Source organism: Calypte anna, unplaced genomic scaffold (assembly GCF_003957555.1).
Source record: "Calypte anna isolate BGI_N300 unplaced genomic scaffold, bCalAnn1_v1.p scaffold_87_arrow_ctg1, whole genome shotgun sequence".
In the NCBI taxonomy this organism is placed as follows: domain Eukaryota; kingdom Metazoa; phylum Chordata; class Aves; order Apodiformes; family Trochilidae; genus Calypte; species Calypte anna.
In genome coordinates this window covers 1-65,778 of record NW_022045535.1, presented here as the reverse complement: position 1 = coordinate 65,778, position 65,778 = coordinate 1, and the positions used below count along the sequence as shown (strand labels likewise).

The following is a 65,778-nucleotide window of genomic DNA, read 5'->3' as shown; positions in this document are numbered from 1 at the left end:
AATCCAGCTGCAGAAGGGCAGCTCTCTGATACTGCCCTTGAGCTTGTAATTAAAATTCTTGGGATACCTCAAGGCAAAGCAAAAAGATTTATTAAGAGCTTCTCAACAGATGGGGAAGAAAAGGCTGATAAGTTTAATATAAATATATTTGCTGAGAGCTCCACAACACCTCAGAGGTGGAACCAATATTACATCTCTGTCCTTGTGGCTTCTGGCCAAATTCTCTGTCAGAACAGAAAGGGGAAGGGTTTTGTTCCAGATGAGTTGAAAGAAAATGGTTTCTCCTCCTTATTAATGCCACTCTAATCTTGAGCTTTTTTTTCCACAGGCTCAAACCTTGCCCGGTGTTTTCCTGGCAATTAAACCTTGAAGAGTTCTCAATTCCCAAGAAATGGGATGGTATTTCTTTCAAGTGATGATTTCTTTCCTCGCTTTTGCAGGAATTTTTTAACGGCTTTGGGTTGGTTTTCTTGTTTTTCTCTTCCACCCTGGGCTCCTTGGAGGAGCTTTTCACCACCTTTCACAAGAAGGCTGATGAAAAGCCAAACCAGAAACCTTACTGGTATTCTGGCTTCAAGAGCAGCTGATGCTTTGTACCTCATTATTTGCAAATGTTCTGCCCTGGAACATTTTGCCCTTAGCCCAGCAAGAGAGATAATTGATGGGATGAAGTAGCTGGAAAGACAACTGCCTTAATTGCAGGTTCTTGACAGCACTATCAATTACACCTACACCCAGGAGAGCAGGAGTGATTGAAGTCCTGGGTGTCTCACTTGGCTGCCTAAATACAGGCAGAGGCTGTGGCAATCCCAGCTGGAAGAGCAGGATTAGAGCCCAGGAGGAGGGGACTTGGCCCGGAGCTGCTCTGACTCAGTCTCCAGGTTGTGATCCAAGGTTGTGTCTCCTTGGGCTCCTGCTGAAGCCCTCCATGGCCCTGTGGTGAGGTAACACAATTCTTCAGGGTTCTCCTGAACCTCCTGGGTGATCCCACAGCCCTTTTCCTGGCCCTGCCAAACCCAGGAGAGTTTGGCTTCTTTTGGGCATGAAAGAGAGAGCTCAGGGTTTCCTTTCCTTGCTGGGGACGGGGTCACGGATGGTTTCAGAAGTTTTCCAAAACAGAAGTTTTTCCCCCCCCCCAAAACAAGAAGTTTTTTTCCCAAAACTTCCACGCTCAGGTTTTCACACCCCCAGACACGGTGACTGGTTGATCCATCTGATTCTGGTGTCCCCTGGTGACTCTGTGTCCCCCAAAGGCAGATGCTGCCACCTGATGCAGCCCTTGGGCTGCTCCCAGCTGCCCAGCTGAGGCTGTAGTTAAGAGAACCACAAGGTCAGCTCTGCCTTCTCCTCCCAACTCCCTCTCATTCCATCCAATTTGCTGCAGGAAACAAAGTTTTTGGGTGTTGTTTGCCAGCAGAGAGACTTCAGGGTTAAACCACACCAGATCTTCCCTGCTTGCCCCCATCTCATTGGTGGGACCCAGGGCACTGGTGTCAGAGTTGTGTTTGCTCCAGAGACAGGAGAGGGGGGGTCGTGGGTGTAAGTGGGCACCAAGGAATCACAGCTCATTAATTTGCTTCTAATCACCAGGAATTGGGGGAAGAGGCCCAGCAACAAAGATACAGAGGCCCACAATTAACACGGTGCTCCAATTTAGCCCTGATTAATTTAACCTTTAAGGGAAGGTCTTGTTCTGGACACATCTGCAGAGTGAAGTGGGCTCAGACCCAAAACTCCTTCAGTGAGAGAGAGAGTGGGAGAACTGGAACCAGTTCTACACCTCCATGCTACTCCTTTCTTCTCCCACAAGGTGGTGGCATGGAATAGATCTTCAGCCTCCCTGTCCACACGGGTTCCTGGTTCCCTACTCCTGTTCACACCAAGGAGCTGAACACCCAGAAACCTCCTAAATACCTCTAGCAAGGGGGACTGCACCTCCCAGAGCTGGACCCACATCCTCCTACCAAGGTCTAGAGGTCTGGAGAGGGAAGTATTTAGGAGCCAGGATGGTTCCCAGGTCCTCAGTCCTTCCAAGTCAGTGAGGTTTCATGTGGGTTCATCCTCTGGGGTTGGCTGTGAGCCTGGGATGGTTTGTAAAACCTGTGTGCACCCAGTGACACACTTCTGGCAGAAAAAAAAACCAGCACTGAGATCATCACTACCAACCTGGATGACAACTGAGATGCTCCCATCTTCCTGGTTTCCTCCTCTCAGACCTGAATGCTCATCCCATAGGCACAGGGTGTCAGCAGTCACCTTCCTGCAGTGTCACAGCCTGAGCACAGGGTTGTGCTGACTGCCCCGAGACATCCAGGGACTTTAATCAGAAGGTCCCATCTTGTGATTTTCTCCTCGTGACTTCAGCTCAGCCTCAAAAATCAAAACAGCTCTGGCCACAGCCTTGGGGTCATTTGCCATCCCCCAGAAAAATGGTGCAGGGGCCATATCTGATTGACATAAGGACCTTTGTGTTCAGACAAAGAGGAGTCAGGAGTGGACGTGTCCCTGTTGCTCCCCTTTTAGCCCATTCCCACACTTTGTCCATTCCCACATTTTGCCCATGCTGTGGTGGGAGAAAAAAAATCATCTGCTTGATCATCACAGCTCAAAGCTTTGTGGTCCAATCCCATGGACCTCTCAGTCTGGGTGAGAACAAGGCCAAACACACAAACTCTTCCCAGATACGAACAGGAGTTGGGTCACACAACTGAAGGAAAGGAACAGCAATAATTAAACACTGAAAAGCCCTTATTTTTATAGACAACTGGAATCCTGGGCCAGAAGTTTCACTCCTACTTAAAAAGGGACAGTTTTATAAGGAAGGAGGTGTCAGAACACTCATCTCCAGAAACTGGAGATATGATTATAGCTTAGCTGACAAGCAGAACAGGTTTGGATATAACCTTCCCAACCATCCCTTCCCTCAATATACTACGAGTGTGTAAACAGTACTTAAAACAACTTAGTGGAAATGCTGATCAAGCCTCTCATATGAGTTGGGGGTTAATAATCTCCCTTCTGAGCTGCTCTCCCAGGCTCCTCTTGTAGTCAAATGAAACAGATGCTTTGTCTGATCTCCAGCAGTGATTCAGCCCCTACTGAGATAGATGCACAAATGAGGGGGGTTGAATTGCCTCCAGAAGTGTCTGCTTCTCTATCTTCTTCCTTTTCAACCTTTCACCATGGAACAGATCACAAAAAACCCCACAGACCTGACCACAGTGTTCATATTAATTCTTTATTTTCTTCTGATCAGGGAGAAGAAGACACCCAGGGTGGAGGATTAATTTCACAGTGAAACTGAGGACTTGGTAGTGTGCAGGATCCCACTCCTTATGGTGGGTGGAGGCTTTGTCTTCTTTGCAAAGGAACCTCTGGTGCTCCCCCATCCCAACCCCCCTGCCCCAACAGGATCCCCCAGGAACACAGCCAGGGGGGGTTGGAAGCCTCCAGAGAAGGAGACTCCAGAACCTCTCTGGGCAGCCTGGCCCAGGGCTCCCTCCCCCTCCCAGGCAGAAGTTTCTCCTCCTCTCCAGGTGGAACTTCCCATCTTCCAGCTCCAACCCATCCTTCCTTGGCCTGGGCACCCCTGAACAGAGATTGGCCCCTTCCTCTTGCCCCCCAGCCCTCGGATATTGATGGGCATCCAGCAGATCCCCTCTCAGCCTTCTCCTCTCCAGGCTGAACAGGATCCAGGTGTGCTCTGAATCCAGGATTCCAGGGGTGGTCTGCCCAGGGCAGAGAGGGAGGAGAATCCCCCCTGGATCTGCTGGACACACTTTTCCTGATCCCCCCCAGGCCACCATTGGCCCTTTGGCCACCAGGACACATCCCTGACCCCTGGGGAATTCCCTGACCCCTGCTATCTACTGACTTAGACAAAGATGGAGTTGGGATGATGGAGTTTGGTTATGAGTGAGATCCTGCAGGACTGAAGGGTTGAGACCTCCCCACATGCAGTGGACTCATAAGTGCTTGAAAGGTTTGAGTTCACCCTTCCTGGCAACCTTCTCAATTAGGTTGGGGTTTTTTGGGGTTTTTTTGTCTCTACAATCACTTGCAAATGGGTCCTTGGGGCAGATTTCCCACCAAGCTGGGTATCTCACTCCCTGCTCAGGAGGTTCCCCCAGGATGCTACCCCCAGAGCTGAGCTCTTCACCACTGGGTTTCTTTGGAAAATGGTCAAGAGGATCCCTCCAGCTTGGGAAAAGAGATGAAATATTCCTGAGGGGGCTGTGACACTCCCACTTGTCCAGTGGAGTGTTGGGAAATGGAGGTGACAAAGTGGTGCTGAGTTTCCAGAATGAACTTTCCCAACCATCTCAGCTGCTCTGCTCTTTCTTAAAGTTGTTTTTTGTTTGGTTTTTTTTTTTTACTTTGAGTCAAATGTTGGCCAAAAAAAAGCCTTACTTGAGTACAGACTGTCCAAGGCTGCTGTGGGACCCTGGGGGGGAGAACTGGACTAGAACTGAGAGAAGGAGATGTTGTTCATGGGCTTCCTGCTCCTTTCTTTATCTCCAAGTAACAAAACCTTCATGGACCATTCCAGCTTTCCCCTGGTTATTTAATGAGGGAATCCTGCAGGGTTTGAAGGAGACAGAGCCCCGTGGCCTGGTTGGCTAACAAGATGAAGCCAATAAGACTTGTACCCTGAAACCCATTTTCACAGCAGATTTACAGCCCCCCAAACCAGGGGGTTTCTTTGCAAACACCTTTCTCCACTTTTTTCACAAATGCTGTCTGGACGTTGGGTCCAGATCTCTATAAACTGCTCTAGAAATGCAAAGAGTTCCCTCAAACAGCTCGTCAGGTGTGGGAATTGTGCCCTCCCCCTCAGACCAAGACACACACAGCAGACGTGGGTTTCAGTTTTTAGTTGCCAAAGACAAATGTCTCAAAAAGCCAAAGCTCAAGTGCTCAGCGAAAGCCAAGGAAAACAGCAGCAACCACCCAAAAATCGTGGTTGGACAATTCAGGAGATGGTTGGGCAGAGAGAAGAGAGCTCAGGACCAGTGGGGACTCAGTGGTGACCCCTGACTCCAATTGCAACAGGGATGATTTCTTCCCAATCCACTGGCAGGTTTTCCATGCAGATGTTCCTTAGGGAAGGATCCTCAGCAGAACTTGAGCCCCTCTCATGGCCAGCCCTGTGACCCCAATTTCAGAACGACCACCCACCCCCAGACCTGCCTTCTCCTCTCCCTGCTGTGGGGCTGGATGTCCCAGCTCCAGTGCTCCCTTCTCCATAAAATCCTTCCCCTCCGGAGATGCCCTCACACCCAGAGCCATAGGTGCCACCATCAGTGCCACAGCTGTCCCCGTAGCTGGATCCCCATCCTCCAGAGCCACAGTACCCCCCACCAAAACTGGATCCCTCAATACCACAGCCTGAGCTTCCTCCTCCTCCTCCTCCAGAGATGGAGCCTCTCCTGCCAGAGCTGGATCCCCATCCTCCAGACATGGACCCACCTGATCCTGACATGGACCCACCAGATCCTGACATGGAGCCTCCTTCACAGGAACCTCCTTCTCCTCCTCCAGAGATGGAGCCTCTCCTGCCAGAGCTGGATCCCCATCCTCCAGACATGGACCCACCAGAGCCTGACATGGACCCACCAGATCCTGACATGGAGCCTCCTTCACAGGAACCTCCTCCTCCAGAGATGGAGCCTCTCCTGCCAGAGCTGGATCCCCATCCTCCAGACATGGACCCACCTGATCCTGACATGGATCCCCATCTACCAGAGTTGTGACCACCTCCAGACATGGACCCACCACTGCCTGACATGGAACCACCATGACATGAGCTTCCTCCTCCTCCTCCAGACATGGACCCTCTCCTGCAGGAACTGTGACCACCTCCAGACATGGACCCACCAGATCCAGAGCTGGATCCCCATCCTCCAGAACTGTGACCACCTCCAGACATGGAGCCTCCACTGCCAGAGCTGGATCCCCATCCTCCAGACATGGACCCACCTGATCCTGACATGGAGCCTCCCTCACAGGAACCTCCTCCTCCAGACATGGACCCTCTCCTACCAGAGCTGGATCCCCATCCTCCAGACATGGACCCACCTGATCCCGACATGGAGCCTCCCTCACAGGAACCTCCTCCTCCAGACATGGACCCTCTCCTACCAGAGCTGGATCCCCATCCTCCAGACATAGACCCACCACTGCCTGACATAGAATCACCATGACATGAGCTTCCTCCTCCTCCTCCAGACATGGACCCTCTCCTACCAGAACTTTGTCCACCTCCAGAGCTCATCCCTCCACCATGGGGACTGCACCTCCCAGAGCTGGATCCCCATCCTCCTGAGCTCTGACCACCTCCAGACATGGAACCACCAGACATGGAACCACCTCCAGACATGGATCCACTATGACACGAGCTCCCTCCTCCTCCTCCTCCAGACATGGACCCTCTCCTGCTAGAACTTTGTCCACCTCCAGAGCTCATCCCTCCACCATGGGGACTGCACCTCCCAGAGCTGGATCCCCATCCTCCAGAGCTCTGACCACCTCCAGACATGGAACCACCAGACATGGAACCACCACCAGACATGGATCCACTATGACACGAGCTCCCTCCTCCTCCTCCTCCAGACATGGACCCTCTCCTGCTAGAACTTTGTCCACCTCCAGAGCTCATCCCTCCACCATGGGGACTGCACCTCCCAGAGCTGGATCCCCATCCTCCTGAGCTCTGACCACCTCCTGACATGGAACCACCAGATCCTGACATGGAACCTCCATGAGACATGGAACCTCCATGACATGAGCTTCCTCCTCCTCCTCCTCCTCCAGACATGGACCCTCTCCTGCAGGAACTGTGACCACCTCCAGACATGGACCCACCAGATCCAGAGCTGGATCCCCATCCTCCAGAGCTCTGACCACCACCAGACATGGATCCACCACCAGACATGGATCCACTGTGACATGAGCTTCCTCCTCCTCCAGACATGGACCCTCTCCTACCAGAACTTTGTCCACCTCCAGAGCTCATCCCTCCACCATGAGGGCTGCACCTCCCAGAGCTGGATCCCCATCCTCCAGAGCTCTGACCACCTCCAGACATGGATCCACCACCAGACATGGATCTACTATGACATGAGCTTCCTCCTCCTCCTCCAGACATGGACCCTCTCCTGCAGGAACTGTGACCACCTCCAGACATGGACCCCCCACTGCCAGAGCTGGATCCCCATCCTCCAGAGCTCTGACCACCACCAGACATGGATCCACTGTGACATGAGCTTCCTCCTCCTCCTCCTCCAGACATGGACCCTCTCCTACCAGAACTTTGTCCACCTCCAGACATGGACCCACCAGATCCTGACACGGAACCACCATGACATGAGCTTCCTCCTCCTCCTCCAGACATGGACCCACCACTGCCAGAGCTGGATCCCCATCCTGCAGAACTTTGACCACCTCCAGACATGGACCCTCTCCTACCAGAACTTTGTCCACCTCCAGAGATCATCCCTCCACCATGAGGGCTGCACCTCCCAGAGCTGGATCCCCATCCTCCTGAGCTCTGACCACCTCCAGACATGGAACCACCAGACATGGATCCACTATGACATGAGCTTCCTCCTCCTCCTTCAGACATGGACCCTCTCCTGCAGGAACTGTGACCACCTCCAGACATGGAACCACCAGATCCAGAGCTGGATCCCCCTCCTCCAGAGCTCTGACCACCTCCTCCAGACATGGACCCTCTCCTACCAGAACTTTGTCCACCTCCAGAGCTCATCCCTCCACCATGGGGACTGCACCTCCCAGAGCTGGATCCCCATCCTCCTGAGCTCTGACCACCTCCAGACATGGAACCACCAGATCCAGAGCTGGATCCCCATCCTCCAGAGCTCTGACCACCACCAGACATGGATCCACCACCAGACATGGAACTACCATGACATGAGCTTCCTCCTCCTCCTCCTCCAGACATGGATCCTCTCCTGCAGGAACTGTGACCACCTCCAGACATGGACCCACCAGATCCAGAGCTGGATCCCCATCCTCCAGAGCTCTGACCACCACCAGACATGGATCCACCACCAGACATGGATCCACTGTGACATGAGCTTCCTCCTCCTCCAGACATGGACCCTCTCCTACCAGAACTTTGTCCACCTCCAGAGCTCATCCCTCCACCATGAGGGCTGCACCTCCCAGAGCTGGATCCCCATCCTCCAGAGCTCTGACCTCCTCCAGACATGGAACCACCAGATCCTGACATGGAACCTCCATGACATGAGCTTCCTCCTCCTCCTCCTCCAGACATGGACCCTCTCCTGCAGGAACTGTGACCACCTCCAGACATGGACCCACCAGATCCAGAGCTGGATCCCCATCCTCCAGAGCTCTGACCACCTCCAGACATGGATCCACCACCAGACATGGATCCACTGTGACATGAGCTTCCTCCTCCTCCTCCTCCAGACATGGACCCTCTCCTACCAGAACTTTGTCCACCTCCAGAGCTCATCCCTCCACCATGGGGACTGCACCTCCCAGAGCTGGATCCCCATCCTCCTGAGCTCTGACCACCTCCAGACATGGAACCACCAGACATGGAACCTCCATGACATGAGCTTCCTCCTCCTCCTCCTCCAGACATGGACCCTCTCCTCCCAGAGCTGCTGCCACCTCCACAAATGGACCCACCACTTCCAGAGCTTCCTCCTCCTCCTCCAGACATGGATTTGCTACCACCAGAACTGGATCCCCATCCTCCTGAGCTGCTGCCACCTCCACAGATGGATCCACCACTTCCAGAGCTTCCTCCTCCTCCTCCAGACATGGATTTGCTACCACCAGAACCCCAACCACCAGAGCTGCTGCCACCTCCAGACATGGACCCACCACTTCCTCCTCCAGACATGGAGCCTCCACCACTTCCTCCTCCTCCAGACATGGATTTGCTACCTCCAGAACTGGATCCCCATCCTCCTGAGCTGCCACCACCTCCACAAATGGATCCACCACTGCCTGAGCTTCCTCCTCCTCCAGACATGGATTTGCTGCCACCAGAACCCCCACTTCCTGAGCCGCCACCTCCACAAATGGATCCACCACTTCCTGAGCTTCCTCCTCCTCCTCCAGACATGGATTTGCTACCACCAGAACTGGATCCCCATCCTCCTGAGCTGCTGCCACCTCCAGACATGGACCCTCCACCACTTCCTCCTCCTCCAGAAATGGATTTGCTGCCTCCGGAACTGGATCCCCATCCCCCTGAGCTGCCACCACCTCCACAAATGGACCCACCACTGCTTGAGCTTCCTCCTCCTCCAGAAATGGATTTGCTGCCACCAGAACCCCCACTTCCTGAGCTGCCACCTCCAGACATGGATCCACCACTGCTTGAGCTTCCTCCTCCTCCAGACATGGATTTGCTACCTCCAGAGCTGGATCCCCATCCCCCTGAGCTGCTGCCACTTCCACAAATGGACCCACCACTGCCTGAGCTTCCTCCTCCTCCAGACATGGATTTGCTGCCACCAGAACCCCCACTTCCTGAGCCGCCACCTCCACAGATGGATCCACCACTTCCAGAGCTTCCTCCTCCTCCTCCAGACATGGATCCACCACTTCCTCCTCCAGACATGGATTTGCTGCCACCAGAACCCCAACCACCAGAGCTGCCACCACCTCCACAAATGGATCCACCACTTCCTGAGCTTCCTCCTCCTCCTCCAGACATGGATTTGCTACCTCCAGAGCTGGATCCCCATCCCCCTGAGCTGCTGCCACCTCCACAAATGGATCCACCACTTCCTGAGCTTCCTCCTCCTCCAGACATGGATTTGCTACCTCCAGAACTGGATCCCCATCCTCCTGAGCTGCCACCACCTCCACAAATGGACCCACCACTGCTTGAGCTTCCTCCTCCTCCAGACATGGATTTGCTGCCACCAGAACCCCCACTTCCTGAGCTGCCACCTCCACAGATGGATCCACCACTTCCAGAGCTTCCTCCTCCTCCAGACATGGATTTGCTGCCTCCAGAACTGGATCCCCATCCCCCTGAGCTGCTGCCACCTCCACAAATGGACCCACCACTGCCAGAGCTTCCTCCTCCTCCAGACATGGATTTGCTACCTCCAGAGCTGGATCCCCATCCCCCTGAGCTGCTGCCACCTCCACAAATGGACCCACCACTTCCAGAGCTTCCTCCTCCTCCAGACATGGATTTGCTGCCACCAGAACCCCCACTTCCTGAGCTGCCACCTCCACAGATGGATCCACCACTTCCAGAGCTTCCTCCTCCTCCAGACATGGATTTGCTACCACCAGAACTGGATCCCCATCCCCCTGAGCTGCTGCCACCTCCAGACATGGAGCCTCCACCACTTCCTCCTCCTCCAGACATGGATTTGCTACCTCCAGAGCTGGATCCCCATCCCCCTGAGCTGCTGCCACCTCCAGACATGGAGCCTCCACCACTTCCTCCTCCTCCAGAAATGGATTTGCTGCCTCCAGAACTGGATCCCCATCCCCCTGAGCTGCTGCCACCTCCACAAATGGACCCACCACTGCCTGAGCTTCCTCCTCCTCCTCCTCCAGACATGGATTTGCTACCTCCAGAACCCCAGCCACCAGAGCTGTGATGTCCTCCAGTCATGGACCCACCACTGCCTGAGCTGGATCCCCATCCCCCTGAAATTCCTCCTTTTCCTCTTCCAGAAATTGACCCTTTCCTGTTCATGCTGCCCCCACCAGAGCTCATCCCCCCCTTCCCACTCTTTTGTCCTCCAGGTCCAACTCCAAAGACCTCAGTAGCACCCGCATTGTGGTCAATGACACCTGCAAGAAAAGGAACCATTGTCACCCTAATCTTTTCACCCCAAAAAGTAGAACCAGAGCTGCTCCAACACCTTCCATGGGGCCATCCTTGTACCTGCTCTGTGGTACCTGAGTGGAGGCAACCAGGACCAGCACTTGGAGCTGTAGCTACTGAAATGTCTTCTCCTAGGTTTTGGGCTTTCCCACCTTACCTGTAATGGGATTTACATCTTACCCCATGCATGAACCCTCCCTGCAGCCCCCCTGTTCAGAAGGGCAGGACTCCAGGTTTCAGAGAACCCCTGGGCTGGGAAGGGACCTCAAGAGATCACCCAGTCCAACCCTCCTGGTAAAGCAGGAGGTTCAACACCCCCCTCTCCAGGTTCAACAACCCCAGCCCTCCCAACCTTTCCTCCTCAGAGATGCTTCAGTCCCCTCTGCCAGACTCTCTCCACTAGCTCCCAGTCTCTCTTGAACTGGGGGGCCCTGCACTGGACCCAGTTCTCCAGCTCTGGCCTCACCAGGGCAGTATGGAAGGGAAGTCTGACCTCCCACCACCCTTTCCTAATGCATGGGGGAGACCATGGGACTTCTTGGACACAATTCCAGCTCATGGGTAACTTCATGTCCACCAGGACCCCAAGAGATTTCTCCTCAGCCCCTGACCTGTGCTGATGCATGGGGTTGTTCCTCCCCAGGTGTAGGACTTTACATTTACCCTTGATGAACCTCACTGAGTTCTCCCAAGCTCTGCAGCCTCCCCAGGCCATGCTGGATGGCACCACATCCCCTGGTGTGGCAGCCACTCCTCCCAGTTCTGTGCCACCAGTGACACAAATCCCCTCATCCAGGTCACTGGCAAATGTGTTGGACAAGATTGGAACCAGTGCCAGCCCTGGGCCTCCCACACATCCCTGCACCATTGGTCACAACCCTCTGAGCTCTGTCACCCACCCAGCTCCCAGACACCTCACTTCCACCCATCCAACCCACAGTCCCTGAGTTCCTTGATGGGGATGTCGTGGGAGACAGCACCAAAAGCCTTGCTGAAGCCAAGGTAAATCACATCCACTGCTCTCCCCTCACCTAACCACCCAGTTATAGCTCTGGACAAGCACGATTTCCCTTGGTGAATCCATGCTGAGCATTCCCAACAACTTTCTTTTATTCCACCTCTTTAGATCTGATATCCAGAATGTTTGTTCCATCACCTTCCCAGGCATGGAGGTGAGACCAAGTGACCTGTAGCTCCCTCAGTCTCCCTTCTTGTCCTTTTTAAAAGCTGGAGTGACATTGAGCTTCCTCCAGTCCTCAGACACCTCTCCTGCTCTCCAGGATCCTTCAAACCTTTCAGTACTTGTGGGTTCTTCCCACTGGGACCCATGGATTTCTGGGTGACCAATTTGGCCGAATGGCCTCTGACCACTTAGGTTCCACCAAGTGGTTTCTCTGTCCTTTAGTTCCCTTCCTATTTCACAGATTTTTGGTCTAATATTTTGTTTTCCCTTTTTTTTTCCCACCACAAGGACCTATGGAATAAGTGAGGTGATTCCCACTTCCTACAGATTTGGTTGAAATTAACCAATAAGTTCCAGTTCACTATTGACTTATTAATGCCTGGTGACACAGACACCTGGTGACACAGACACTCAGAGGTCACCACCTTTGGCTTCATTTCCCTGGGAAACTCAGGTAGGAGCTCAGAGTGGTTGTTCTGGGGCTGGGAGTCAAGTACCATGGCCACCAAAATGCCAACACTGCTTTTAAATAAAAAACAAGCAAAACCTTGAGATACTTACAGATGGTGGCTGGTGAACCCTCCTGAATCCTGTGGAGGAAAAGGAGATGATGCAGGAGATGAAATGATGCATCCATCAAATGTAAAAGTCATCCCAGGTTCAGTGAGCCAATGGCAGAGGTCACTCCTGGAGGGATGGGACCAGGGGACACAGGGTCCTTCTACCCAGAGTGACCAGTTTGTACCTACCTGGTCTCCTCCTCCTCAAGGAGTGATCTGTACATGGCAATTTCAATATCCAAGGCCAATTTTGCATTCAGAAGCTCCTGATAATCATGGAGGAGTTGAGTCAGATCCTCTTTGGCCTGCTGCAGGGCGTTTTCCAGCTCCTGGAGTTTCTGATGACCATCACTGATGGCTGAGTTCCCTCTCTGCTCAGCAGCCTTAATGGTTTCTTGGAGGGCAGCATTCTGCAGAGAGCACAAAGAGAAGAATTCCATTTCCCTGTGGTAGGACTGAGACTTCCAGACCTTTCTGGAAGTCCTTGGAAATTACAAGACCTGCCTGAGTGACAGAACTCCAAAGATATAATAGGGCTGGGTAAATTAACCTAAATTAAATCCAGGTAGAGATGCCCAAAATCTAAAAGTGTTTCATTTTGAAGAGAAAAAACCCCATCAGTACTTTGTGTACTGGATGATTTTTAAGGTCCATCCCCACCCACCCCATTCTATCCATGATTCTATCCTTGATTCCATGGCTCTATCTCCAGGTTTGCCCCCAAGGGACAGACCACATCATACTGCCCAGAGTCCCTGGGTAAACAGTGATGTTGGAGAGTGTCAGCTTTACCCTTTTCTTTGCAATTTCAATCTCTTGTTGTATTCTCTGGATCTGTCTCAAATATTCCTGGATTTCCTGGTAGCTGTTCCTCAGCTGCTCCCGTTGATTCACCCACAGGTTCTGAAGATCTTGGTACTGATGTGCAGAGGGGAGAGAAAAGACACCTTTGGTTTCTTCCCCACTGAGCAGACAGATTTCCCTCCCTGGCTTTTTTTGATCTCTACTCACCCTTCCCTGGTACATGGAATCCACTTCATCTTTGCTCCTCTGAGCAATTGCCTCGTATTCCTGCCTGACCTCTGCAATGATTCCATCCATGTTCAGTTCCCTGTGGTTGTCCATGGACAGAATCACATCCGTGGTGCCAACCACTGTTTGCAACTGGGACAGCTCCTGCAAGGAGAAAAGTTTGGGATTTTTAACCTGTGAACAGCTCAGGTTGTGCTGTGGGGAATGAAATGACCCCCCCTGGCCAGTTACCCCCTGGAACCTGCACGTCCCAGCTCCTGGTGTCCCACCACCACTTTTAATTGAATTTTCACGTGTCCCTTCCAGCTTTTGGGACACACCAGACCCTCCCTTTCCACTCAAGGATGAGAAAGAGCTTTGAGGATGATCTGCTCTCCAAGTCGTGTTCAGGTGAAGGTTCTGGGAACCTCCAAGACCTTCAAGACCTGAGGAGGTTTCAGTCTGAGAAGAATACTCACGGCTTCATGTAAACACCTGAGGAACTCCAGCTCCTGCTTCAGGATTTCCAGGCGAACCTCAGACTCCATCTTTCCCATGTAGGCATTGTCCAGTTCCTGTACAAAAAAAAAAAAAGAAAGAAAAACAAGTTCATGCAAGGCTTGGTGAGTTTGGTTAAAGCTTCCATTCCTGGGGTCAAATATTGGCCTGTGAATTTTGACTTGTGTTTGAAAAACAACTGGAACAAAGAGAAAAAATTTTTAGTTCTTTGAAGAAAAGAAGGATTTGGAAATAAGTAAAATAGCTGGGACAATAAATGTGTTCCTGAAGTAAATGCAAAATGTAGAGACATAGATTTCATTAATTCTCTTAATTAAAAGCTGTCAGCATTCTCCTGTCTAAGTCAACCACAGACATCATTTAACCCCTGACAATGACATCTCACCCAGGCTGGGATTAAGTGAATAAACAGAAATCATAATTTTCAGATATTAAGCATGCAAAGAACTGATTCAGACTCTAAAGAAAATTATTTTTCTCCAGTTTTGCAGTAAAATCATTATCAGCTTGAGGAGATGACTTAAACCAAGGCCCTGCTTTTGAAACCACACCAACCATTCAGTCCCTGCTGTCTTTCTGAGACTTTGGTTTCAGTCTGTGTCTCAGGTTACTTCACCTTTTTAAGCTCCACAAACTCCTCTTCTTTAGCTGCACGCTTGTTGATCTCATCCTCGAATCTGTTGCAACAGAGAAAAGTGATCAGGAGCTCATTGCTTGTCTTGGGTTTTGGTTTTTTTTTCTTTTAACTCAAGTGTGTCGGAAGCCAAAGGGAATCATCCCAACAGCAAACACTGAGTTTTCATTTAACTGCAACTTCTGGCAGAGCAAAAGTGACTGCAAACCCTTTGCAAAACTCAATCCTAAATTATCCAACAAGCCTCAATCTAGCTGAGGAATAAAATCCTTGTAATTCTGAACTAAACTGTCTGGGTTTTTCAGAGCTGTGGACATACATTTGGAGAGCAATCAAGCCAGAAGAAGTGATGGATTTTTTTCAACTTGACCCCAATCAAGTTGTCTCTCCCCTCCCCACAACTACCACTCGTGTGAGGAAGGAGTCCTGGGCTACTTCTTGCTTGGGGGAGGAAGGGTAGGAAGGAGAAGAGGAGGAGAGAAGAGTGGGACAAAGCTACAGGGCCTTTGATTTTCCTTTTCATGTTTTGGGTCTGCTTTGATCCTCACAGCCAAGTCCCATCATGAGGATGCTGAGGAGAAATTCTACAATGGCCACAGGAGCCCTGGAGGTGCAAAGCTGAGCTGGGCATGATAAACATCACCTTGGTAAACACCAGTGCTCTCTTTTTTTTCCCAGACTTGTGATTATTCACCTCTTTTTATAATCTTCAACAAGCTGAAGCATGTTGTAGGCTTCTGGATCCAACTGCTCCTTCTGGTTGTGGAGCATCTCAAGTTGTCTCTCCAGGCTGCTGATGTAAGCTTGGAAGAAAGAGGTGATGTTTCTGCTCTCTTCTGGTCGGGTACTTTGCTGCTGCAGAAGTTCCCACTTGGCCATCAGAGCCTGGTTCTGCCTCTCCAGACACTGAACCTGAAAGGTGAAGCAGAAAAGTGTCTGAGGCACTGGAAACACCCAGCATCAGTCCCCCCAGGAAAAAAAGAAAAAAAAAAAAAAACCCAGTTAATGTTCCCAACACAGGGACACTGAGAGGTTCCAGAAGGTGGGACCAGCTGCAGTCCCTTGGCACCAAGAGATGTGACAGCTAAAAGAGGGACAACTTTTTTCTGGGAAGGGGGTGATGTTGCTGCTGCTTCTTGAAGCTGAGACTGAAATCTTTGCTGGCTTTTCATCTTCTAACTGCAGAAGATTTTGGGGGGTGATTGGGAGATGTCAGCTCTTTCTGAAGCTCTTTCTGACCCCCAGCTCCATGAGCAGAGCTCCAACATCACCACTCAGGACCATTCTCTTCCCAGGTACACCTTGCCTTAGGGAAGAAGCTCAGAACTTCCTATGGGATGTGGAAACCAGAGGGATGGCATCTCTTCAGCTGGGACATTGAGCAGGTTATAACCTGGAGAGCCACGAAGTTGAATAAATAAACAAGAGATAATTCAAAAAGAGCCTTATTTTATAAATTATTGAAATTATTTTTTAAAAGACTCCAAAACTCCTGGGTTTGAGGACTTCTGGGTGTCAACACAACCTTTTTCTGTAGGGTGACACAAGAAAGCCTTAAATCTTCATGTGTGACAAAGCACAGGAGGTGTTACCTGTGTGGAGAGGCAGCACCACACAAACACAGGCAGCCACCTGGATGGAAATGGTTTGGGGGCTGTTCTGTCCCTGTGTCTGGGAGCAGAAATGAAAGAGGAGACTGCAGACAGAGGTGGAAGTGTTGTAGTGTCACCCAAGAAAAGGGTAAAGGAGGTGTGAAAGAGGCCTGGAAGAGGACAGGACCTCCAAGCAAAGACATAATTTGTTCTGTAACAAGGAGAAATGCAGCGTTTTGCTTTGCCTGAGGAAAAAAGAAAATTAAAATTAAAGAAAAAAAAGCAAGAACACATCAAGGATGTCCAAGCCCATCACCCATTTTTCCTGCCAGCACCAACAAAGCCCAGGCAGCAGACTGTGCCAAACCATGCAGGAACCCTTTCCATCCAAGGAGAAGGGAATTAGGAGTGCCAGTGACATCCCAGCAGACTCTGACTGCCCTGCCATGGCAGAGGATGCAGAGAGGCTCATCCCAGGACTCTGCTCCATGCAGAGGTGTTCAGAGCAAGCTGCTGAAAGCTTCATCCCAGCACAAAGCTGGGATTTTGGAGGGATCCAAGGTGGACACCCCCCAGGCAGAGCAGCACCTCTTACATCCCCAATACCCCTGGTAACAAGAGGGAAGAAGGACTCACCTTGTCAATGAAGGATGCAAATTTGTTGTTGAGGACCTTAATCTGCTCCTTCTCATCTGACCTCACTCTCTGGAACTCGGGGTCAACTTCCACCTCTATTGGTCTCAGGAGGTTGGGGTTGACCTGCACCTCCTCGATGCCTCTGCTGACAGCAGCCTCCCCTCTGAAGTCCCCAGCCCCTTCTTCACCAAAACCACCCCTTCCAAGGGCTCCTCCAAGCACTTCTCTGCCTGAACTTCTTCCATACCTGCTACCAAGCCCTACTTCACCACCTCCAAAGGCTCCCACAAAATTCCTCCTTCCATCAAAGCCCCTATCAAGGTGTCTCCCGACACCAAATCCCAGGCACCTTCCATCTCCACCAGGAGAAACATTCCTAAACCCACGGAGGTTGTAGAGGCTCCTGCTGCCATAGCCATACCCATACCCACTGTGTCCTCTGTGGGCATCAGAGGGGCTCATGATCCATGAAATTCTCCCACCTCCCAGAGAGCCACAGTGGGCAGAGGAAGAAGTGAAATTCCCGTCCCCAAATCTGGAGAAACGTTGGCTCATCGTGGTGCTGCCTGAGCACTGAGAGGAGAGAAGGGAGCAGGTGGTGAAGGTTGTAAAACAGGAGGAGACAAAAAGAGAGAAGGAATCCTCAGCTCATCTGGTGGGGGTGACAGAAGTTTCCCCTTTATACGTCCTGGAGGAGTTTATCTCCATTCCGTGGTAATTAGCAGGTCTCTTAATGTTGTTATTGGGTTTGGTTCATCAGGCAGCAATTAATGGCTGCCTGCAGAGAGGTCAGAGTAAACACCACACACTGAGGGAGGGATTGTGAAACTCCCCAAATCCTGCTTGACTCACGAGCTTTGCTCGGATGAGATTTCCTTATCTCATTAGCCTGCCCTCCATCATTAATTACAGCTCGCACAGTTATCCCTGCACATTATGAGGGTTTGTTCCCTCTCAGATTTCCCGACCTCTTTTGGCATTTCAGTTCAGGAGTCAGAAGGTCTCAAGACTGTCCTCACGTTGTCCTGGGGGGGACCTCACATCACCGGGAGTGTTGCCCACAGAAAGCAAAGGCTCCCTTAGCTTCCCAGCCTCTCTTTTCCCTCACTCCACACAAATCCACCCAGGAATAACTGTTGCTTCTACATGGAGAGGGGAGGAGATGCCATCTGATTTTTTATTTTACTTTTTTTTAATTTAATTTAATTTAATTTTTAATTTTAATTTTAAAAATTAAAAAAAAAAAATTAAATCTCCTTCATAAATCATAGAATGGTTTGGGTTGGAAAGCACCTCAAAGCTCATCCAGTTCCAACCCCTCCATGGTCAGGGACATCTCCCACCAGCCCAGGTTGCTCCGAGCCCCATCCAACCCCTTCAACACCTCCAGGGATGGGGCAGCCACAGCTTCTCTGGGAAGCCTGGGCCAGGGGCTCAGCATCCTCACAGGAAATAATTTTTTCCTGCAGTCCAACCTCATTCCCCCTTCTTCAAGTTTTAAACCATTTCACTTCGTCCTCTCACTCCATACCCATGCCAAAAGCCCTTCCCCAGCCTTCCTCTTTGGGGGGTGTATTTTGAAGGACCCCACTTTCAAAATATAGGGGAGCTTTCAAAATATAGAGGAGATACCAAAACATAGGGGAGATCTCAAATACAGAGCTGGGCTCAAAGTTTTTACACCCAGAATCTCCCTCCGAGCATCTGCCTGACCCAATCCTCTTTTCTCTCCTCCCCTCCATGCAAGGTTCCTCCATTCCAGTCTGGGGTCAGACCTGATGGCCCTGGACTGGTTAAAAGAAAGCATTTGGGAGCCAAGTCCTGCTGCTGACAATGTCACTGACTGATTCCTCAAGAAGACCACCCAGGTCTAATCTGCTGCCCCCACAGCACTGGGGGAACAATTTCCCCTTCCCTTGGTCCCCTACACAACACCGGGGGAGCTGAGCTCCTCCTGAAGGGGATTTGCTTCTTTCCAAAGGTGCTGGATAAAGCCAGCCTGGGAACCCTTCAATTACATAGAGGTTGTGTGGTCTGATTCAATTTGGAAAGTGCCCAGTAAATCCCCTAAATGAAAGGTTTGTTGGAAGAGGTTATTAGCCCAGCTGTGATTAGAGCTGCTGGAGAGCAGCTCTGGGACAAAGGACCCGGGAATCCTGGTGGATACCAAGCTGACCAGGAGCCAAGAATGTGCCCTCAAAGGCCAGTGGAGTCTTGGGGTGCATTCCCAATGGAGTTTGGGTGCCCAGGAGGTCAAGGGGGGTTCCCCTCCCTCTCTGCTTTGCTCCATCTACAATTCTGCATCTGGTTCTGGGCTCCCTCTGCTCATGAAGGAGAAAGAACTGGAGAAGAGTCCCTAAAATGATAAGGGGACAGGGACATCCCTAGGAGAGAAGCTGAGGAAGCTGAACCTTCAGGAGACTCAGTATTTACATCAATATTCACAGATATTTTCATGGTTTAGTGGTGTTTGGCTGATGGGTGGCCTTGATGACCTTAGGGGTCTTTCCCAACCTTCCTGATTCTGTGATCCAAAGGGTGGGTGCCAGGAGGATGGGACCAGACTCTTCCCAGTGATGCCCAGTGACAGGAGGGTCACAAACTGGAACGTAGGAGGCTCAACCTTAACCTAAACAAAAATTCTTTACTGAGGGTCAACAGAGAGGTGGCAGAGTCAGCATCTCCTGGACATGTTTCTGTGTGATCTACTGAGGCCATCCTGCTCTAGAAGGTGATGATCAGAGGTCCTTTCAAACCCTTTTCATTCTGGGATTCAAATATCTTGAGGTGCACAAGATTTTGGACACTCAGTGACCAGATGAAGGGCTTTTCCCATCTGCTTTCCAGGCAGCCAGATGAGAATTAACACTTCTCCCTACCAAGCATGATCTCTTCCAGCCTTACACCAGGAACAGTGGCCCAGATCTTCCATTTGTGTGATGATGTTGTAATTAAACTTACATTTTACTGAGATTTTCAACCCAATTTCCCACTGAATTTCAATACATCTATCTAAAAAAATCTGACTTGGGTTGGGAATTATGATATATAACATATATGATATATATAACATATATGATATGATATAAATGATATAACACCCATGACTTTAAAAATGAGCAAAGAGAAAATGTGGGAACCTTTCAGTTTCAAGACACCTGGGTAAGGTTTGCCAAAGCGTTGGGATTTTACACAAAAATATTTTTTATTATGTTTTCATCTGGTTTGCTATTTTCTAGGTGCTGGTGCATCTTGAGAGCAACCCATGAAGCTTGGGCTCCTTCAGACCCAGCCCTGTCCCCTCCCTGGAACAAATGATGCCCCATGTGGGGACTGGAGCTCCCGTGTGACCTCGGAGCCATCATTAACTCAGGTAAAGATTAAGAGGACAACGTGTGACTTCCTGTCAGGAGGATGTGACACCCCGTGGACGTGAGCCACGATTTTCCCTCTGAAGTCTGAGCTAAATTGTCCTTTTTTTTGTTTTCCTGTCTCAACCCAGCAAGATGCAGGAGTGTTTCTGAAGGCTGCTGCTGGTCGAGGCCCTGCAGGGACAATTTTGGGTGCAAACCATCTCCATCTCCTCTTCTGATGTTGGGAGCAGCCCCTTCCAATGCACGCGGGATCATCCCCGTGGATCTGGGAAGGAAATGTTCTGACCCAAAGGAGGGAACACCCAGAGAGCAAACAGCTCCACGTGGAACGGTGCTTACGGAGCCACCTGTCCAAAATCCCTGCCCAAAACGCAGGCATCAGCCTGAAGCAAAGTGGGTGCCAAGGGACCCAGAACCACTGCTCTCCTGCTGGAGAAGACCTCCTGCAAACCTTGCCTGGGAAGGGCAGAGATCCAAGCCCACGTGCGCATGATCCAGAGCACAGAGTGTAGGCTGCTGTTGTGATCCTCCCTGGCAGCAGCTCAGCCCTGGCACAGCAGCCCCAGCCACACCTCAACCTGTTGAGCTGGCTCCAGAAACAGCCCTGAACCCAGAGAGATGTCCAAGCATCCTGCAGGTGAAGGGGGAGCTTCCTGGGATACCTTCCTGGGATACCTTCCTCTTCCCTGACATCGCTCTCAGGTCTGCTTGGGTCACTTAAAAAAAAAAAATAAAAAAAAAAACCAAAGTAAAACAGTTCCCAAAAGGATCACAGGGTTTAACCAACATCAGAGAAACAGAGAATAGGTTGGTTGGGACCCCTTCCCCCAGCCCAGGGGGCTCCAAGCCCCATCCCAACCTTCAGCACCTCCAGGGATGGGGCACCCACCCCAAAAATCACCTCCTGGATCACTCAGATGGTTCCTTCCAACCCAAACCATTCAATGACCCAAACCATTCCATGATCCCTAACCATGGCCAGGGACACCTCCCCCCAGCCCAGGGGGCTCCAAACCCCATCCCAACCTTCAGCACCTTCAGGGATGGGGCAGCCACAGCTCCTGGGGACACCCAGGGACTCCCCCCCTCCCAGGGAAGAATTTCTCCCTCATCTCCAACCTCAGTCTCCCCTTGGACATTTCCAAGCCGTTCCCCCTCCTCCCATCCCTCCGGGTCCTCATCAAAATTCCTCTCCATTCCCCCTGGAGGTGCCTACTGGGGGCATCTGAAGGAACTTCAGGACTGGGAGATGCTCTGTGGTCTCCCCACAGCCTTCTCCAACCTGACCAACCCCAACCCTCCCAGCCTGGCTCCAGAGCTGCTCCAGCCCTCCCAGATCCAACAGCTCCGTGTCCTTCACCTCCATGTCAGAGGTGGACGCAGCATTCCAGGTGGGTTCTCCTCAGAGCAAAATAGAGAGGGAAAATCCCCTCCCTGCACCTCCTGTGTCCCTATGGGGACGTGTTCAGAAGAAATGAGTTGACAGCCCCCTCCAGTGATACTTCCTGAGGAGGGAATCTAAAACTAGAGGAGATTTGGGAATCCCTGGGATGGGAGAGGTTGGTCCTGCAGGGACCAATGTAAGGAGGAACAGAGCTCAGTTGCTTTTTGGGGGAGGTGTCCTTTGGTCTGTGATGTGCAGAAGCATTTTGTGGCAATGCTTTGGTTGGTAGCATTGCACAGGACCAGGGTGGGTCAAAAGTGACCCCAGAACAGGACCTGGATGGAGAGATCAGGAGGACCTTGGCACTGCACCTCCCATGGGTTTCTCCCACAGTAGGGACATAAGGACCACATCATTCCAAGGAGCTTCTTCTGGAGTGGAGGAAGGACAGCAAGTGGAATAAGGTGGATAGCAAGAGGCCAGAGGCAGAACAGACCAAGATGGAGGAGGTGAGACCCAAAGGCTCAGTTCTGAGAGCAAAGCAAGGAGCCATGGCATGGGAAGTGGTGGAAAGCCCGTGGGAAGCAAGGAGAGGTGCCCTGGGAGCTTCCCAGCTCCTTCCTTGGCTCTGCAGGGAGCCTGGTGGTGGCTTCATGAGACCTTTGAGAAAAGGTTCTAAATTAATGATGGGGGGGGGGCAGGTCCCCTTCTTCTTCTAGGGGTGGGAAACTTCCCAGCTTGGTCCTGTCTGGTTGGGAAACTTTGAGCAGGGAGGGGGTTGGGCTGTGTTAGGTTGGGTTCAGCCCCAGGGCTGGATCCAAGAGTTTTCTCCTAATGGAAAATAAAACATTACTCTACTGACAACCCCTCTGCTCTGCCCTGGGGAGACCACCCCTGGAATCCTGGATCTAGCTGGGGGCTCCCCAGTTGCAGAGAGACTGGGATCTACTGGAGGGAGTCCCCTGGAGATCTGGGAGGGTGAGGAAGGGACTTGAGCATCTCTGCTGGGAAGAAAGAGTGAGAGCCCTGGGCATCAGGAAAAGTGTGTCCAGCAGATCCAGGGGGGATTCTCCTCTCTCTCTGCCCTGCCCTGGGCAGACCACCCCTGGAATCCTGGATTCAGAGCACACCTGGATCCTGTTCAGCCTGGAGAGGAGAAGGCTGAGAGGGGATCTGCTGAATGCCCATCAATATCCGAGGGCTGGGGGGCAAGAGGAAGGGGCCAATCTCTGTTCAGGGGTGCCCAGGCCAAGGAAGGATGGGTTGGAGCTGGAAGATGGGAAGTTCCACCTGGAGAGGAGGAGAAACTTCTGCCTGGGAGGGGGAGGGAGCCCTGGGCCAGGCTGCCCAGAGAGGTTCTGGAGTCTCCTTCTCTGGAGGCTTCCAACCCCCCCTGGCTGTGTTCCTGGGGGATCCTGCTGGGGCAGGGGGGTTGGGATGGGGAAGCTCTAAAGGTCCCTTCCAGTCTCTGAGATTCTGGGATTCTGTGATGAATTTACTTTGCAATCCCGTTAGCAAATGACTAAAGGTCATTTTAATAAATGGCTAATTATGCTGAGTTAATAGGAAGGTAAACATGTTAATGACTTCATTGAGTGTTATAGCTAGTTATAAGCATTTATTCAGCAAATACTAATCATAACTGTGATACCTCTTCATCTTATTTCCCCTACAGGACTGTGAAAGTATCGATTTCACATCATGTGTGAAAATAGTGAGGTTTATTGGGTTTATTATTCACTTTATTGGTGAATAATAACACCAAATGCTCTGCTCTGATCCCTGAGAGCTCCTGAAGGCTGTGCAGGTCCTGGTGCCTCCACACAAAGCAAAGCTGCAGCTGATGCCCTGAAGCTGAGGCGTGGGGTGCTGGAGCCAGGCAGAGATGAAATCTCCAAAGGGTTTCAGGAGGAGGAGAGATAGAGAAAGAAAAATGAGGATGAAGAGGAAACTGGGTTGAACTCCAGGTTAAATGCACCAGGTGTCAGGAGAAAACACGACGGTTTCCTACGTGCAGCTGCTCCCCAGCAGAAAAAGATTTAATTGTACATGGTATCTGTGATAGAGGAAAAACCATCAGGGGCAGCTCCATGACCGAGTTCTTCAGTGGGAATACACAAAGGAACTTTCTGGAACGGAGAGCAGCAATCAGTGCTCACAGGAATGGCCTCTCCAGGGCTGCCAGAGTAAAGGCAGAGAGCTAAGAGGGCCACGGCGAGCATCAAAAGACACTGTTTGTGATTGGGAACGATTTTAATCACATCCCTTCCCACAGGAAGCTGAAACAGCTGGAAAGAGCTCTGGCAGATGTTCAGGATCCAGTAAACAATGTGATTAGCAGCCTACAGAAGAAGAAGTGGGCCCCAATGCTGCCTTGGTGTCATCAGAGCTGGGAGGTTCCCCACACCCAACCCCACTTGGGTGCTGTCCTTCCAATTGGCTTTGAGCTGATAATTAGTCCAATCAAGGTCAGCCCTGGTGATCAATTTGGTAAATCCCTCTTTTGAGATATTGACATCTCAGTTGCTGTCATCAGCAGCAATGACAGCATCCCCAGGACAACAAAATGAGAGGAGAAGAGGGAAAGCAACCCAAAAAACACCAAAACTTTGGTTATTCTCAGCCTAGAGTGTTCACCTTGTGAAAAAGAAGGAAGTCACCCAAAGTGGGCATCTTGGGATGCAGGGAAATATTTTGGCTCATGTTGCCATTCAGGTTCCTCATAGAGGAGAGGAGAGGAGAGGAGAGGAGAGGAGAGGAGAGGAGAGGAGAGGAGAGGAGAGGAGAGGAGAGGAGAGGAGAGGAGAGGAGAGGAGAGGAGAGGGAGAGGAGAGAAGAAGAGAAGAGAAGAGAAGGAGAGAAGAGAAGAGAGAGAAGAGAAGAGAAGAGAAGAGAAGAGAGAGAAGAGAAGAGAAGAGAAGAGAAAGAGAGAGAAGAGAAGAGAAGAGAAAGAGAAGAGAAGAGAAGAAAGAGAAGAGAAGAAGAGAAGAGAAGAGAAGAAGAGAAGAGAAGAGAAGAGAAGATGAGACCTGGGGAGACCTCAGAGAATCTTCCAGTGCCTGAAGGGGCTCCAGGAAAGCTGGGGAGGGACATTGGACAAGGGCCTGGAGGGATGGGATGAGGGGCAACGGCTTTAAAGTGACTGAGGGGAGATTGAGGTTGGAGATGAAGGAGAAATTCTCCCCAGGACAACTTTTGCTATGGTTTCTCTTGGGTGGGAGAGCATCATCAGATCTATCAGCACTGGGCTGCTCCTTCACAGCCTCCAGAGACTGCAGAGCTTTTCAAATGATGAAGGTGGGCAGTGCTGCCAGCTCACGAGGAACCCACGATGAGCACCATCAGAGTTGTCCTGGAATGAGGGAATTCTCCCTGGACTAGGATCAACCTCTGGTTTGGGGAAAAAAAGGACTCCAAACCTGCTGAGCCTTCAGCTCTGCTGGGAGAGGTGCTGCAACTCTTGTCCATGTCAGCAGGAAATCATCAGCTTTGCTACACGGCCCAAGAGGGCTGGAACTGGAGTGTTAACATCTGGGGAATTATCTCATCTGTCATCCGTTTCCACCCTGGCCTGGAGCTGCATTTTGCCCAGCAAGACAAAAGGATTCCAGTCTCCAGTAGCAGAGTCAGAGATGCAAACTGGGAGGACTGGCAAAGTCAAGAGCCAAGTTGCAGACAGCTGGGATTAACCCAGCCCCTCAAAAAGGTCACGGTCTTGCCCCAAATCCTGGTGCTTTCCATTCTCCCCGTGCCAGAGCCAGTCAAGAACACATCAAAGTTTTCCACCCAGTTCCTTCTTGTCACTGGGGGTGTCACCTGGGGCCACCTCTCTGGGGTGCTGCCCCATTCACACCTTGTCCCCCAACCCCTGGGGCCACAGGCACATTGGCTCCATAGACTGCTGGCACTTTGCCATAAAGAGTAATTTAGATCTCACTTTTTTTTTTTTTTTGCATTTATAACCTTTTCAGAGCCCTCCAGTGGTCCTTGGCACGGGCTGGGCTTTCAAACCCCTCCAGAACTGTAATTTGCTGAACCCCTTGGTGCCAAAATAACCCCTGAGCCCTCAGGTGACCAGAACCTGAAGTACCCCACGACATTTCCCAGCACATTGGTAGCCTGAGGTCAGTAACCTCAGCCTGCCAGAGCCAAGCAGGAAAGAAACTCCCTTCTCCAAGGCCCCATTTGCATACTGAATGTCCCCAAAAAAAAAAAAAAAAAAAAAACTTGTCTACCTGAACACCACATCCCACCAGAAGTCTTCACAAGTGTAGCAAGGAAAAAAAATCACAAGCCCTACGTTATCAAAATAAATAATTCAATAGTTAAATGAAGCAGACAGTGCTTTCACTGAGGAGCTTGATTCCCTCCTTATCCAGAGTCTGCACCTCTGGAGCTCATCACAAAAATTTTCCACACCAGCTTAGGAGCACTCAGCACCAAAGCATCCTCTGAGCTGAGAACTTTCAACACCTTTCCAGTCCCACTATTCTGAAGAGACCTCAACAGGGAGGTTTGAAGCCAACTGGAAGGTGTGGGAGTTAGCAGAGCAACTCCTCCTCTTGGTCAGCTGCTTTCCTTCCTACCCAGGAAGGAAATCCAAATCCAAATCTAAATCCAAATCCAAACCCAGGAAGGAACCCAAATCAAGAGTTTATTTCCTCTTGATTTGTCTGCAGGAGCTGGGCTTGGTGGGAGAGGTGAAGAGGAAACCGTGGAAGGCAGCTGAAGGGCTTGGTCCCTTGGATGTACCAAACACCTATGGAAACACCAAAAAAAAATTAAAAAAAAAAATTAGAGATCTTAAAGGATTTCAGAGTAGTTTTGTGGAGAAGGAGGAAGGGAAGGTGCTCTGAGGACCTCCAGGATCAGCATGAAGTGGTCACCTGAGTCTGAGACAAGGACTGGCTCCTCTTTCACCTGATTCTGGCCCCACATCAAACCCAAAGTGAGGCAGAGGAGCTCCCAGCTGGGTCAGATCTCTTCTTGGCCACACATTGCTTGCCCTTTCATCTGTCACCAGGCTGTTACCCGTGAGCAGTGACAGCACCAAGGCTGGCAGCAGCCCTGCCTTTTGGGAGAGGTTTTCTCCATGACCCAAAATTCCCCTGGAGCAGTCACTGATGGGAAAGTCAATTTGTCATCGACCCGAGCAGGTTCTGGGGTGTGTGAGAACGGGGCAGTGACCTCTCCACGGGCTGCAAGCCCTCTGGTGGCATTTTGTGGCCACGGCTACCCTGTGTTCAGCAGGTCTGCCCAGCAAGCCCTGGTCCCCAAGCCACAGGAGATGGAGATTTGCTTCAACCTATACTTGGAGTAAAGAGAAGAGAGGAGAGGAGAGGAGAGGAGAGGAGAGGAGAGGAGAGGAGAGGAGAGGAGAGGAGAGGAGAGGAGAGGAGAGGAGAGGAGAGGAGAGGAGAGGAGAGGAAGGAGAGGAGAGGAGAGGAGAGGAAGAGGAGAGGAGAGGAGAGGAGAGGAGAGGAGAGGAGAGGAGAGGAGAGGAGAGGAGAGGAGAGGAGAGGAGAGGAGAGGAGAGGAGAGGAGAGGAGAGGAGAGGAGAGGAGAGGAGAGGAGAGGAGAGGAGAGGAGAAGAGAAGAGAAGAGAAGAGAAGAAGAGAAGAGAAGAGAGAAGAGAAGAGAAGAGAAGAGAGAGAAGAGAAGAGAAGAGAAGAGAAGAGAAGAGAAGAGAAGAGAAGAGAAGAGAAGAGAAGAGAGAGAAGAGAAAGAAGAGAAGAGAAGAGAAAGAAGAAGAGAAAAAGAGAAGAAGAGAAGAAGAAGAGAAGAAGAGAAGATGTCTGCCACCCAGGTCTGATGGGCACCAGCATTAGAGATGGTCAAAAAAATGTAGATTGTGAGTGTAAACCCACAGGGAACCTCAGCCCAGCCTTTGGGCCAAGATGAGGCACAGAGAAGCATCAGCATCCACAGCAGAGGGGGGGGTGAGGAAGAGGAGGAGGAAGGTTTGCTGCCAGCAGCAGGTGATGTGCTTGCCATAAGCTCTGCAGATCCATCCCAGCTTGAGCTGAGAGAGCCCTGGATGAAATGGGGCCAGGAGGGAGCTGGAGGTTCAGCACCTCCCATCCAGGTCACCCAGCAGGGATTTGGCTCAGGGACACAAAACATGGGAGCTGCCTGAGCTCTGCTTGCAGCTCATTGAGCAGCTCACACAACAACAAGGGCTGACACGAAAAGGGAAGGGATGAGAGGAACCTGACTGCTGGCACAACCTCTACAATCAAAGTTGAGGTGAGCATTAACTCAGATGAAGGGCCCAAATTCTCCTGCTGATGCTCTAGGACATGGACTTCTTTGGATCGCACTTGCCAGGCAGCAAGATTCATCCTGCTAGCACAAGAGCTTCCTGGAGACCAGCAACAGAACCAGTTTCACTGGTGAGGAACCCAAGGCAAGAGCAGCCAAGATCCAAAGAGGCAAGAGAGGAGCTCTTTAGCATCTGGAAGGAAAGAGAAGAAGCAAACAGAAAGTGGGCAGCAGACCTGCACCCTGCTCCTTGGGTCCATCTCCTTGGTGGCTCCAGAGCTTACAGAAGCTTTAGACCTTTGTTGGGTTTTCAAATTCCTTCCAAGCTCAGAAACCTGGGGGCTGCTGTGGCTTTTCATGATATTCTGATCTCAGTGTCTTCTGAGAAGGTCAGGGGGTTTCCTAGTGAGTGTTTGAGCAATTGTGAACTTGGACAAGGCGAGCTGGGGATGAGCTGGAGATGTTGCTGTTGGAGGTCAAAGTGTAGAAAAAGGACCAGAGGATGCTGGTTTCACAGAATCACAGAATATTAGAGGTTGGAAGAGCCCTCCAAGACCACCCAGTCCAACCTTTGACCAACACCTTTCCACACTCATCCTCCTGCAACTCTGCACCTAAAGCCCCTTGCCCTGAGCATCTCATCCTGCAGGACCACCAGGGGCTCAGGAGAGATGAGCCACATGAACACAAGGACACAGAGAAGGGACACTCAGGGGACAATGTTCCTCTCCTCTTGGCAACACAAGGCCCCTCAGAAAAGCCAAAGTTCCTGCTTGCTAGCTGTCTGCTGTCACATCCAAAAATGACTGCAGAGTGGGTGAGTCCTCTCCCTATTTGCACAGTGACCAATCCAGAGGAAGCTCTTAGTACCTTCTGAGTCCCAAGATATTCTGGTGCCTCCCCTAATAAACATGATGAGTTCCAATTAAAATCTCATTACAGCTCTAATTACAGCCACTCTAACACCACCTGGGTTCATTCCCCACTAAGCTCATAAAATATCCCATCCATTACATTTCTCTCCGTGTTATAACACGAGGAATGTTGCACCACTCACACCCTGAACTGGGTTATGGGGTTGCCATCTACGTGGTCTCCTCTCTGTCCATCAGCTTCCTCCATAGGGTAATTCCATGTCCAGGGACCCCCCTCCAGTGCATGGACAACCCCCCCTTTGGCTCCACCAAGCCATTTCCCTGACAAGATTGCACCAGGACACTGCAGCACACTCAGGGCTGATTCACACGCTGGTCTGGCTCTCCCTCCTCCCAGTGATGGAGAAGAATCCAGCCAAGCATTAATCAAATTAATTTGGTTGCAATGGATTGTCATCTAGAGAGAGCTAATGACAAACCTGGCTGGGCAACCTGGAGCTCTAATAGCAGGGTTGGGGCTGTGTCTCATGCTTTCACGTGGCTTTTGGGTTTTTTTCATGAGTAATTTGTGTGCCCACAGCATCTTCAGACCTTCCCACCATTCACCTCGGAGGTGCTGGTGCCCATGTAAGGGCCCTGCTCACCAGGTAGAGGGTGCTGCTTGCCAAGGGTGAAGGACACCCACTCCCCATCAGGACATCACTGGTGTCACCCCCCACGAAAGCCCCCAGGGCACCTGCGTGGGGTGCAGACCCAGAGCAGTGCTGGGCTAGGACAGCCAGGGACACCCCAGTGACCACAGGGCTCTGTGCTGACTTAGCCATGGATGTGGTTTTTCCATTGCTCTCCTGGGATGACCCTTCCCAGCCCTGGGCACCGAGGGGAGAGCTGGAGCCACCCTGCCCATGCTGGGGACAGAATTTCACCCAGACTCTGGGGCTTTTGTGTCCTCTGGTTTGGGGGATGGCAGGGGACAGCTCTGCAGCCTTCCCCACCCCTGTTCTTTCCCAGCTTTTCCTTTTCTGCCGTTTACTCCTTCTTTCCCTTGGTAAGGCTTTAGTGTGACTGAGGACACGGAATTGCACAAAGCAGAAGTTCACCCAGCTCACCCTGAGATGTGGAGGAGGAGATGGGGGGGACAGCTGGGAACCCCCCCCAACAGGCATTGCACAGGTGCCTTCCTCACCCCCTCCCTGCACCCACCTATGTCCCACCTCCCCCCCTTGCAGATGCCCCCTGCATAGCCCCTACCCCATTTTCCAGAAAGTTGCCAACCCCTTCACCTTGGAGATGCCCTTCCCCCCCTCCACACGCCCCTTCAGGACCCAACCCCTGAGTGGTGGTGATGGGTTGGCTGGGTCCAACCCTTGGGATGACAGCAGTGCCAACAGCCCCACCCCAATGGCCACCCCCAAGCTGTCACATCCCAAAAGCAGTGGGGGCAAACCACATCCCATCTATCACCTTCAAACCACCACATCCCAATGGTCATGGTCACGGTCAAACCTCTCAGCCCAAAATGCCACAACTGCTTTGCTTAGCCCAGGATGGTCAAATCATCACATCCAGGTCCCCACAAACCAACTCCCACCCTTCATTGTCACTTCTCAACCTCAACATCCCCACTGGTGGCCTTGCCTGCCTCATTCCTGAGGTGCCCATCAATGGATGGAGGTGGCTGGACATTTCATCCCACTATGTTTGGGATGAGGACAAACCCCCAGCTTCATGACCACCAGGTTGCCATCTCCTCTTCCCTTCCTCCTCTTCCCACCAGGTTGCCATCTCCTCTTCCCTTCCTCCTCTTCCCACCAGGTTGACATCCCCTCTTCCCTTCCTGTGCCACACTCCTCACATCCATGGCTCTCCCACCCCACAGGAGGAGGAGCTGTGGAGGAGCAAGGTGGCACCTCCTAAGAGAAGGAATCAAGGCCACCTTCTTCCTCCTCAACCCCAGTTGAGCAAATGGTGGCTCTGGGTGATTTGCACCATGGGACAGAGCATTGCCACTCCTTAGGGCAGAGAGCAAAGCCTGTTTTCTCTCTCCTGGGGACACTTAAGTGAGAAGATGACACAAGGATGACTTTTCATCTGTCTGCAGTTTATTGGCAATGAAAGAACTTGGAGAAAAAGGGGTGGTGGTAGAAAGCAACCATGCAGCAGGGTTCACATAGCAGTAGACTTGCAATAAGGCCCTACATCAGTCAGGGGTAAAGGAGAAAAAGGAAAAGAATCTATAAAATATTAAAGCTGCCAAATGACTCCACCAAAGGAAGGTGGACACCTCTGTTTCTCACTCCTAAACCTGACTATGAGACATTATCACGGTTCTCCTGCTCAGGTGAATTCCTCATCTAGCTGCAACATTCATGTGGGTAACATGCAGGACACATGGAAGTGACAAGGGGGACACCACCCTTGAAAAAGAGACCTTCAAAAGGGAAAGGAAAGAGCATTTTCATCCACACTCAGAAGAAGAACAGCACAGAAGATGCTCGGGTGAGCTCTGCAGCCCCTGGTTCCCACCCCTGGAGACTGATGGAGGATGGTGCCTGACTGGGAATCTCCCCATGGGCAGGATGGTGGAGGTGGCTCCACGGGAAAGAGGTTTTTGGGGGGGTTTTTTGCTAGGTGGAAGGGGCTGTGCTGCTGGCTGGAGCGTGGCAAAACTGCCCCATTCCTTGGAGGGCCTGAGACCAGGGCTCAGTATTTGACACCTGAGGACTTGACCATCGTGGTGGTGACACATCTCCTCACCGAGGAGGAGCCACCCCCTGCCACGAAGCTGCCACCTCCAGAGCTGCAGATTCTTCCACTTCCAGAGGAGAAGCCACCGCCGAGGATTCCTCCTCCCAAGCCACAGCTGCCACCAATGATGCTTCCTCCTCCCACGGTACTCACTCCTCCTCCTCCTCCCAAGCCACTGCCGGCTCCAAAGCCACCAGCTCTGCCACCAGCAATGGTGGTTCTGCCCACAACAGCTGCAAGGGAAGGACAGGGTGACTGTAGGCCCAGTGACACCCTGGGAATCCTCATGAAACCCAGGGTAAGAAGCACCCTGCAGAGATGACCACGTGTGGATACTTACAGACGTTGACGTTGGACGGGTTGTCTCCACACAGCCTGCGTAGGGACAGGAAGAGAAGTTGTAAATCCAATATATATAGAAAGCCCTGAAACTCCACACCAACCCCAAGTGCTCCTCTTACATCCTCTTTCATTCAGCATCACTCAGAAATATTCCCTGTGGGGACATCACCTCTGCTTTGGGCTTAAAAACTCAGGTGGAAAACACAAGGAAATGAGGTTCTGATATGAAATGGGATGTGAGAGAGAAATAAAGCTCAGTCTGTGCTAAGGAAAGGCAACACCTTGGTCAGGTCAGCCTGGCAGCAGGACTCACCTGTTCTCCTCCCCCTCCAGCAGCTTCCTGTACATGGCAATCTCAACGTCCAGCGCGATCTTGATGTTCAGCAGCTCCTGGTACTCCTTCAGCAAGCGAGCCAGCTCCTCCTTGTCTTTCTGCAGGGCACATTCCAGCTCCTCCAGCTTCCTCCTGGCATCCTTCAGGGCCATCTCCCCACGCTCCTCAGCCTCTGCAATTGCTGACTGCAGCTGCTGGTTCTGAGGACAAGAAAAGCACTTGCTCAGTTCCTTTCTGCTCACCCTCCCCTGGAGCATCCCAAGCCACAAACTGCATGGACAATGGGCAGGAACCATTGCCCTGCTCCAGAGGACCTGAGTTCCAGTGACCACTGAGTTCACCTCTCACACCACCCAGCTTAGATGACACCCAGCCTGGAGATGCTGAGGATCCCCTACCTGCTTCTTGATGCTCTCAATCTCAGCTCGCAGCCTCTGGACACTCCTGGTCAGCTCCTGGATCTCTATCTTGGTGTTGCGGAGATTGTCCCCGTGCCTTCCAGCAGTGCTCTGCAGCTCTTCATACTGACAGCATGGAGACCAAGCAACCCATCAGTGTCACGGCCTCCTCAGAGCTCAGCCAGACCATGCCCAGGGGGGCAACAAAGATCAGAGAGTGTCCCAGGTGCCTTCAGTGCTCCCCAGCTCACCTGGCTCTGGTACCACGCCTCAGCTTCAGCCCGGCTGCTCTGAGCGATCTGCTCGTACTGCCTCCTGACCTCCTCGATGATGCTGTCCAGATCCAGGTGACGGTTGTTGTCCATGGACACCACCACCGACAGGTCCCGGCTGATGTTCTGCATCTGGGACAGCTCCTGCAACCCAGACAGCACTTCTCCTCAGCCTCTGCCCAGGGCACCAAAGAGCAGCCCCTCCACAACAACTCCAACCTTTGCCCACCTCCCCTTTGCCTCCCTGCAACTCCAGGCAGACCAGGAGAGCTCTTACCTCCTCGTAGATGCACCTCAGGAAGTTGATTTCATCCGTCAGAGCTCCCACCTTGGCTTCCAACTCCACTTTGGTCATGTAGGCACAGTCCACGTCCTAAAGGAAAGATCAGGAGGGGCAACAGCTTCATCCCATGCCAGCAGAACCTCCTCTTGGAAGCTGCTGCTGCCTCTTTCCAAGGTTTTGGTCTCTGTCCCCCCAGCCCCTCTCCTGCTGCCTCTGCCTCTCACCTTCTTGAGCACCACAAACTCATTCTCAGCAGCTGTGCGCCTGTTGATTTCTTCTTCATACCTGTGGAGGGGACAAGACCAGAGGAGTCTCCTGCCTGGCTGGACACCCTATCTCCCTTCTCCCTCCTCCTGTCCCAACACTTACTTGCATTTGTACTCCTCCACGTACTGCCTCATGTTCTGCAGCTCTGACTCCAGCTGTCCCCTCTGTCCCATCAGTGCCTCTACCCTCTTCCTCAAGTTCTGGATGTAGCTCTCAAAGATGACATCGAGGTTTTTCCTGGGAGCCGAGGGCCCTTGCTGCTGGAGGAGCTCCCACTTGGTGGAGAGGACCTTGTTCTGTTGCTCCAGGAATCGGACCTGCAAGCCCCCAGAGGGAGGTGTGAGACATTGCCCTGCAGAGACATCACCCAACTCCAACCTCCTGATCCCTGGGAGGCCAAGGGAATCATTCCCCAAATCCCTAGTTGGTCTGTGGCCAGCTGGTCTTGGCCACTTTCCCAAGAGGAAGATTTCTGTCTTCTTTCTCCTCTATTTTCTGCTATCCTTGAATTTCACCTCCTGTTTAAGGACCTCTTGGAATGATTACATTCCAGATTTATGGAATATCATCATTTCCAATTCCAAATTCTGACCCACAGTTATATTATTCTGACCCCAGATTAGTTTTTTGCCTTGCAGTGAATTAAACTCCTTGTGTGTCCATATCACAGAACATTCCTCCTCTCAGACGGAAAAATATTCAATAATTATTTCTTATAAAAAAAAAAAAATAACCATGAAGCATATTTTTAACTCATGTTCTATCAGTGCAGACAGTCTGAAGAAGTGCCCTGAACTCCGTGCCTGAACAGAAATGAGGAGCAGCCAGGAATTCATGGAAAGATGATTCCTGGAGAGGAAACTGCCCTTGAAAAAGGAGAGACTTGAAGAAAGCCTCAGGACAGCTGAGTGCATTGTGACCACTTTGGGCTGACTGCACAGAGAGCACTAGAGAGAAAAGCTGAGCTGGAATTTGGAGCACCCAAACCTAGAGAAAGTCCTTTGGGTTGTTCTCCAGGTGTGAATTTTTTGCATATTCTTAGGAAAACTCAGTGACACCTCTACAGCCTTGCAGCACCGCCAGCCCTCAGCTGAGGACAACATTTCCCTCTCCTCAGCACAGGAAAATTCCTTCAGGTTCCCATTCCCAAGCAACCACAATTCCAGCCTCTCACCTTGTCGATGAAAGAGGCAAACTGGTTGTTAAGAGTCTTGATCTGCTCCTTCTCCTGGCACCTCACTTGTTGGATCTGAGGATCGATATCAACGTGGACCGGCCGCAGGAGGGTTGGGTCAACCTGCACGGGTTGGATGCCTCCAGGGAACCCAGGACCACCTCTCCCGGGACCACCAAAGCTGCCTATTCCTCCACCAATGACACCTCCTCCAATGCTGCCAAATCCTCCTCCATAGCCTCCACCAAAGCCACCAATCCTACATCCACCGCCATAAGAGCCACCCATGGAAATCCTTCCGCTGCCACCCAAGTTATGGAGGCTCCTGCTGCTAAAACCTCCACAGCGTCCGCTGCCTCCGACTCCCCTGGATGTGGAGAAGGAGCTATAGCTGATCCTGCTTCTGGACCCACATCCTCCAAAGCCACCACCAACGGCAGAGCAAGAGCTGTAGCCCCTTCTGCTTCCTCCTCCAAAGCTTCTGCAGATCGACTGGCGGGACATGGCTGCTGCTTCCAAGCGGAGCCGAGGAGAGCAGAAAGACCACGGGAGCTGCGCTGCCAGGGATGGATGCAGAGAGGAGTGTGCCCGCTCTTCTCTGGCTCCACAGCTCAGGGCATTCCCTTTTATCCATTTCTGGAGGTGGGCTGGGTCGGCAAGGGCGTGAAGAGGAAATAAATGTTCTGTCTTTATCAGCTTGGTGCGGTTAACAGATTTTTGCCAAATTGTTGACTCCACCCAGAAATGCGCTTTGCGAGGCAGAAGGGAGGAAAAGTGCAAGAGCATTGCAGTAGGTCTCAGCGACTCCCCTATCTTTATGGCATCTGGAAAAATATGTTTTACAGGGATGTAGTTATGTCATTCCCTCCTCCCACCTCTCTACCTGTTCTTAACGACTTTGCAGTTTGTCTGGATCCGGATCTTCTGCGCTGCCACTCAGCCTCAGCGTTTTGGTGAAAACTGACGAGACTGAGACTTTCACAACTCCTCCAAGCAGATCCCAAATCACCTTCTTAAGCAGAAAACTCCTGGTTCCTTTCCAAGAGGCAGTTTTCCAGCGCCGAGCAGAAATACCACACATTAACATTTAACACTGGTCAGCATTTCTTTTTTAATCCAGAAAGGAGGTGCTTAGCTCCTTTCATCAGAGCATCCACTGGGGTGGGAGTGCCTTCTCCCAGGGCCCATTCCTGCCAAGTGCATCTCCCAGAGTGGGAGTGAAGCAAAACCCTCAGCAGCAGAACTGGGAAATGGGAGAGAACAGGGATGGCCAAGCTCCTTCCCTGTGCTCTGCAGATGGGCACAGGGATCACCCAACACACGAAGGAGGTAATGGTGACTGAAAACACAAAGAGCAGGGAAATTCAGGCAGGGGTAGCAGTGACTTGCTAAAATAATATTAATTTTTTGTCTTCAGTTGGGAAGCAAATGATTAGGCTGAGTTCACCAGTTCATTGTAAAATAAGGGGCAACTAAAACTTAGGGGCACTTCTGGTGCTTTCTTACAAAACAACCATCCCAATCCTGCAGCGTATGAAGTGTGCTTCTGGCGCAGGACATCTTTGACCACAGTCAATTTGGGATGGAAAAGAGAAGAGGTCCTGGCCAAAATTACCTTAGAAAAATGTATTTTTAAGAAAACAGCATCTGCTTCAAGCTGGAAAACAATAAAGTTTCATTTCTTCCACGAGCAATCTGGCTCTGAAGTAGGAAGTTCACCTGAAAGACATCCTGTAGATGTTTTCTGAGTCTCATTAATCAAATACACATTTTAGTAACAGATGTGAAACTTAGGGGGAAAACCTTCTTTTTAAAGCCTTCCAAGCATTTCAGCAGTCTGGATTTATTCTATCTCTAGATTTCCAAAGTGAGAGACACACATCTCTCTGGATTTTCACAACCACAAATAAAACTTGGACAAAAAAATGTTGTTTGAAAGTCTCACCAGGTATCAGCTCTGCAATCAGGGACACATCAAAGCCTTTGAACAACCAATTGGCTTCCCAAAGCCACCACAGGAATCAGAATCAGAAATGCCACTGACTGCCACCAAGAGTGAGGCTGATGGACACCACAGCTCATCCCAGACTGGGGAGGAGGGGAGTGCAGAATGGTCCCCTCGAGGGACACAGCTTGTGGGTGACCAAGGGTTATCCTGTCCTTTGGGAGAGAACTCATGGTTGGAGTTATCGTCCCCTTGATGGACACAACTTGTGGGTGACCAAGGGTTGTTCTGCCTTTGAGGGACATAACTTGTGGGTGGCCAAGAGTTATCATGATGGACATAACTCATGGGTGGCCAAGGAACATCCAGATGTGTCTGGCTTGTCCTCTCCAGCCTGCAGCTGGAGAGCAGGCAGCCATCCCTCCTGCACTGAGGGGACACCTTCCCTCCCAAAACCAGGAGAACTGAAGGAGGAGGGTCCTGGGTCTCAGTTGTCTTCCCAACGAGGGAGAGTTAAGTGCTCCCAGTGGGCAGAACCAGGGAGGGGCAGGGTAGAGAAGACCTCCTTCTCTCTACAGAGAGCATCTCTTCTCATGGCCTCCCTCCAGGTAGCCAAAGGCACAGAGTTGCCTTGCTGGGCAGGCAGCAGGGCTCGGTTGGCACTTCCCACGTGGCAGCTCCACAACGAGGGGGAAGATCTGTCAAGTCAGCCAAATGCCTGCATGCTGACCACATCCAGCACCTCCAGATAAGACGCCCAGATTGAGTCACTCTGACGTCTCCAGACGAGATGGGAAGATTATCCCAAACCTGGAGACACTTCAGCCTCCTCCAGCTGAGGCTCCATCCCAAGCCTGGGCTCCGGCCGCTCCTTCAGATCTCTTACACAAGGAGCTGGGAGCAGCAAAGTCATCGGCACCAGGAGAGGTGTGAGCTCTGCAGAACGCCCCGTGGAGACCAAGCCAGGCTGCACCTTTGCATCTCACACAGCCCAGAGGTTCTGGCAGTGCAGAGGAGGATGTCGCAATGACTCCAAACCCTGCACTTCCGACTGCAGAGACGAGGAGAAGCAGAGCCTCAGCACTGAGAACAAAAACAGGAGACTCTTGGCCCAGGACAAACCCCAAAGTGCCCTTGGCCCAGCCCCAGCTTCTCACAGCCATTGCCTTCTCAGTGGCTTCTGCTTGGGCCAAGCCCATCCAACTTCTCCCCATCCAACTGGGGACAACGTCTTCCCCGCTTCTGCCGGGATTCCGAGTGTGTAAAGTCCTACACGTAGAGTGAATTTGATTTAAGTCCTTCTTGGGAGAGCCCTGGAACCATTCCCTGGTGCCTTACCTGGACCTCTTCCTAAATCTGCAGCTTCCTGACCTGCTCTGAGGACAGTGGCTCCCAGGAGTTTGTTGTGGGACTTTTGAGCCACAACTGAAAGAGGTTTCTGCCTTTTTGATCTCTTCTCGTGGTGAGGGACCTGAGGCACAGATCAAAGCCATCATTAGCATTCTGCTCCCGTTCCCCTTCCTTCAGCTCAGCGAAATCTCTCCCACTTGCTCTGGGAGTACAGAGAACACACCAGGGGCTCTTCACTGATGGGCAGTGGGACCTGAGCCCTCCCAGCCCTCCACACTCCCACTGTTGGTCAACAAAGAGCAGGATGAGTCCCTGATTCTAAAGCCCTCCTGGTGCTTGTAGGGTGCTGAGCTGTGTAGGCTGCCTGGCTCCAGCCTCTTGGACACCATGTCCATGTCTAAACTTCCAGGCAGCTGTAAACCTCCCTTCCCATCTCTGCCCACAAAGAACAACTCCAGCCTTCCCCACCACAAAGCAAAGTCCACGACAGAAACTCAGATGAGCTGACAGCAGCAGAGAGACAGGATGGTTCCTCCCACCCTTCTGCTTCCCTTTGAGGAGAGGAAAAGCCTCTTCTCTTTAGTAAACTGTGAAAGGAGCAGAGGGAATCATAGAATCACAGAACTGGCTGGGTTGGAAGGGACCTCAGAGCTCATCAAGTCCAACCCTTGATCCACTCCCCCCGTGGTTCCCAGCCCATGGCACTCAGTGCCACATCCAGGCTCTTTGGAAAGATCTCCAGACACGGAGAATCCACTACTTCCCTGGGCAGCCCATTCCAATGCCTGATCACCCTCTCCAGAAAGAAATTCTTTCTCATCTCCAACCTAAACCTCCCCTGGCACAACTTGAGACCCTTTGTGCCCTCTTGTCTTGCTGAGAGTTGCCTGGGAAAAGAGCCCAACCCCCCCCTGGCTCCAACCTCCTTTCAGGGAGTTGGAGAGAGTGATGAGCTCTCCCCTGAGCCTCCTCTTCTCCAGCCTCAACACCCCCAGCTCCCTCAGCCCTTCCTCACAGCAATTCTGCTGGATCCCTTCACAGCCTCCTTGCTCTTCTCTGGACCTGCTCCAGCACCTCAATCTCCTTCCTGAGGGGCTGAGGGGCCCAGAACTGGACACAGGACTCAAGCTGTGGCCTCACCAGGGCTGAGCACAGGGGCAGAATCCCTTCCCTGGACCTGCTGGCCACGCTGTTCCTGAGCCAGCCCAGGATGCCATTGGCCTTCTTGGCCACCTGGGCACACTGCTGCCTCCTCTTCAGCTTCCTGGCAATCCAGACTCCCAGCTCCCTTTCTGCCACTCTGTGCCCAGCCTGGAGCTCCCCATGGGGTTGTTGTGGCCAAAGTGCAGGACCCAACACTTGGAATGTTGAACCTCATCCCCTTGGGATCATCCCAACTCTCCAGTCTCTCCAGGTCCCTCTGCAGAGCCCTCCTGCCTTCCAGCTGATCCACACTCCCCCCCAGCTTGGTGTCATCTGTGAATTTGCTGATGATGGACTCAGTAATGGATGGAAGAATCACAGAATTGATGGAAGCTGCTCCAGGGGAGGTTTAGCCTGATGGGGATGGGGTTGAAACCGGGCCTCTCCATAAAGGAGCCCACGGGTGGGCAGCCCAAGTTAAGAGCCAAATCATCAGCCCAGGTGAAGTGTTTGTACACCAACAAACAGGAGGAGCTGGAAGCCATGGTGCAGCAGGAAAGCTGGGATGGAGTCACCATCATGGCTGGTGGGATGACTCCCATGGCTGGAGTGCTGCCATGCGTGGCTCCAGGCTCCTCAGAAGGGACAGGCAGGGTAGGAGAGGTGGAGGGGTAGCCCCGTGTGCTAGAGAGTCTCTTGACTCTGTAGAAGTTGAAGTCAGAAACGATAAGGTTGAGTGCCTGTGGATCAGAACCAGGAGGAAGGCCAACAAGGCTGACATCCTGGTGGGAGTCTGTTACAGACCACCCAATCAGGATGATGAGGGGGATGAATTATTCTACAAGCACCTGGCAGATCTTTCAAACTCCTCAGCTGTTGTTCTCATGGGTGACTTTAACCTGCCAGACGTCTGCTGGGAACTCCACACAGCAGAGAGGAGGCAGTCTAGGAAATCCATAGAGTGTCCAGAGGACAATTTCCTGCTCCAGCTGGTAAATGAGCCTACCAGGGATAGAGCCCAGCTAGACCTCCTGTTCCCTAACAGAGAGGGGCTGGTGGGAGATGTGGTGGTCGGTGGACATCTGGGACTCAGTGATCATGAAATAATAGAGTTTTCAATACTCAGGGATGTAAGGAGGGCTGTCAATAAAACCTCTACGTTGGACTTCTGGAGGGCAGATTTTGGCCTTTTCAGAAGACTGATTCAGAGTGTACCCTGGGAAACAGCCCTTGGAAACAAAGGGTTGGGTTAGGGTTAGGTTAGGGTTAGGGTTAGGGTTGGTTAGGGTTAGGGTTAGGGTTAGGGTTAGGGTTAGGGTTAGCGTTAGGGTTAGGGTTAGGGTTAGGGTTAGGGATGGTCGTACTTCAAGAAGCAAGTTTTGAAAGCAGAGGAGCAGCTGTCCCAGTGTGCTTCCCCTCCCCCAGAGGGGAAGAGACCTGTCTGGCTGAACAGGGAGATTCTGAAAGAAGTGAGGGTAAAGAAGAGAGCCCACCCATTATGGAAAAAAGTGATAACTATTTAGGAAGAATTTAGGAATAGGGGTAGGTTATGTAGAAAGAAAATTAGAGAGACAAAGGCACAACTTGAATTGAATCTTGCCACCTGTCAGGGTTTAACACTGACTCAACAATGAAACCGAGTACCAGATGCTCTCTATTAACCTCTCTCTCCTCCCTGATAAAGAAAGGAGAGAGAATAAGGGAGAGAGATTGATGGGTTGGAAACTAAACTACACAGCTTTAATGAAACAGTGATGATAAATAGGAAAAATTACTGAAAATTTAGTTTCCAACCCATCAGTCTCTCTCCCTTATTCTCTCTCCTTTCTTTATCAGGGAGGAGAGAGAGGTTAATAGAGAGCATCTGGTACTCGGTTTCATTGTTGAGTCAGTGTTAAACCCTGACAAGCACCTACAGGATGGAGACGGTGATCCTAAACCCGGCACGGGGTTAGGAAGGACAGGTCCTGTCTGACCAACCTGAGCTCCTTTTATGATCGTGGATGAGGGGAAGGCTGTGGATGTGGTTCACTTGGACTTCAGCAAGGCCTTTGACACCATCTCCCGTAGGATTCTCCTGAAAAAGCTGTCAGCCCATGCAGGAGCACTCTGGGCTGGGTTAGGAACTGCTGGAGGCCACCAGAGAGTGGTGCTGAACGGTGCTGATCCAGTTTGTGTCCCCCAGGGATCAGTGTTGGGCCCATTTGATATCTTTATAGATGATTTAGATGAGGGGATTGAGTCCATCATCAGCAAATTCACAGATGACACCAAGCTGGGGGGGAGTGTGGATCAGCTGGAAGGCAGGAGGGCTCTGCAGAGGGACCTGGACAGACTGGAGAGTTGGGATGATCCCAAGGGGATGAGGTTCAACACAACAACCCCATGGGGAGCTCCAGGCTGGGCACAGAGTGGCAGAAAGGGAGCTGGGAGTCTGGATTGCCAGGAAGCTGAACAGGAGCCAGCAGTGTGCCCAGGTGGCCAAGAAGGCCAATGGCATCCTGGGCTGGCTCAGGAACAGCGTGGCCAGCAGGTCCAGGGAAGGGATTCTGCCCCTGTGCTCAGCTCTGGTGAGGTCACAGCTTGAGTCCTGTGTCCAGTTCTGGGCCCCTCAGCCCCTCAGGAAGGAGATTGAGGTGCTGGAGCAGGTCCAGAGAAGAGCAAGGAGGCTGTGAAGGGATCCAGCAGAATTGCTGTGAGGAAGGGCTGAGGGAGCTGGGGGTGTTGAGGCTGGAGAAGAGGAGGCTCAGGGGAGACCTCATCACTCTCTGCAACTCCCTGAAAGGAGGTTGGAGCCAGGGGGGGGTTGGGCTCTTTTCCCAGGCAACTCTCAGCAAGACAAGAGGGCACAAAGGGTCTCAAGTTGTGCCAGGGGAGGTTTAGGTTGGAGATGAGAAAGAATTTCTTTCTGGAGAGGGTGATCAGGCATTGGAATGGGCTGCCCAGGGAAGTAGTGGATTCTCCGTGTCTGGAGATACCTAAAAAGAGCCTGGATGTGGCACTGAGTGCCATGGGCTGGGAACCACGGGGGGAGTGGATCAAGGGTTGGACTTGATGAGCTCTGAGGTCCCTTCCAACCCAGCCCATTCTATGATTCTATGGTTCTGTGATGTCAGGAAACATTTTTTTACTCAGAGGGTTGTCAGGCACCGGGATGGCCCAGGACAGTGGTGGAGTCACCATCCCCAGAGGCACTTAAAAGGCATTTGGAGCTGGTCCTTTAGGACATGGTTTGGTGGTTGACTGTGGTGTGGTCAAAGGTTGGACTGGATGAGCTTGGAGCTCTCTTCCAACCTAAAACATTCTGGGATTCTGTGATTTCAGCTTCAATCACTGTTCTTGGGTCTCTGCTGGTTTGGCTGTTTGGCACCAGCAGCATTCCTGCACAGCTCCCATAACTGCTTGTGGTTCCAACCAGCCCTGGGGGCAGCTCTAAAAATCTGAAATCCAACAGAGAAATCGATAAAAAATCCTTCCTGCAGCAGCAGAATTTTTGGATGTTACCAGACAACCATGGGAAGATGTGACCTGGGCAACAGAGCAAGACAAAGCCTTGGTTCAGATGAAGGCTGAGCCCTAACTATTGGCACAGGGTAACCTGTGGCCTCCTTGCTGACACAGAAGGAGCTGGAACCCCTCTGTGTTAGAGGTATCCAGGAAGAATATATGAAAAGAAGGATTCCAAGGATGGGGTATGTCACAACCTGTCCCAAAATTTAGCACCTTCTGTTTGAGCTCCCAGTGCTGCTGCCCACAAATTCTGTGAACTGAGCATCCAGAACCAACCACTCTGGGTGTGGGCTCCAGATTTGTGGCCCAGAAATAACAGATATGCATCAATAAAAGCAGCCTCCAAGCTTGGACTCGTGCTTGGCTGTCTCCACACCCGTCGGGTTCCCTCAAAGCTCAGTCACAACAAACACACTGAGCAGAACCACCCACACCTTCCAACAGCACCAAAACCCCCCGATTGCCAAAGCAATGACACAAAAACCTCCTGAATGTTCTCTGCAATTTATTGAGAATGGCAACGTGCCCAAGAAGTAGGACATACCACAAACAGAAGAGGGAGGGAGGGAAGGAGGTGGGGACAAGGACATCTCGTCCCATGGCACAGGGAGCCTGGCACTGAACACCAAGCTTGGTTCTCCTCACACCAAGTCCACACGTGCCAGAGGTGTCACCAGTGGACAAGTGGAACTGGAAGCCACGGCGGCCACCCTGGGGCAGGGAATCCTTCTGGCCACCCGCTGAGAAGATGCTCCCTCCCCAGCTGTGCCAAGGAACGAGTCCCACCAGCCCCACATCTACCCCCACCCCAAAGGCTGGCGAAGGGAAGCAGCAGGATGGGCTGAAGCACCCCACGGAGGAGGGGACATGAGGACAGAGGAGGAAAGAGGAGCTTTATACACATTTGCCACCAGGCAGCCAGAAATGTACAAGCCAGCAAGAAAGGCAGAGAGTTCTCCTCCTGCCAACCAGCTCTGCGGGACGGGGAGCCCCCCCGAGACTTTGCTTTGCTCAGAACCTGATTTCAGCCCTGTGCTGGGGCTGCCGAGCAGCTCAGCAGGGCTGGGGGGGCACAGGCTGTTGTCACAGGACCCCCTGGCCGGGACACAGCCCGGTGGGTGAGCTGGGACACGGGGAGGGACACAGTTCATGGCGTTGCAGGACGTCAGAGCTGGGTTTGAGGAGGAGGCTGGGCTGCTGCTGGGAGAAGAGAGGAGATGCTTCTTTCCTTTTCCAATCTGCCTCGGGGGCTCAGAATCTCACGCCGGAAGATTTGATGGAGGTGGTTGTGACACATCTCCGTACGGAGGAGGATCCTCCCCCAGAGCCCATGGTGCCACCTCCGGACCCGCACATCCTTCCGCTTCCAGAGGAGAAGCCACCACCGAGCATCCCTCCTCCCATGCCACAGCTGCCACCCATGCTTCCTCCTCCCATGCCACCTCCACAGGAGCCTCCTCCCATTCCTCCTCCCATGCTGCTTCCACCTCCAAAGCCTCCTCCACAGGAGCCTCCTCCACCTCCACAGGAGCCTCCTCCCATTCCTCCTCCCATGCCGCTGCCGCCTCCGAAGCCTCCCATGCCTCCTCTTCCTCCAGACATGGTGGTCCTGCCTACCACAGCTGGAGGAGAAGCACAGGTTACACACCCCCTGTTCCCTGGCAAGTGGTCTCCATAAAGACACAGCCTGCCAGGATGTCAGGAGGGAAGGGATGGAGATACTTACAGACATTGACGTTGGACATTCCATCGTTGCACATCCTGGGAGGGAAAAGAGGAGCAGTTAACACTATAAAAATTGCACAGTCCTTCAGTGGAGAATTCCCTATTTTTTTGACTGCTTTATGTTCCCTCTTCCTTCTCAATATCCCAGTTCCTTTTCACATCAACTGAGCAACCTTGAACTTAACCATTCCTTTGAGCGAGATGCAAAGCACTGGGGTAGGTTCAGATTTGGAGCGGGAGGGGTACGAAGCTTATGTCCAAAGCACATGCAAAGATTTTATCCCCACACAACAAAACTTCTCTAAAATTCGCTCAAAGAAAGAAAGGTACCTGTTCTCCTCCCCCTCCAGCAGCTTCCTGTACATGGCAATCTCAACGTCCAGCGCGATCTTGATGTTCAGCAGCTCCTGGTACTCCTTCAGCAAGCGAGCCAGCTCCTCCTTGTCTTTCTGCAGGGCACATTCCAGCTCCTCCAGCTTCCTCCTGGCATCCTTCAGGGCCATCTCCCCACGCTCCTCAGCCTCTGCAATTGCTGACTGCAGCTGCTGGTTCTGAGGACAAGAAAAGCACTTGCTCAGTTCCTTTCTGCTCACCCTCCCCTGGAGCATCCCAAGCCACAAACTGCATGGACAATGGGCAGGAACCATCGCCCTGCTCCAGAGGACCTGAGTTCCAGTGACCACTGAGTTCACCTCTCACACCACCCAGCTCAGATGACACCCAGCCTGGAGATGCTGAGGATCCCCTACCTGCTTCTTGATGCTCTCAATCTCAGTTCGCAGCCTCTGGACACTCCTGGTCAGCTCCTGGATCTCCATCTTGGTGTTGCGGAGATCGTCCCCGTGCCTTCCAGCAGTGCTCTGCAGCTCTTCATACTGACAGCATGGAGACCAAGCAACCCATCAGTGTCACGGCCTCCTCAGAGCTCAGCCAGACCATGCCCAGGGGGGCAACAAAGATCAGAGAGTGTCCCAGGTGCCTTCAGCCCTCCCCAGCTCACCTGGCTCTGGTACCACGCCTCAACTTCAGCCCGGCTGCTCTGAGCGATCTGCTCGTACTGCCTCCTGACCTCCTCAATGATGCTGTCCAGATCCAGGTGACGGTTGTTGTCCATGGACACCACCACCGACAGGTCCCGGCTGATGTTCTGCATCTGGGACAGCTCCTGCAACCCAGACAGCACTTCTCCTCAGCCTCTGCCCAGGGCACCAAAGAGCAGCCCCTCCACAACAACTCCAACCTTTGCCCACCTCCCCTTTGCCTCCCTGCAACTCCAGGCAGACCAGGAGAGCTCTTACCTCCTCGTAGATGCACCTCAGGAAGTTGATTTCATCCGTCAGAGCTCCCACCTTGGCTTCCAACTCCACTTTGGTCATGTAGGCACAGTCCACGTCCTAAAGGAAAGATCAGGAGGGGCAACAGCTTCATCCCATGCCAGCAGAACCTCCTCTTGGAAGCTGCTTGCTGCCTCTTTCCAAGGTTTTGGTCTCTGTCCCCCCAGCCCCTCTCCTGCTGCCTCTGCCTCTCACCTTCTTGAGCACCACAAACTCATTCTCAGCAGCCGTGCGCCTGTTGATTTCTTCTTCATACCTGTGGAGGGGACAAGACCAGAGGAGTCTCCTGCCTGGCTGGACACCATATCTCCCTTCTCCCTCCTCCTGTCCCAACACTTACTTGCATTTGTACTCCTCCACGTACTGCCTCATGTTCTGCAGCTCTGACTCCAGCTGTCCCCTCTGTCCCATCAGTGCCTCTACCCTCTTCCTCAAGTTCTGGATGTAGCTCTCAAAGATGGAATCGAGGTTCTTCTTCGGCCCTGTGGACCCTTGCTGCTGGAGGAGCTCCCACTTGGTGGAGAGGACCTTGTTCTGTTGCTCCAGGAATCGGACCTGCAAGCCCCCAGAGGGAGGTGTGAGACATTGCCCTGCAGAGACATCACCCAACTCCAACCTCCTGATCCCTGGGAGGCCAAGGGAATCATTCCCCAAATCCCCAGCTATGGCTCATCCACACGTCCAAGCTCCTAAATTGCTTGGGAACCATCATTAAATTTTGAGTCATTCCAAACTTCTTCCTTGGAGAGAAAAAGACGTTGCCAATAACAATGAGTGTCCCTGTTTTCCAGAGCTCCAGGTTGGAACATCACAATGTCCCACAATCTCTGGAGCTGGAAGGGACCTCTAGAGATCATCTACTCCAACTTGAAGGTCCCCCCTACTAAAGCAGCTTCACCCAGACCTCATTTCACAGGACTGCATCCAGGTGGGGTTTGAATGTCTCCAGAGAAGGAGACTCCACAACCTCTCTGAGAAGCTGTTCCACATCTCTGGGCAGTGACCTTGCTGTCACCTTTGCTGTAGTGAGGTCAAGAAAACTGATTTTTTTTCTTCTTCTTCTAGAGGGACATAAATTCTCTTATAGAGGATTCTGGTTTTCTTTGCTTTCTATTTAAAATGCAAATAATCCAAGAGTGTGGGAAAGGTGTTTATCTCTCTTATGCCTATGAATCAGTTCCTTGGGAAAAAAAAAAAAAAAGAAGAAAAGGAAAAAGAAAATAAGTTCAACCAAAAAGCAAAGCACAGCGATGAGAACTCTGAAGGCAACTGAATTTATGGTGATGACTTTACCCTGAATCACTGGAAATTGGGCTGTGGAGATGCCTTGGCAAGAGAATCCCCAGTGTGTCCTGACGATGTTCTCTTTCATCTTCCACTAGCAGGAAAACCTTGTCTATTGTTCCTCATGACTTAATAACACCTTAATAACAACCTGCTTCTGAAGCATCAGCCTTGCAAACTTTGACAGGATCTTCTTGGTAAGAGAAATTTTCCCTTCTGCACCCTGGGAAAGTCGTTGCAACTCTCAGCTCCCAACAAGCATGGGCCTAAATTCTCACCTTGTCAATGAAGGAGGCGAACTGGTTGTTAAGAACCTTGATCTGGTCCTTTTCCTGGGTTTTCACTTGCTGGATCTGGGGGTCAATCTCCACATGGACCGGGCGCAGGAGGCTTGAGTCCACTTGCACAGGTTGGATGCCTCCGGGGAAGCCACCGCCACCAAAGCCACCCATTCCTCCGCCACCCATTCCTCCACCACCCATTCCTCCACCACCCATTCCTCCACCACCCATTCCTCCACAACTCATTCCTCCTCCAAAGCCACCCATTCCTCCACCCATTCCTCCACCAAAGCCACCCATCCTGCCTCCACCACCAAAGCAGCCACCCATGGTAATTCTTCTGCTGCCACCCATGCTATGGAGGCTCCTGCTGCTGGAACCTCCACACTGTCCACCTCCTCCACCTCCCCTGGATGAGGAGCAGGAGCTGTAGCTCATCCTGCTTCTGCCACCACCTCCTCCAAAGCCACCACCGACAGCAGAGCAAGAGCTGTAGCCCCTTCTGCTCCCTCCTCCAAAGCTTCTACAGGTTGACTGGCGGGACATGGCTGCTGCTTCCAAGCTGAGTCAAAATCAAGAAGAGCAGAAAGACCAACGGAGCTGTGCTGCTTGGGATGAAGGCTGAAGTGGTCCCAGTCTTCTCTGGCTCCACGGTCCCAGGCATTCCCTTTTATCCGCTCCTGGAGGTGGGCTGGGTTGCCATGGGCGTGAAGGTGCAAACCAATTTTATTTTCATCAGCTTGGTGCTGCTGACAGATTCCCAGTTGAGCTTTACCGTATTTGGGCCTGCCCAGAAACACACCCTGCAATATAGAGGAGAATCAAAAGAACAAGGGCATTGAAGCAGTCTCCGTGACTAAGTGGACTCTCGTGTCTTGGTGACATGTCAGAAATTACCTCCTGCCACAACGTCCTTTTCTGCAGCCCCTCGCTGGATTTTCAGCCTTCATTAGTGTTTTCAGTAAAGCCAGATAAAGATCTTTCCAATCAAAGCTCCGCCGAGAGAGGTTTTGTTGACATCCCGGCTCTAACATAGCTTTCACAATTCCACACACACACACCCTAAATCCCCTTTTTATGTCTAGAATCCCCTTTGGCATTTTACAAGGAGTTTCCCAATCTTGATTGGAAACTAATGACACTGAAGTTTGAAGAGACTCAGCATATTCTCCTGCTAAAAAGGAAAAACATCTCATTGGAGCGTGCGTGCTGTCACTTTGAATGGGAGTGTCCTCTGCCCGAGGATTAAATTCCCTCCACCTGTATCTTTCAGAAGCTGTGACAACAACCTGGGACCTTGGATGATGCTGGAGCGGAGTGGAAAAGACGAGAGGAGCCGTCACCCTCCTTCTCCGACAAAGGGACACGTTGGGCATGGATGAGAAGGACTGGGGACAGACAGACAAGCACAGAACGAGAAATGGGACAATCTGAGGAGCTGAGGGGTTCCTGCTGCTTGGCTGGATGTTGCTGACCTCTTGTTCACTTGGTTATTTCCAGAGATGAAAGAACCGAAGTGGAAAAAAAAACCGATTGGGAAACGGAGTTGTTGCGACTTCTAAGGCATGGTATATTCTGGTATATTCTCTTGATTTCCAATATTCTGTTGAGAAAGGAGCGTGTTTGAGAAATGGGCTCTGTGGGGTTGTCCCTGAAGTAAAGAAGCCCCGTTTTTGGGTGGCATGTAAACAAAATCCTAAGTAACTACTTGTGAGGTGTCAGAGGACAATAAAAACCAGACAAGTCATCAATGTGCAACATTCTGGAGAAATTAGATTAGAGGTGTTAGTTAAAAGGAAGTTGAGGTCTGTAAATACCATTTTTAATGGCCATAAAAATACCATTTAAATACCACTCTGAAGGTATTATCTCCCTGAACATTACAAATCAAATATATATTTCAGTTGAGGAGTGAAATACACAATGATATATTTTCATTTTAAAACAGCCAGCCCAAGTAATCAAAATTGGCAGAGAAAATATACATTACAGCCCTTCAAAAGAGTTAAAACAATATAAAAAATATAAATATAAAAGATAATGAACAGAGATTTAAGGTCATTCAAAAGACCTACATGTGAACACACACATTCCTAAGGGATTTGCTAAATCCCCTCCAAGACTTGTGGAATTAAAATGATGTTTAAAAGCATCAGCCCTGAAATTAGGGACACACCAAAGCCTTTGGAAAAAAAGAGCCCAGAAAATAGCATCCCAAAGCCACCACAGGAATCAGAATCAGAAATGCCACTGACTGCCACCAAGAGTGAGGCTGATGGACACCACAGCTCATCCCAGACTGGGGAGGAGGGGAGTGCAGAATGGTCCCCTCGAGGGACACAGCTCGTGGGTGACCAAGGGTTGTTCTGCCTTTGAGGGACATAACTTGTGGTTGGCCAAAAGTAATCACCCCCTGATGGATGCAACTTGTGGGTGGCCAAGTTGTCCAAGTTCTGTCCTTAGGGAGAGAACTCATGGCTGGAGTTATTGTCCCCTTGATGGACACAGCCCATGGGTGGCCAAGGGTTATCCTGCCCTTAGGGAGAGAACTCATGGTTGGAGTTATACCCTTGATGGACACAGCCCATGGACACCACAGCTCATCCCAGACTGGGGAGGAGGGGAGTGCAGAATGGTCCCCTCGAGGGACACAGCTTGTGGGTGACCAAGGGTTATCCTGTCCTTAGGGAGAGAACTCATGGTTGGAGTTATCGTCCCCTTGATGGACACAGCTTGTGGGTGACCAAGGGTTGTTCTGCCTTTGAGGGACATAACTTGTGGGTGGCCAAGAGTTATCATGATGGACATAACTCATGGTCGGCCAAGGAACATCCAGATGTGTCTGGCTTGTCCTCTCCAGCCTGCAGCTGGAGAGCAGGCAGCCATCCCTCCTGCACTGAGGGGACACCTTCCCTCCCAAAACCAGGAGATCTGAAGGAGGAGGGTCCTGGGTCTCAGTTGTCATCCCCACGAGGGAGAGTTAAGTGCTCCCAGTGGGCAGAACCAGGGAGGGGCAGGGTAGAGAAGACCTCCTTCTCTCTACAGAGAGCATCTCTTCTCATGGCCTCCCTCCAGGTAGCCAAAGGCACAGAGTTGCCTTGCTGGGCAGGCAGCAGGACTCGGTTGGCACTTCCCACGTGGCAGCTCCACGACGAGGGGGAAGATCTGTCAAGTCAGCCAAATGCCTGCATGCTGACCACATCCAGCACCTCCAGATAAGACGCCCAGATTGAGTCACTCTGACGTCTCCAGACAAGATGGGAAGATTATCCCAAACCTGGAGACACTTCAGCCTCCTCCAGCTGAGGCTCCATCCCAAGCCTGGGCTCCGGCCGCTCCTTCAGATCTCTTACACAAGGAGCTGGGAGCAGCAAAGTCATCGGCACCAGGAGAGGTGTGAGCTCTGCAGAACGCCCCGTGGAGACCAAGCCAGGCTGCACCTTTGCATCTCACACAGCCCAGAGGTTCTGGCAGTGCAGAGGAGGATGTCGCAATGACTCCAAACCCTGCACTTCCGACTGCAGAGACGAGGAGAAGCAGAGCCTCAGCACTGAGAACAAAAACAGGAGACTCTTGCCCCAGGACAAACCCCAAAGTGCCCTTGGCCCAGCCCCAGCTTCTCACAGCCATTGCCTTCTCAGTGGCTTCTGCCTGGGCCAAGCCCATCCAACTTCTCCCCATCCAACTGGGGACAACGTCTTCCCCGCTTCTGCCGGGATTCCGAGTGTGTAAAGTCCTACACGTAGAGTGAATTTGATTTAAGTCCTTCTTGGGAGAGCCCTGGAACCATTCCCTGGTGCCTTACCTGGACCTCTTCCTAAATCTGCAGCTTCCTGACCTGCTCTGAGGACAGTGGCTCCCAGGAGTTTGTTGTGGGACTTTTGAGCCACAACTGAAAGAGGTTTCTGTGGTGAGGGACCTGAAACACAGATCAAAGACATCATCAGCATTCTGCTCCCCTCCTTCAGCCAAATCTCTCCCACTTGCTCTGGAAGCTCAGAGGACACACTGGGGCTTCTTTGCTGACTTTGCAGAGAGGTGGTGGGACCTGTCCCTGGTTTTGGATGAGCCCTCCCAGCCTTCCATGCTGGTCAGCGAAGGGCAGAATGAGCCCACGGTTCTCAAGGCTGAGCTCTGCATCTTGCCTGGCCCCAACCTCTTGGACTCCATGTCCATGCTTCCAGACAGCTGGAAAACTGCCCTCCCACCTCTGCCCACAAGCCCACTGCCTGCTCCTTCACCTAAAATGCCAAAAGCTGCAGCACTGGCAGATGATGAGCAGGGTCTGTTGTGGGAGGGTGCTCAGCGTGTTGGGTGGTACAAGGGCTGAGAGCTCAACACTGGATCAGTTCCCCTGCCCCACCCTCACTGGAGAACATTGCTTGTGTGGAGCTCCCAGAACTCCCCATCCTATGTGAGAACTCCTGATTTCAGGCACTGCAACGATGGGTAAGAGGCAAGAGGCATCTCCAAACTTGGACTCATGCTTGGCTGTCTCCACACCCGTCGGGTTCCCTCAAAGCTCAGTCACAACAAACACACTGAGCAGAACCACCCACACCTTCCAACAGCACCAAAACCCCCCAATTGCCAAAGCAATGACACAAAAACCTCCTGAATGTTCTCTGCAATTTATTGAGAATGGCAACGTGCCCAAGAAGTAGGACATACCACAAACAGAAGAGGGAGGGAGGGAAGGAGGTGGGGACAGGACATCTCGTCCCATGGCACAGGGAGCCTGGCACTGAACACCAAGCTTGGTTCTCCTCACACCAAGTCCACACGTGCCAGAGGTGTCACCAGTGGACAAGTGGAACTGGAAGCCACGGCGGCCACCCTGGGGCAGGGAATCCTTCTGGCCACCCGCTGAGAAGATGCTCCCTCCCCAGCTGTGCCAAGGAACGAGTCCCACCAGCCCCACATCTACCCCCACCCCAAAGGCTGGCGAAGGGAAGCAGCAGGATGGGCTGAAGCACCCCACGGAGGAGGGGACATGAGGACAGAGGAGGAAAGAGGAGCTTTATACACATTTGCCACCAGGCAGCCAGAAATGTACAAGCCAGCAAGAAAGGCAGAGAGTTCTCCTCCTGCCAACCAGCTCTGCGGGACGGGGAGCCCCCCCCGAGACTTTGCTTTGCTCAGAACCTGATTTCAGCCCTGGGCTGGGGCTGCCGAGCAGCTCAGCAGGGCTGGGGGGGCACAGGCTGTTGTCACAGGACCCCCTGGCCGGGACACAGCCCGGTGGGTGAGCTGGGACACGGGGAGGGACACAGTTCATGGCGTTGCAGGACGTCAGAGCTGGGTTTGAGGAGGAGGCTGGGCTGCTGCTGGGAGAAGAGAGGAGATGCTTCTTTCCTTTTCCAATCTGCCTCGGGGGCTCAGAATCTCACGCCGGAAGATTTGATGGAGGTGGTTGTGACACATCTCCGTACGGAGGAGGATCCTCCCCCAGAGCCCATGGTGCCACCTCCGGACCCGCACATCCTTCCGCTTCCAGAGGAGAAGCCACTTCCAAACATTCCTCCTCCCATGCCACAGCTGCCACCCATGCTTCCTACTCCAAAGCCTCCTCCACCTCCACAGGAGCCTCCTCCCATTCCTCCTCCCATGCTGCTTCCACCTCCGAAGCCACAGGAGCCTCCTCCCATTCCTCCTCCCATGCCGCTGCCACCTCCGAAGCCTCCCATGCCTCCTCTTCCTCCAGAGATGGTGGTCCTGCCTACCACAGCTGGAGGAGAAGCACAGGTTACACACCCCCTGTTCCCTGGCAAGTGGTCTCCATAAAGACACAGCCTGCCAGGATGTCAGGAGGGAAGGGATGGAGATACTTACAGACATTGACGTTGGACATTCCATCGTTGCACAGCCTGCAAAGGGAGATTGGTAAATTTTAAATAACCAGAAAAAGGGAGAGATTACCATCTGAGAGGTTACAGAACTGCATTTCTAATCTCAAGCCACCTTCCTGTTCCACCCATACTGGAAGCTTTGTTCTCACTGAAATCCTTCAGGAGGAAGGCGTCAACAATTCCTCTTTTCAAAGAGGTTCTCCCAGCCTCCAGGTTCATGAAAGAATTTGCACAGAACAGAAGTGTCCGGGTATTTCCACCCCCTCTGCTGAGCAGCTTGTCCCAGTCATCAGTCCTGACCACATAAAATGTAACCCCGAGTGCCAATTGCCATATCTCCCCATCTCAACCCCATCAGCTGGTTTCAGGTTGCTCTCTTCCCATCAAAACTCAAGACCTCCAGCCCTTGAACATCTGCTCATGATGTTCACGTGCAAAAATATTATCCCCAAACAACAAAACTTCTCTAAAATTCACTCAAAGAAAGAGAGGTACCTGTTCTCCTCCCCCTCCAGCAGCTTCCTGTACATGGCAATCTCAACGTCCAGCGCGATCTTGATGTTCAGCAGCTCCTGGTACTCCTTCAGCAAGCGAGCCAGCTCCTCCTTATCTTTCTGCAGGGCATTTTCCAGCTCTTCCAGTTTTATTCTGGCGTCCTTCAGGGCCATCTCCCCACGCTCCTCAGCCTCAGCAATCGCTGCCTGCAGCTGCTGGTTCTGAGGAATCCAAAAGGGCCCTTTCTCAGCTCTAATTTGTCACTCAGCACCAACCCTCAAACTCCAAGTGGAGGAGTCAAGGAAGAGCAAGGTGACACCAGCATCAGTTAAACAAGAGGTGTTTGAAGAAACCATTTCTGCCCCACAAATGATCATTTCTGATCCAACCCGATGTCAGTAGGGACACTAACACAACCCCTACCTGCTTCTTCACGTTCTCGATCTCGGCTCGCAGCCTCTGGATGTTTCTGGTCAGGTCCTGGATCTCCATCTTGGTGTTGCGGAGGTTGTCCCCGTGCCTCCCAGCAGTGCTCTGCAGCTGCTCGTACTGGTGGCACCAAGACAAAACAAACCTCCAGTGAGACACTCCTGATGCCTGGGCAAGGTTTGGCAACAGCTTTGCAGCTCCTGTGCTACGGGCAGATATCACGGTGGTCATGGATGACCATGGATGTAAAAGATGGTTTGGAGACTCCAGTATTCATAGTTTTGAACTTGGAAATAGCTCTTATTCACATTAACAAGCAAGCCCTGGCTGCTCAGAAGCTACCTGGGGGAGTCATCCTCTCGTTAAGATACATTTTTGGCCATCTCTATTAGGAGGTTTTCCCCTGCACCTAAATGAGATCCCGGACTGATTTTGTGATAAATTCTCTGCTACCTCCAGCCACCCCCTGGGATGTCTTGGCTGCTCCCCAGCTCACCTGGCTCTGGTACCACGCCTCAGCTTCAGCCCGGCTGCTCTGAGCGATCTGCTCGTACTGCCTCCTGACCTCCTCGATGATGCTGTCCAGATCCAGGTGACGGTTGTTGTCCATGGACACCACCACCGACAGGTCCCGGCTGATGTTCTGCATCTGGGACAGCTCCTGCAACCCAGACAGCACTTCTCCTCAGCCTCTGCCCAGGGCACCAAAGAGCAGCCCCTCCACAACAACTCCAACCTTTGCCCACCTCCCCTTTGCCTCCCTGCAACTCCAGGCAGACCAGGAGAGCTCTTACCTCCTCGTAGATGCACCTCAGGAAGTTGATTTCATCCGTCAGAGCTCCCACCTTGGCTTCCAACTCCACTTTGGTCATGTAGGCACAGTCCACGTCCTAAAGGAAAGATGATTTTCATTTCCTCTCCTGAAGCCTTCAGGACCATGGAAATTACACTCTGGGATTATGTTATTCAGTCATGCAAATGAAACAAAAAAGACTTCAAATATCAGCTCACAGATTTCCATTCAAGAGAGAGTCCCCTCGAAGCACAGATAAATCCTGATATTCAGGAAACCATTTGGGAGGGCATGTGACTCACCTTCTTTAACACCACAAACTCGTTCTCCGCAGTTGTGCGCCGGTTGATCTCTTCCTCATACCTATGGGGAGTGAAAACACAAGCTGAGTTTCCTGAATTTTCCTGCCTAAGGACATGCTAAACAAACCAAAAGAAAAAAAAAATATAATAACAGAATGAAATATCCAGACTGAAAAAAAAAAATGTCCATAATTGCTATAAAGATTTTACTCGTGAAGGAAAAGGACCGTGGAGCTGAGGATTCCCCATCTGCTGGAGCTGCTCTCTGGGTTCAACTTTCACTTACTTGCTTTTGTACTCCTCGACGTATTGCTGCATGTTCTGCAGCTCTGACTCCAGCTGTCCCCTCTGCTGCAGGATGGAGTCCAGCTGCCTCTTCAGGTTCTGGATGTAGCTCTCAAAGATGACATCGAGGTTCTTCCTGGGTGCCGAGGGCCCCTGCTGCTGGAGGAGCTCCCACTTGGTGGACAGGACCTTGTTCTGTTGCTCCAGGAAACGGACCTGCAAACCCACACATGGGGTGTCCAACATGAGGAAACTCAGAAAAAGCTTCTCCTCTGCATGACAACGAGGCAACCAGTTAGATAATTATTTTTTTTTCTTTATAATTTGTGTTATTGGCCAAACGGCGAGATCAGGGAAAGGAGGAAACTTCGTGTTCAAGGAGCCCTTAGTTCCAGCACCAGCTCCAAGTACACTCCCGTCCCAGGTAGTGTAGAACTCTTGGGTTTCTAACCTGGATTTTAAAGCCTGGGCATTTGAAATCAAAGAGGGGAAAACTTACACAGGAGAGTGTTGGGAAAGAGAAGGGCACAGGAGAGGGAGTTTGAGCCTGAAAGCTGCAGATGTTTGGAGGCGCTGAGCCTGCTTGCAAGAATAACCTATTAGTTGAGCTTGGTGCAAGAGGATAGATGAAAGCCCTGGAGACAAAGCTTTGATCTCATGTGGAAGAGATTCTCATCTCTTCCCAAGCAGTACTTAATAAAAAGTCTGCCCAAGGTTCTCAGCCTGCTCATCTTTAGCTCCAAAAAGACATTTCTGCAGAAAGCGAAGGTTCCTCCCGGCTCTGACCCTTTTTCAGACACAGCCCCACCCTCTCACCTTGTCAATGAAAGAGGCAAATTGGTTATTAAGAGTCTTGATCTGTTCCTTCTCCTGGTTTTTGACTTGCTGGATCTGGGGATCAATCTCGACATGGACTGGCTGGAGAAGGGTTGAGTCAATCTGCACTGGCTGGATTCCAGGGCCACCTCTGCCAGGGCCACCAAAGCCTGGCATGCCAAAGCCTGAGCCACCATAACCACCCATTCCTCCACCACCACCCATTCCTCCACCGTAACCACCCATTCCTCCACCATAGCCACCCATTCCACCACCACCACCCATTCCTCCTCCAAAGCCACACATTCCTCCTCCACCCATTCCTCCACCAAAGCTGCCCAGACCTCCGTAGCCTCCACCAAAACCACCCATCCTGCCTCCGTAGCCTCCACCTCCGTAGCAGCCACCCATGGAAATCCTTCCACTGCCACCCATGTTATGGAGACTCTTGCTGGTGAACCCTCCACAACGTCCACCACCTCCAAAGCCCCTGGACATGGAGAAGGAGCTGTAGCTGCTCCTGCTCCTGCCGCCACCTCCTCCAAAACCACCACCGATGGCAGAGCAAGAGCTGTAGCCCCTTCTACTCCCTCCTCCAAAGCTTCTGCAGACAGACTGCCTGGACATGGCTGCTTCTTCCCAGCGGAGTCAAAAGTCGAGGAGATGAGAAAGAAAAAGTTGGGGTGTGAGGAGCTGAGTGCAGGGAGAAGGGCAGTGAAGTCCCTCTGAGCGCAGGGCAGGGGATGCTCCCTTTTTGTCTGTTCCTGGAGGTGGGCTGGGTCTGCATGGGCGTGAAGGAGGAGACAGTTGCTGCCTTCATCAGCGTGGCGTGGTTTACAGATTTTCATCTTCAATTTGCCAAACATTGACCCTACCCAGAAACACACCCTCTAATGCAGGAGAAAACTGTAAAAGTTACAAGCCTGCCTCCCGAGGGGCAGCGCTGGGCAGCTCAGGAGCCTCAGGGTTTTGTGGGTCGGTAGCACAGGAACAGTTCCCTGGGATGTACCTGTCTTTTTTTTTTTTTTTTTTTTTTTTCTCTCGTTTCACCTTTCATCCATTGTGGTTGTTTCCCTGCTTGTGTTTATCTTTATTTTGATCTCTCACTCCAAAGCCTCATGGCAGGCAAGCGCTGGAGTGCATGCCAAGTTGTAGCCCGGCTTTCACAATTCCCAAAACACACCTATGTTACACCCTTAGTCTCCTTTTTACATGGAAAATTGCCTTTGGCTTTGAGAAGTAGTTTCTCAATCCAGAGCCAGGGCTCAGCAAATTGCATTTTGATGAGGCCCCGAGTCTTTTCGATAAATAAAAACCCAACCAGAAACGAGACAATGGTTGGCACTGGAAATTCATTTACTGTTGGACCAAACTCACTGAAAGTCAGGCCTGGAGTCTTCGTGCCAAGGCAGTCTCAGCACTGGTGAAGAAGTGCCATGAGGAATGGGAAATCCCTTTTGGGTTTTCTGAAGTTTTGGGGACCGTGAGGAGAGGTCGGGAAGGGCTGGGGTGGGAGGTTTGGGCAGAGGGAGAGGAGATGGCAAGAAGGAGGCATGCAAAGAATAAATCCTGTGCCTATTTAAATGCTGTTATCTGGAGAGAGGGGATCAGAGGGCACCGTGACTTTCACTTGAGTTTATGGTTATCAGAACCCTCCGGGTTTGATGTCAGACTGAGACTAGATCAGCTGCTGAATTAAACATGGAATAACAAGCCTATGACCCATTCTGCATTCATCTCTTTGCCTTGCAGAAGCCTTCTTCTTATCAAAACAAAAAAAAAAAAAACAAAAACCACCGTTCCCTCTCATTTTACTTTCTTTTTAATTAAGAAATGCCTATTTTTGGTTCGTTTTTTTCCTTGGTTTTGACCTTTTCAAGAAATTTTGCAGCCCAAAAATGTGTGTGAGTGTCAGGGCATCTAACTGTGCTGGTAGCTGTCTGGCAAGGTTCTCAGAGAAGTTCCCAGAGGACACAGGTAATTAAGTGCTTCTTGAAAATCCACACTAGCAACTCTTGGTGCCTTCAGATGTTTAAATGCCTCTAAAAATATCGCCCAGACACCAATTCCCAGAAGTGCCTGAGGACCCAGCTCATCAAGTGCAGCTCAACTGGCATTTCCACTGAAAACCACCGAGGTCCCTGCACAGCCTGCTCATCCCACCTCCCCCCATGGGTGCAGGGGTCCAGGGGAAAGCAGATCAGGGGGAGAGAAGGCTAAAAAAAAAAATATATATATATATATTTATATATAGAATTAGAAGAAATCACTGTGAGACCAAAGGGATGGGGAGGATGAGGGGTTTGCTGGCTGCACATCGTGGGTTTGAGGCAATAAATTCATGGGCTGGGGGGGTCCTGCTGATCTTCAGCAAGATTTTGTCTCCTAAATCATAGAATAATTTGGGTGGGAAGGGACACTCAAAGGTCACCCAGTCCAACCACATGTCCTCAAGTGGAAGTCCTGGTGCCCTCTGATCCCCTCCTTTCTCTGTGCTCTCCGTGACTGCAGGATCAGGGACAGCCTCATCACACCAGGCTGCTCAGAGCCTCCCCAAGCCTCACCCTGAACACCTCCAGGGATGAGTCCTCAGCCACCTCCCTGGGCAACCTCTTCCATTTTTCCACTACCTTAATCCACACTGAATGGCAGAGCTGGGACAAACCCTGGCCCAACCTGGGTGGTTTAGAAGCCCAACCTCAAATCTCACCCCAACCATGAGCCAAAAAACTTGACAAGAATCTGATCCCCTCTCAGGAAGAAGCCAAGAAGCCACCTCCTCAGTCTGGAGGAGAGGCAAATCCCAGGCAGCTCCAGCTCCATGGACCAGGGATGTGAGCACCCTCCTGATTTACCAGGGAAATTCATTCCACCACCTCCTGCCACAGCACAGGGTTCAGGAGGGTGCTCGGGGTGTTGGGTGCTGGAGATACCACCAGGCACAGCCCCACAGCTCCTGCCCCTGCCTCCCCTGTGTTACCAAACACCTGGGTTACGTTTTCTGGGTTGGGTTTTTTTATTATTATTATTATTGTTGTTGGGTGGTTTTTTTAGCCTTGTTTGTTTTCTTTTTTTCTTTTTCTTTGGGCGGGACGACACCACCAGAAAGTTTTCCCTTTCCCAGCGGAGTCCCCAGGTCCTGTGTGCAGATAAGGCACAGGTTGAGTCACGGCCCCATCTCCAGCCAAGTTTGGGAAATCATCCCAGGATTTGGGTATCAGCATCATCACCCAGCTCAAACCCAACAGGCAGCTTTAGGCTGCAAGGATCTCAGACAACATCCTTGGACCCAAAGCCCTGCTGAAGGAAAACCTTGAAAGGTCTCTTCCAACCCAGACTGTGCTGGGATTCTATGAAAATCAGGGGGTGGGGATATGGGAAAAGCTGCTCAAGACTTGGAGGAGGAGGAGGCTCCACCTGAACTCAGAAAGGGAGAATTTCAGGGGAAACAGCCAAGCAAGGCTTTGAATTCCCACACTTCCCTTGGGACAGGTGACATCTGAGTGAGTGACATCCCCGTGCTTTAGAGAGGACTTTCCAAATGGGGGCAAATCATGACAAAATTAAATGAAACTTATTTCAGGCCACTTAAAAAAAAAATCAGGCCACTACCAGCAGAGATCGAATCCCAGAATGGTTTGGGTTGGAAAGGATCTTAAGAATCCAGAGTTCCAACCCCCCCTGCCATGGGACACCTCCCACAGCCCAGGGTGCCCCAAGCCCCATCCCAACCTTCAACACTGCCAGGGATGGGGCAGCCACAGCTTCTGGGGGCAGAAGAATTAGGAATTTCTCCCTAATGTCTCACCTAACTCTCCTCTCTGCCAGTTTCAAGCCCTTACCCTTCCACACCCTTCCCAAAAGCCTCTCCCCCTCTTTCCTGTAGACCCCTTCATGTCCTGGGGTGACCACATCACACCTGGGGCCAGCCTAGGAGAATTTTCCTCTAATTGCTGGTGCAATTTCAGGAACAAAAGGCAAAGCCTTTTTTGGGTGTCTGTTTCCACCTGAGCCCATGGAGAAGCCTTTTGTCTGCTCCTGACCCTGCCCTGGTGGCAGGAGTCACCCAGGGGAGGTGAGTTTAACCCAGAGGCAGCCGGACTGGGCTAAGGGAGGGAAGGTGATGTCTCTTCATTCAACACCACCTCAGGTCCATTTAACAGCTCCCAGGAGGATTTAACCATTGCCCAAACCCTCTCCTCACCCAAGCACTTCCACACCTTTGCTGGCAGCTCCCTGACGTTCCGCCCCAGCTTCCACGTTTACGTCTCCAGCGTTTTACAGACTGGGAACTGGAGCCTGGGATAAATGGAATGACTCACCCGGAGCACAGAGCCAGTCTGCGGTTGACCAGGGATGTGATTCAAGGTCTCCTGAGTAAGAGGTCAAACCACACGGGGAGGTTTGGGGCTCTAAATTTACAGCTCATCAAAAAAATCTTTGCCTTTGTGGGGAGGGAGGGCTCAACAAAGGGTTGGGATCCTGCTCTTCCCATGGTCTCAGTTACCCTTTGGAAAGGCCTTTAAAGCAACCCATGGATCCCTGACCAGTCCAGACAACAGTAAAAGCTGCAGAGCTGGCTCCAGCATCATGGACACTGAGCAATTAGCTCCAAATTAGCTGGAATGGTGATGATCACTCTTCCCTCCTCCTTACAGGATGCTCCAAAAGCTCTTAGGCCTCAGAAAGGTCTTTGCCATCACACCAAGGACCACCCTGGGGCACAGGGAAGCCCCACTAGAGGTGGACTGGCAAGGGAATAACCCGAGTTGGCCAACACAAGCAAGGAAAGGGCTTGGGAAGAGAAAAGGGGAGGGATTGGTAACACTGAGTCTGAAATCTGCTCTGCTCTGGCTGCCTCGACCACCCCAGGAGATGCAGCAGAAGGAGGAGGAGCACTCAGGTTCAACTCAAGCTGCTCTGTCCCTCCTGCCACATTTCCAGGAACCAGCTCCTCCCCACCCACGTCCTTCCAGAGCCCCCCACCCCTGTGTCCCACTCACCCTGAGCCTCCCCCAACCACTTCCCACCCAAGCACCACCCCCAGAGAGCTCCCTCACCCTCCTGCCAGGCTCACAAAGTGCCCAGATTTGGGGGGAGCAAGGGGTGAGAAGGGTGTGAGATGGGTCCTTGTGTTCCCTTTGGTTCCTTTAAATACAAACTTCAAAGGGCAGGAGAAAGTGAGGGAACACTTCCAGACCTCAGCAAAGCAGGAGACCTGTTGCAACACGAAACTCTTTGGTCAGAGAGAAAACCACCCCAGGTTACTGCCTCGAATGTTTATTGGGGGATGCCACATGCCAAAGGAGAAAGGTTTCAACAAAGAAGCACAATTGTTCCCGGGATCACAAGGAAAAGGTAAACCCTGAGCAAAAGGGAACATTTTACAACAGTTTTAAAGGATGGGGGTGAAACTGCCTGGATCTCATTTGGGGGGGGGGAGGAGGAGGGGAGGGGAAACACACCAAAAAGTCTGCAGTGGGGTAAGAAATGTCTTCAGCTGGCACTAGTCACCATTAGGAAATCCTTGGTTTGGAGTTGCAGCCCCGGCTGCTGAGCAGCAGGGATTAAAATTGCACCAGAGTTGGATCCAGGACAAGATCTTGACAGAAGCCAAAAGTCCCCACGGGCTTCCCAGGCCCCGTCCCCTCCGTCCTGGGCTGGTGGGACACCTCAGCCTCAGCCCACACTGCTCTTCAAGCCTTCTCCCAGCTGTGCTTGGGATTTTCCCAAGAAGATCCTGCTTCCAGAGAAGTCCCAGCACCTCAGTGACCAGCAGCTTGGCTGGAGGGGAGCAAACTGGTCCCAAACTGGAGTCAGGGACTGGGGGACGTTGCCACATGGGACTCCTCAGAGCAGTTTCTAAAGGACAGGGCAGGTTTGACACGAAGTTGCCACTGAGGCAAGGAAGGGGAGGTGGTGGCTGTGATGAAATTTGCTTCCTTTCTCCTCTGGGTGCTGGGGGGGGGTGTGGGGTGTGTGGGAGAGAGGTCTCTTCCTTAAGACCTCCGGCCGGTAGACGTGGAGGAGACGGTCCTCTTCAGGACGGGGCCTGACCCCCCCACCACCACTGAGTTACCCCCACCCAGAGAACAGAATCCCCCTCCCACCCCAAATCCTCCCCCGGAGCCAAACCCGGCCCCTCCCAGGCTGTAGCAGACGCCGGCACCGCCCGTGTTGCAGCCGCCTCTGACGATTCCTCCTCCTCCGAGGCACATTCCGGGGCTGCCGCCTCCCACCACAGCTGCAAGAGGAGAAGTGGAGAGGTTACCCCCGATGCCACCACAGTAGTTTCGGGGCATCAGTCCCCTCCCACCATCTCCCCTCCCCCGGGAGCAGGAAAAGCAACTCACAGATGCTGACGGCGCTCTGGCACTCTCCGGACATCCTGCAGGGAAAAAGGATGGAGAGTCAGCTCCAGCCAGAGCCACCTGGGCTGGGACAGCTCCAGGAAACCAGGCTTGGGCCGGCAGGCAGTGAATCACAGCCCGTGACCACCCCACTGGTGTTTCAGTCGAGGAGATGCCACCTGCCACCCCCTTCCCACTGATCCACCGGGATGCACCCGAGCTCCCGCCGGGTCCCCCTCTCCCACCTGCACTCCTCTCCTTCCAGCAGCTTCCTGTAGGTCGCAATCTCGACATCCAGGGCCAGCTTGACGTTCATCAGCTCCTGGTAGTCACGGAGCTGCCGGGCCAGTTCGGTTTTGGTTTTTTGCAGAGCCTCCTCCAGCCCGTTCAGTTTGGTTTGAGCATCCTTGAGGGCCAAATCCCCGCGCTGCTCCGCGTCGGCGATGGAGCTCTGCACAGTTCCACACTGGGGGGAGGAAAAGGGGTGGGAATTCCAGAGCTGGAGCCACGATCCCGGCTCCCTAGGGCTCAGCTCTTCCCTTCCCCCCCTTTGCAGGGGCTCTCCCGAGGGTATTGGCTTCCAGGGAAGCTCCGCAAGGAGCTGATCCCCATTTCCCCACCTGCTTCTTCACGCTCTCGATCTCAGCCCGAATCCTCTGGATCACCCGGTTCAGCTCCGAGATCTCCACCTTGGTGTCCTTCAGGCTGTCTCCGTGTTTCCCTGCCTTGGCCTGCAGCTCTTCATACTGCCAGGAGTGAGGAGCAAGTCAGGTCCCACCCCGGGGGGGTCCTGGCAATGGGCTCCTCACCCAAGTAAAGTTCTGTGGCTTTTGGGGTTTTTTTGGTTTTTTAATTGGTTGGAAACAGAGGTGCTGAGGTGCTAAGAGGCTGAGTCCTGTTCTGACCTCTGCTGTCAGAGTGGTTCCAAAGAATCTTTATCAATTTGGTGATAGGTGCTTTATGTATATAAATGTAAATACTATATAGATGTATCTATATTTATATATATAAACACTATATTTGTTTATATCGAGATAAATAAATATATAAAAATATATATAACCATATTTATTTATATTTTTATAAATATAAATATATAAATATATATATATAAGTATATATATAAATCTATACAAATGTGTATATAAATATATATATAAATATATAAAAATATATAAAATATGTATTATATATATTTTATAGGTATAGGTATAGAAATAGATATAGATGATATAGATATAGATGATATAGATATAGATGATATAGATATAAATATAGATATAGATATAGATATAGATATAGATATAGATATAGATATAGATATAGATATAGATATAGATATAGATATAGATATAGATATAGATATAGATAAAGATAAAGATATAGATAGATATAACTATATAAATAGATATAAATATAAAGGCTCTCTCCAGCCTGGCTGGCTCAGTCCCAGCCACCCCCAGCGTGCTCTCAGCCATCACCAGCAGCTCTGCCACCTCCTCAGCCATCCCTGGCCACAGGTGAAGCCGTGGGGCCCTCACCTTGCACCGGTACCAGGTCTCAGCCTCCACCCGGCTCCGGTTGGCGATCTCCTCGTATTGGGCTTTGACCTCTGCGATGATGCTGTCCAGGTCCAGGCAGCGGTTGTTGTCCATGGAGACGATCACAGAGGTGTCAGAAACGCTCTTCTGCACCTGAGACAGCTCCTGAAATTCACCCCAGCTCTGCCTTCAGCTCTCCTGTAGCTCCTGAGCAGTGTCCCAGCCCAACCCCCCCCCCCATTCCAGACAGAACCCGGCCCACTCACCGCCTCATAGAGACACCTCAAGAAGTTGATTTCATCTGCCTGGGAATCTAATTTTGCCTGGAGTTCCACTTTGCTCATGTAGACTCCATCCACGTCCTGCAGGAGAGGTGAAAACCACCTTGAGGAAATCCACCCCCACCACCTCCCCTTCTCTATTCATTAACAACGAGACCTTTGGGGACCCCCCCTTCCCCACGGCACCTCCATGGAGAGGCGTGGTTGATGCCAATGGCTGAGTGCTCAATAAAGAAAAAAGAGAAAGAAAAAAGGGGTTCCAAAAGACAAAGAGCCCTTTACCTTTTTCAGGACCACGAAGTCGTTCTCAGCCGCTGTCCTTTTGTTGATTTCCTCTTCGTACCTGTTGGGTGGAAGGAGGGGGATGGACTCTGGCTGCTGATTTTGGCTCTGGCTGCTGCTGGCAACCGGAGGCTCTTGGCCTCAGATGAAATGAACTCAGCAAAAATAGATCTGCCCAGAGCAAGATTTATGGCCAGACACCAACACTTCACCTTTCCAGAGGAGTCCTGGCTCCTGCCACCTCCAGCAAAGAGGAATTCTGACCCTGCCTATGAGACCCAAGGAGCTTCAGGGCCCTTTCCAACCCTCCTTGGGGCAGGTGATGGCTGCAGAGTGGTGGGGATGTTGCCCAAAGCTGAGGCAGCCTCAGCAGGGCTCAGATCTGGTGGATCCTCAGAAATCCCAGCCTTGCTTTCCCACCACTTTTTGTGACTCCTTCTCTGAGAACGTTTCACAGGATCACAGAACCCTCCTTGTTGGAATGGATCTTCAAAGATCATCATCAATCCTGTGCCACCTCAACCATTAAATCATCTCCCAGAGCACCACGTCTGCTCTGGGATTTTTAGTATTTCCAGGGCTGGCAACTCCACCACCTCCCTGGGCAACCTGTTCCAAGGCTTGGCCACCCTTTCAGTGAAGAACTTTTCCTCTGAACCATTCCTCTGGCTTTTCCAGCTGGACAGTTGTGGATAAGAAAAGCAGCAGCAGGAAAAGAGCCCTGCTTTGGCTCTTTTTGTTCCCCCACATCATCTGTCCAAGCTTCAAACCATCGAAGGATGTTATGGGAAGGAAATCCAGGAGGAAATTAGGGGAGGCTTTAGCAACCAATCTAATGAGTTCATTAAATCACAGCATGATGAGTCCTTAAGTGAGGACAACAAAAGTGAGGATTCTGCTTCAGTGAGCAGCAGAACTCAGAAAATAACCCAGATATTGAGAAAACACCTGGAAAAATCACCTCCCAGGGTCACAAGTCTCATGGTGAGCACCTCCCCACAACCTTTTTACCGTTTCTAACAGACAAAGCAAATGGAATCCTGACAATTCTCCTCCTTCTTTCCATTTCCTGACCCTT

The 65,778-nt window shown here is 51.7% G+C and overlaps 5 protein-coding genes across 5 annotated transcripts; all 5 read right to left on the bottom strand.

Moving 5' to 3' along the window:
• Nucleotides 1–12,786: 12,786 nt before the first annotated feature.
• LOC103528990 (keratin, type II cytoskeletal 1) lies at nucleotides 12,787–17,455 on the bottom strand. The gene is made up of 7 exons (XM_008494403.2): nucleotides 16,994–17,455; nucleotides 15,460–15,677; nucleotides 14,748–14,808; nucleotides 14,092–14,187; nucleotides 13,613–13,777; nucleotides 13,394–13,519; nucleotides 12,787–13,011 (listed from the first exon to the last, which is right to left on the bottom strand). The coding sequence occupies exons 1-7, from the start codon at nucleotides 17,453–17,455 to the stop codon at nucleotides 12,787–12,789; spliced, it is 1,353 nt and encodes a 450-aa protein (XP_008492625.2).
• Nucleotides 17,456–31,590: 14,135 nt separating this feature from the next.
• LOC103528978 (keratin, type II cytoskeletal 6C) lies at nucleotides 31,591–35,209 on the bottom strand. The gene is made up of 9 exons (XM_008494390.2): nucleotides 34,706–35,209; nucleotides 33,634–33,848; nucleotides 33,489–33,549; nucleotides 33,259–33,354; nucleotides 32,961–33,125; nucleotides 32,710–32,835; nucleotides 32,291–32,511; nucleotides 31,976–32,010; nucleotides 31,591–31,868 (listed from the first exon to the last, which is right to left on the bottom strand). Exons 1-9 carry the CDS (start codon nucleotides 35,207–35,209, stop codon nucleotides 31,591–31,593), a joined length of 1,701 nt encoding a protein of 566 aa, XP_008492612.2.
• Nucleotides 35,210–43,904: 8,695 nt separating this feature from the next.
• Nucleotides 43,905–47,823, bottom strand: LOC115600385 (keratin, type II cytoskeletal 5-like). Its single transcript, XM_030468904.1, has 9 exons — nucleotides 47,275–47,823; nucleotides 46,053–46,267; nucleotides 45,908–45,968; nucleotides 45,677–45,772; nucleotides 45,379–45,543; nucleotides 45,128–45,253; nucleotides 44,709–44,929; nucleotides 44,380–44,414; nucleotides 43,905–44,275 (listed from the first exon to the last, which is right to left on the bottom strand). The coding sequence occupies exons 1-9, from the start codon at nucleotides 47,821–47,823 to the stop codon at nucleotides 43,905–43,907; spliced, it is 1,839 nt and encodes a 612-aa protein (XP_030324764.1).
• Nucleotides 47,824–52,655: 4,832 nt separating this feature from the next.
• On the bottom strand, nucleotides 52,656–56,873 carry LOC103528989 (keratin, type II cytoskeletal 5). The gene is made up of 9 exons (XM_030468903.1): nucleotides 56,247–56,873; nucleotides 55,432–55,646; nucleotides 55,146–55,206; nucleotides 54,845–54,940; nucleotides 54,547–54,711; nucleotides 54,045–54,170; nucleotides 53,622–53,842; nucleotides 53,110–53,144; nucleotides 52,656–53,005 (listed from the first exon to the last, which is right to left on the bottom strand). The coding sequence occupies exons 1-9, from the start codon at nucleotides 56,871–56,873 to the stop codon at nucleotides 52,656–52,658; spliced, it is 1,896 nt and encodes a 631-aa protein (XP_030324763.1).
• Nucleotides 56,874–61,537: 4,664 nt separating this feature from the next.
• Nucleotides 61,538–64,760, bottom strand: LOC103528988 (keratin, type II cytoskeletal 6A). The gene is made up of 7 exons (XM_030468900.1): nucleotides 64,701–64,760; nucleotides 64,404–64,499; nucleotides 64,138–64,302; nucleotides 63,217–63,342; nucleotides 62,842–63,062; nucleotides 62,600–62,634; nucleotides 61,538–62,490 (listed from the first exon to the last, which is right to left on the bottom strand). The coding sequence occupies exons 2-7, from the start codon at nucleotides 64,479–64,481 to the stop codon at nucleotides 62,246–62,248; spliced, it is 870 nt and encodes a 289-aa protein (XP_030324760.1). The 5' UTR covers nucleotides 64,482–64,499; nucleotides 64,701–64,760; the 3' UTR covers nucleotides 61,538–62,245.
• Nucleotides 64,761–65,778: the final 1,018 nt, after the last annotated feature.

Bases quoted from the DNA above. Each gene is read 5' to 3' on its own strand.
- LOC103528990 (XM_008494403.2), bottom strand. From the start codon at position 17,455: ATGAGCCCCTCTGATGCCCACAGAGGACACAGTGGGTATGGGTATGGC. The intron at 14,809-15,459 runs GTGAATAATCAC...CTGTTGCAACAG, and splicing joins GTTGAAGATTATAAAAAGAG to ATTCGAGGATGAGATCAACA. The intron at 13,012-13,393 runs GTAAAGCTGACA...TGCTCTCTGCAG, and splicing joins TTGAAATTGCAAAGAAAAGG to AATGCTGCCCTCCAAGAAAC.
- LOC103528989 (XM_030468903.1), bottom strand. From the start codon at position 56,873: ATGTCCAGGCAGTCTGTCTGCAGAAGCTTTGGAGGAGGGAGTAGAAGG. The intron at 55,647-56,246 runs GTGAGAGGGTGG...GTGGGTTTGCAG, and splicing joins TTGCCTCTTTCATTGACAAG to GTCCGTTTCCTGGAGCAACA. The intron at 53,006-53,109 runs GTAAGTATCTCC...CTTCTCCTCCAG, and splicing joins AATGTCCAACGTCAATGTCT to CTGTGGTAGGCAGGACCACC.
- LOC115600385 (XM_030468904.1), bottom strand. From the start codon at position 47,823: ATGTCCCGCCAGTCAACCTGTAGAAGCTTTGGAGGAGGGAGCAGAAGG. The intron at 45,254-45,378 runs GTGAGCTGGGGA...CCATGCTGTCAG, and splicing joins AGGCGTGGTACCAGAGCCAG to TATGAAGAGCTGCAGAGCAC. The intron at 44,415-44,708 runs GTACCTTTCTTT...TTTCCCTCCCAG, and splicing joins CTGGAGGGGGAGGAGAACAG to GATGTGCAACGATGGAATGT.
- LOC103528978 (XM_008494390.2), bottom strand. From the start codon at position 35,209: ATGTCCCGCCAGTCGATCTGCAGAAGCTTTGGAGGAGGAAGCAGAAGG. The intron at 33,355-33,488 runs GTGAGAGGCAGA...TCTTTCCTTTAG, and splicing joins AGTTTGTGGTGCTCAAGAAG to GACGTGGACTGTGCCTACAT. The intron at 32,512-32,709 runs GTAGGGGATCCT...TCTTGTCCTCAG, and splicing joins TTGAGAGCATCAAGAAGCAG to AACCAGCAGCTGCAGTCAGC.
- LOC103528988 (XM_030468900.1), bottom strand. From the start codon at position 64,481: ATGAGCAAAGTGGAACTCCAGGCAAAATTAGATTCCCAGGCAGATGAA. The intron at 64,303-64,403 runs GTGAGTGGGCCG...GGTGAATTTCAG, and splicing joins TGAGGTGTCTCTATGAGGCG to GAGCTGTCTCAGGTGCAGAA. The intron at 62,491-62,599 runs GTGAGTTGCTTT...CTCCTCTTGCAG, and splicing joins CCAGAGCGCCGTCAGCATCT to CTGTGGTGGGAGGCGGCAGC.